Below are 72,089 nucleotides of genomic sequence, written 5' to 3'. Positions count from 1 at the left end.
TTTCGGAACTGAATACATGATAGGTAGCCTACATACTGATGGTATTAGATATTGATGTTCTTTCTCATTAATAACTCCTTTCTTTTTCCCTTTTGTGACTAGTTTGATAAGCTGTTTCTTATATTCCTTAATAGGATTACTGATAAGCACTTCATATGTGTCTCTGTCATTAAGCATATCTGCCATTACTGATTCATAATAAATCCTTGATTGTATCACTATACCCCCTCCTTTGTCTGCTGGGCGTATTATTATGTCATCCCTCTTTTTCAATGAATCTAAACCTCTCTTTAAATTCACCTCTATTTTAGGTTTTTTAATTTTGAGAGATTCTAAATCTTGTAATACCATTTGTTTAAATGTGTCTATATATTTATTATCTCCAATCTGGGGATTAAACACTGATTTGTTTTTAAGTTGGCTATGCATAGTATTTTCTGTTGCTCCTGTGTTGTGTGTAATGGGGTTGTTGGCATAATACTTTTTAAGATTGAGTTTCCTGATCAATTTCTGAATGCTTACATATGTATCAAATTTATTTAATCCCTTTTGTGGGGCATACTTAAGACCCTTGCTAAGCGCATGTGTTTCTTCTTCTGTAAGGGGTAATCCACTGATATTGAAAATGCCTTCTCCCTTTAATTCCTTCTTCTTTTTTTGTTGTGACCTTCTTCCTCCTCTTTTCCCTCTCTTTCTTGTGTGTGTTGTGCTTCTTCTTCCCTCCCCCCTTGGGGATTCAAATCCCATCCTAAAAAAGGATTGGGGAGGGGTGAGTTGAATTCTTCCCTTTCCAGGGGTGAGTACCTGTTTTGTGTGGGTACTTGGTAGGGTTTGTTCATTACTGGGTATTGTGCTTGGTATTGTGCTTGGTATTGTGGCCTTTGTGGTTTAGGATAATATGGGCCTCTATTATAATCAGGTCTCCCATAGTATTCTTGTGTGTAATATCCTTGGGGGCCTCTCTGGTTGTGGCCTCTGTTGCCATTATAATATGGTTTCCCTCCTTGATATGGTTGATTCTGTGGGGGTCTATATGGTCCCGGATTATAATATGGTGGTCTCCAATTGTTGGGGTTCCCTCCTTTATACTGTGAATGTCCCTTATTATCTTTATTGGGTGTTTTGAACCCTATTGCTTTTTTAGGGGGTGGTTTCTCATTGGTTTTCACTGGTGTAGATTCTGTGGATTTGATCTCATTGGAATTAGGGTTAGTCTGCCATTTGAATACTGATTTTTGTTGGTAGTCCTGGCTTACCCTTTGAAATTTTTTCTTTTTCTTATTCTTAATTTCTGTGTCTTTTTTCTGGACATTTTTATTCAACTGGGATAAGTATTTTGTAAACTCTGGGTGATCTTTGATGATCTCTACCTTATTTTGGTACTCCTTTATTACTTTTTCTATTTTTCTCATTTTTCTTTGTTTTCTTTTTATTAGGAATTGTAAAACCTCCATTCCTTTTTCACTAAAGAAATTGTACCATTCTTCCCTATCCCCCTCCTCCAATAAACCATCATTGATAGGTAATTCCCATCTAAGCTTCCTCGGGATCATTCTTTCTTTTATATATTTTTCCATGGTGGCTATATCCCACCAAATATTAATTTTCTTCTCCATAAGGCTCCCTAATTTTCTAAATGTATTATTAATTCCTGGATCCTCCTGTTCTTCTCCTAGAAATATATTGTTAAGATCTAGTTCTCTGTTCTCCAAGAATGTGAAAACCTCCATAATTTCTACTAACAAGTGATAAATGAGTGTGAATAAATATAAATGGTGAATGCTTGTGAGCTATTATGAAATGAGGTGTTCAATATGTGACTTTAGATGTCCTTATTTCTCACGTGAGGTTCGCTGGCACTTGCACTGACTCATATGCTAGTGTATATATAATATACGAAGAAGACCCCCACAGAATCAACCATATCAAGGAGGGAAACCATATTATAATGGCAACAGAGGCCACAACCAGAGAGGCCCCCAAGGATATTACACACAAGAATACTATGGGAGACCTGATTATAATAGAGGCCCATATTATCCTAAACCACAAAGGCCACAATACCAAGCACAATACCAAGCACAATACCCAGTAATGAACAAACCCTACCAAGTACCCACACAAAACAGGTACTCACCCCTGGAAAGGGAAGAATTCAACTCACCCCTCCCCAATCCTTTTTTAGGATGGGATTTGAATCCCCAAGGGGGGAGGGAAGAAGAAGCACAACACACACAAGAAAGAGAGGGAAAAGAGGAGGAAGAAGGTCACAACAAAAAAAGAAGAAGGAATTAAAGGGAGAAGGCATTTTCAATATCAGTGGATTACCCCTTACAGAAGAAGAAACACATGCGCTTAGCAAGGGTCTTAAGTATGCCCCACAAAAGGGATTAAATAAATTTGATACATATGTAAGCATTCAGAAATTGATCAGGAAACTCAATCTTAAAAAGTATTATGCCAACAACCCCATTACACACAACACAGGAGCAACAGAAAATACTATGCATAGCCAACTTAAAAACAAATCAGTGTTTAATCCCCAGATTGGAGATAATAAATATATAGACACATTTAAACAAATGGTATTACAAGATTTAGAATCTCTCAAAATTAAAAAACCTAAAATAGAGGTGAATTTAAAGAGAGGTTTAGATTCATTGAAAAAGAGGGATGACATAATAATACGCCCAGCAGACAAAGGAGGGGGTATAGTGATACAATCAAGGATTTATTATGAATCAGTAATGGCAGATATGCTTAATGACAGAGACACATATGAAGTGCTTATCAGTAATCCTATTAAGGAATATAAGAAACAGCTTATCAAACTAGTCACAAAAGGGAAAAAGAAAGGAGTTATTAATGAGAAAGAACATCAATATCTAATACCATCAGTATGTAGGCTACCTATCATGTATTCAGTTCCGAAAATTCACAAAGACAACACCAACCCGCCAGGTAGGCCCATCATTAATGGAATAGATTCACTCACAGCGAGGTTAGGTGAATATGTAGATTATCATCTACAACCATTGGTCACTAAAACTACAGCATATCTAAGGGATACAAAACATGTGATACAAGAAATGAAGGATACACTGACAGATAAAAACACGCTTTTAAGTACAGCAGATGTAGCAGCACTGTATACTAACATAGACCATCAGGGGGCTATAGAAGCAGCTATATGGGCACTTAATAAATATGGAAATAACACCACCAGACACAACAGATTCATCATAAGGTGTATAAAGTTCTGCCTTACTCATAATTATTTTTGGTATGGTAATACATACTATTCACAAAGGAAAGGAGTTGCTATGGGCGCTAAATTCGCCCCTAGCATCGCTAATCTTTATATGGCAAAATGGGAAGATGAATCAGTGTTCAAAAATAAGAACCCAGGAATAAAAATATACAAAAGGTATATTGATGACCTCTTGGTGATATGGAGTGGAGAAAAGGTAGAACTTGAGAAATTTTATAACGATTTAAATATGAATGAAGCCAATATAAAACTGAGCTATGACATACATGAAACTTCTATTAATTTTTTAGACATTCAAATCTACAAAGAGGGATTACAATTGTATACCAAGAATCATTTCAAATCTGTTGATAGAAACTCATATATCCCCATAGATAGCTGCCATCATAAAGCGTGGCTAAGCAATATCCCTAGAGGCCAATTTATTAGATTAAAAAGGAACTGTACAAACATGAAAGACTATGTAGAACAAAGTGGAATAATATCAGAAAGATTTATTGATAAAGGATATAAGAAAGAAATAATACAAAAAGAAAGGGAGCAAATAGGCCTTATGGACCGTAATGTATTAATAGCAGACAAACATAAAGAGAATACTGAAAAGGAGGAATTGGCGGTAGTGTTGAGTTATAATACCCAGTATAAATCAATACAAAACATAATAAAGAAACATTGGAAGATCTTAGCATTAGATAAGCACCTGAAAAATAATATTCCCACAATACCTAGGTTTATATATACAAAAGCTCCAAATATTAGGGACAAAGTGGTGAAGAGTATAATAGCACCACCTGTTAAACATCAACAAATTAGTTTTTTTCAAGGAAAAGGGTTTTATACCTGTGGTAGATGCTATAGTTGCATCAGACTGAAAAATAACCCCAGGAGAAGATTTACATTTCAGAACCCCCTAAATGAAAAGGAATACACCATCCAGCAATTTATATCATGTGATACAAGAGGGGTTATCTATGCCCTCAAATGCCCATGTAATCTCATCTACATTGGACGCACGAAAAGGATGTTAAGGGAAAGAATAAAAGAACATGTATATAATATAAACAGAGGATACAAGTATCACCACTTATCGCAGCATTTCAAAAAATACCACAATAAAGATGCAAGAAAATTAGAGTTCTGGGGTGTAGAAAAACATGTACAACACTGGAGGGGAGATAACCTGATAAGGGAAATTAGCAAGAAAGAATCGAAGTGGATCTATGAAATGGGCTGTCTGGCTCCCAATGGGTTAAATAAGGAGTTTGACCTTACATGCTTTATTAGTAACAAATAAGTATAGAAATAGTTCCCAATCTAACTTTGAGGCGTTGAATATATATAGATTGGGGATTGAAGTAATGTATCTGACATGAATTTAGGAATATGTGGAGTGAGTTTAGGGTAGAATTAGAGAATTTATGACTAGCACAAAACGCATGTAAGTTATATCAAATATCATATCCTCAAGTAATACCTTCTTAAATACAAAACCAAAACCCAGATGTAAAGAAAGATGTAAGTTAAATAATATCTCAAAATTGAAGGAATTAGATAATTAATGACAAATAGGTTACTTGAAAAGTAACATACATGCGTTTTCTATTATTTATTTTTTTATTATCTTTTATTATTTGATTTTTAAAAAAAAATTTTTTTATTTTATTTTATTGGTTAAATTTATAATTTTGAATTTTATATTTTTAATATTGTATTATTAATAAAACATGGTTTTAATTTAGCCTAATAGGTATACTTTCAGCAATATAATGTATAGCCAACAGCCACTGTTTAGAAACTGCAGAGCAAGAGACAGATCACAGCTGACCCAGTTAGCAATGTCTGGCAGACAGATATCACGTTATAATTTGAGTAGACACACAGGTGTAAACACTCACCATACATAGAGTTTAAGAAAATCACTGGGAAAATGGCCGCGCCCATTGGGCTCCAGTAAAAAGGCGGCCGAGAGATATAAATAGGAGTATTAACATAGTCGTGGCATCTAATCATTCCCCCTGATGAAGTCACGTGACCCTGTGACGATACGCGTAGGGGAGGGGCTCTGACGTCACGACATTGCACTGGAGAGGCTCGGTGATCTGAATACAGACACAGGTAGACAGCACTGCAGGAACAGAGGCAGAGCACATTTATGCTGGACTACAATTGTATACTACTGTGCAACTGGCAGCAATAAACCCCCTTTTTGCACAAGGATAAGACACTATGGTCTGTTTGTCTTCCTTTCTCAATTGAACAACACCCTTTGAGCTGATATAAGGAGGACTGGAAAAGGAAACAGCCCCAGGAGGGGAATTGGGAGATCCTCAGAGAGATGGTCAGTATACCCACTCATGAGCAGCTACAGGAGAACAAATATAAATCCACATCCACCTTCTGAGATAATTCAAGAGCATCATTCCATCCCATCTATCCTGGAAGGATAAAAAGTGTATTTGCCTGGATTTATTCAGGCAAATATAGAGGTGAGCACATAGGGAGACCATTAAGCACTCGGCGAGAGGGAACCAAGAATCCACCTGCACATTTATTTTGAAAGACTTTTTTTTTTTTTTTTTTTTTTTTTTTTTTTTATTGAATATATCATAAGCACGTGCACATAATATATATGTGTTTGCACAATATAAATATAAGGATCACAGTAGAATAGAGGAGTATTTCTGATTTGTATATCACTGTACTTTAATAGGCACTATCACCTTAGGATTATCAGTTATTAATGTCACTTGCATGAAGATTAATATTCACAATGATGTTTTGAGTCACTAGTAATAATTGTTTGATACATGCAGTATCTTGAAAGCTATTCATTAGCACTTTGAAAGTATAAGATATACATATTGGTACATGGGAGCGCGGCACTATCTATTTTGAAAATATTATATATACACTAGCATATGAGTCAGTGCAAGTGCCAGCGAACCTCACGTGAGAAATAAGGACATCTAAAGTCACATATTGAACACCTCATTTCATAATAGCTCACAAGCATTCACCATTGGTATTGGTGATCGATGGCAATACTTTAAAGTTTTGATTTTAGATCTAAAAACTATTTTTTGTCTCAGTTTAGAAGATAATATGATAGTTAAAAAAGTTTGCATTGCTATTTCTCATTCACTATCCCCCCCCCCCCCCCTTCCCATCTCGAATCGTTTTCCTGTAAGAAAAATTAAGATATTCTCTTCTAATAATTTTACGTGTGTTAATAAATAATGGTATATAAATCATTATGGTAATTACCTTTGGATGTGTTATTTTTTTAATTAATGTTGGATTTTGCTGCTTTTTTTGACAGATGTGCTTTAAGAAGCAAATATTTAATATCTATTACTGGGAACGTTTAAGATGATTTCATAAGTGTTTTTTTTATGGTGCAAAACTTTTTGTTTAAATCATTTTCCATGCTGAACAGAATAATTCTCTTTGATTGTTTGTCATTTCTCACTACATACATTCATATTTAGTTACTTTTCTTTTTGTCTGTTTTATAATTTTTTTTAACAAGTCCTAAGATAATTCTATGGCCCAGCTTGAAAGTATCAGAGAGACCTCCTAGTAAAAGAATGCAATTCGGGGCAAACAGAATTGCCTGGGATCCAGAGAACCCAAACAGAGTCCAAAATATATTATATTCAAAAGGGTTCAAAAAACCCTGTACTATCTTTGATACTTCTTTTTCCACCAACATTTAAATATTAAGGACAAGCTTTTTGGGTGTTCCTTTCCTCTTGGAATTAACTTGTGTGCCAAGAATAAAAAAAAAAGAAAATACAGCTGCTACCCTATACCGTGTATATACATTAGTGAAATTAAAGCAAAAAAGATGGGGTGTTATTATGGCCAACAATATTGGCACCCCTGCATTTTTGTCACATAATGCACCACTTTGCTCAGAAATTTATTGCAATTACAAATGGTTACGCATTCTCATGTTTATTTCTTTTGTTTGTATTGGTATGACACAAAAAAGTGGAGAAACAAAAAGCCAAATCTGACACATTCCACACAAAACCCCAAAAATAGACTGGACATAATTATTGGCACCTTCTCAAAATTGTAAGAAATACTTGATTCCAAGTTTGTGATGCTCCTGTAATCTGAAATTAAACTCAGCTGTATCAATTAACAGGTGCTGACAATATAGAAATCACACCGGCAATCAATTAAAATGGTGACAAATTGACTCAACATTTTTGTTGTGTGTCTCTGTGTGCCATATAGAACATGAAGAAGAGAAAGAGTAGCAAATAATTGTCTGAGGATTTGAGAACAAACATTGTGGAAAGGCATGGACAATCTCAAGGTTACAAGTTCATCTGCAGAGATCCTATTATTCCTGTGTCCACTGTATACAACATTGTCAGGAAGTTTACAGGCCATGGCACTGTAGCTAATCTCCCTGGACGTGGACAAAAGAGAAAAACTGATCAAAGATTGCAATGAAGAATTGTTCAAATGATGGCTAAAGAACCTCAGTCAACTTCCAGACAAATTCAAGCTGACCTTCAGGCACAAGGTATAACTGTGTCAGCTCACACTATATGTCGCCATCTGAATGAAAAGTGATCCTATGGTAGGAGACCCAGGAGGACCCTGACTGTTGACACAGAAACATAAAAAAGCCAGAATGGAGTTTGACAAAACTTACCTGAGGAAGCTGAAATCCTTTTGGGAGAATGTGCTGTGGATAAACGAAACAAAATTACAGCTTTTTAGTAAAGCCCATCATTCTATAGTTTTCAGAAAAAGAAATCAGGCCTTTAAAGAAAAGAATACATTCCCTACAGTCAAACCTGGTGGAGGTTCACTGATGTTTTGGGGTTGCTTTGCTGCTTCAGGCACTGGATGTCTTGACCATGTGCATGACATTATGACATCTGAAGACTACCAAAGAATTATAGGGTGCAATGTAGGGTGCAGAGTCAAAAAGTTCTCCATCAGAGGTCATGCAGCAGGACAATGACCCAAAGCACATGTCAAAAAGCACCCAGAAATGGTTTAAGACAAAGCGCTGGCAAGTACTGAACTGGCCAGCAATGAGTCCAGATCTCAATCCCAACGAAGATCTCAACATTTTGAACATACACACATATCTGGGTGGGTGGCACAGTGGCTTAGTGGTTAGCACGTCTGCCTTGCAGTAAATGGGTCATGGGTTCGATTCCCGACCATGGTGCCTCCTGCATAGAGTTTGCATGTTCTCGCTGTGCTTGCGTGGGTTTCCTCTGGGTACTCCAGTTTCCTCCCACGCTCTAAAGACATGCTGGTAGGTTAATTGGCTCCTGTCTAAATTGGGCCTAATATGTGTATGTGTGAATGTGAGTTAGGGACCTTAGATTTTACACCCCTTGAGTGTTAGGGACTGATGTGAATGTACAATATATATGTAAAGCTCTGCGTAAATTGATGGCGCTATATAAGTACCTGAAATAAAATAATAAATATCTTACGTTACTGCAGTAATCACAATCTGAGCATTAGCAAAGGACAAATTTTCATTCCTTTTCCTACCTGTTTTCTTCTCATCGGTTTCAAACCTCAAAAGAACAACTACAGTATATGCAGTAACAACTACAGCACCTGCAAAAGGGCCACTCTCTCACCTAATGCCCACCTCACCTATGTTTAACCTTTCAGATATGCTGATGTGGTACAATAATTTCAGTCAACTCGAAAGTATAATAATAAAATTAATTTACTTAGCTTGGTTTAACCACTTGCCCTCCAGAGGATTTACCCCCCTTAATGACCAGGTCTCTTTTTGCTAATTGACGCTGCACTAATTCAACTGATAATTCCGCAGTCATGCAATGCTGCACCCAAACAAAATTTACATCCTTTTTTTCACACAAATAGAGCTTTCTTTCAGTGGTATTTGATCACCTGTGCGCTTTTTATTTTTCGTGCTATAAACAAAAAAGACTGAAAATTTTGAAGAAAAACAATATTTTTTACTTTAAGCTATAAAAAATATGTAGTAAACTCAAAGTTAATTATAAATTTAGGCCAAAATGTATTCTGCTACATGTTTTTGGTAAAAAAAAATCCTAGTAAGTGTATATGGATTGCTTTGTGTGAACGTTATAGCGTCTACAAAGTATGGTATAGATACTGCAATTTACACCATTTTTTTGCTATACAGCACTGCACTAGTTTAACGGACAATTGCGCGGTCATGCAATATGGTACATAAATGAAACTGATGTCCTTTTTTCACACAAATAGAGCTTTCCTTTAGTGGTATTTGATCACCTGTGCACTTTTTATTTTTGGTGCTATAAACAAAAAAAGTTTCGAAGAAAAAAAAAAAAAGATATTTCTCATTTTGGTCATGAAAAATATCCAAAAAACCTAAAATTTCATCATAAATTTAGGCCAAAATGTATTCTGCTACATGTTTTGATTAAAAAAATCCCAAAATTCTGTGAAAGTTATAGCGTCTACAAACAATGGTATAGATAATGGAATTTCCACAGCTTTTACTTTCTGACTGACCATCACATTTCTTGAGGTGCTAAAATACCAGGATAGTACAAACACCCTCAAATGACCCCTTTTCGGAAGGTAGACACCCTAAGCTATCGGCTGAGACGCATATTGAGTCCATGGAAGATTTATTTTTTTTTCCACAAGTTTCTGGAAAATGACAAACACTTTTTTTTTTTTTTTTACACAAAGTTGTCATTTATTTCTCGCACAAGCCATGGGTATATGTGGAATTACACCCCAAAATACATTCTGCTACTTCTACCAAGTATGGAGATACCACATGTGTGAGACTTTTTGGGAGCCTAGCCACATACAGGAGCCTGAAATCCAATGACCACTTCGAAAGCCTGAAGGTGCGTAACTTCCTCATTTCCCTTCCTCACTACCTATCACAGTTTCGGAGGCCCTGAAATGTCAAGATAGCACCAACCCCCCCCCCCCCCCAAATGACCCCTTTTTGAAAAGTAGACACCCCAAGGAATTTAAAAAGAGGCATTGTGAGTATTTTGCAGATCTCTTTTTTTCTCACAAGGTTTTGAAATATAAAAAAGAAAAGAAAAAATATGTTTGTTTTGTTTCTTTATTTTCCAAAAACCTGTGGCAAAAAACGAGATCTGCAAAGTACCAAAATACTCACCATGCTTCTTATCAAATTCCTTGGGGTGTCTACTTTCCAAAAAGGGGTCATTTGGAAGGGGGGTGCTATCCTGGCATTTCAGGGCCTCCGAAACTGTGAAAAGTAGTCAGGAAGTGTAATGAAGAAATAAAGCCCATTAAAAGCCAAAATGTCTCTCACATGTGGTACCACTATACTCGGGAGAAGTAGCAGAATGTATTTTGGGGAGTAATTCCACATATACCCATGACATGTGTGAGAAGTAAATCATTTACGTAAGTGACAATTTTGTGTAAAAAAAAAAATATTTTTTTTGTCATTTTCCAAAAACTTGTGGTAATAAATTCTTCTATTGATTCAACATTCCTCTCAGCAAATAGTTTGGGGTGTCTACTTTCCAAAAAGGGGTCGTTTTTGGGGGTGGGGGCATTTTATGCCCAGTATTAGAAGTTTATGCCACACATCGTTCATTCTGCTAACCACCTGAAGATCAAGCCTTTTCTGACACTTTTTGTTCCCATGAAAAAAAAAAATCTGTATTTTTTGCTAGGAAATTAATTTAAACCCCCAAACATTATATTTTTTTTTTTAAAGCAGACACCCTAGTGAATAAAATGTTAGGTACTAAAAATTTTTATGTCACATAGTACTCGCACAGCGATTTTTCAAAAGAAAATTTAAACAAAAAATACACTTTTTTTACTTTTAATGCACAAAAACACAATATATTGGCCAATTATTTAGTAAAATATAAATGATGATGGTATGCCGATTAAACAGATACCAAACATGACATGATTTAAAACTGCGCATGCCCTGTGCAATGGCGACAAACTGCATACATTTTAATATCCATAGGCAACATTTTAAAAGCCTTTACAAACTACCATTTTAGATTTACAGAAGAGGGCTAGTGTTAGAATTACTGCCCTTGATCTGATGTTCACGGCAATACCTCACATGCATGGTGCAACCGCTGTTTACATACCGACACAGGGTCAACGCTGGTGCACTCAGGTGTGCGCAAGTGGGGGGGGGCAAGATTTTTTTTTGTTTTTCTTTTTTTAAGTTATTTAGATTTTTTTAATTATTTTTACACTGTCCCTTTCATTTTTTTTTATCACTTTTAATGCTATCACAGGGAATGCAAATATCCCCTATAACTTCAATGGGCATTGTCATAGATTCTTTTTTGAGAAATATGGGGTCTATCAGGCTCTATATCTCTCCTCTGCCCTTACATTATCTAATCAAACCAAGATTGGTGTGATCAAACGCTTTCCCAATTTACAAATGGCGCTGTTTATATCCTGCAAAACTGAAGTGATGACATGCTCGTAGCTTTCGATTTCTTAGACTATAGAGATGATTGGCACCATTCTGGTCTCCAATCAGCTCTATGGTCAACTGGCAGAAACACTGGCTGCATTCTCAGGTTCCACCGATGGCACGGGACTGCCCGAGAAGGACGTGGAAGGCAGTGGGGGAGGGGGACATCATTTTCCGCTGCTTGTAAAAGCAATCTTGCAGCTAAATAGCCACTAGGATTGCTTTTACATGAAAGCCGATCACCGGCTGAAAATGCAGCTGTAGGCATCATCCTGGTATAACCATTCAAAATCCAGTGATGTACCAGTACATTGCTAGTCCTTGTTGGATATATATGCTATGTTCTTTTTTTTATATGCAGCCTGTGGACTAAATGAAAAAAAGAGTAGAAATCTCTGCCAGAAAAAGTGTGTGGTATGCCCACTATTAGAATATACCACCCTGCATCCACCCACTTCTAATGGTGGGCACACATTAGGTCACACTTTGCCACATGCGCCAGTTTCAAGATAGTACAAATGTCTAAATAGTGGCATGCTTGAATAAAAATTGTCCACGTATAAGTGGTACCCCATATGGAAAAAAGATGACACCAAGTCCCAAACTATCTTGCCACTGCTCCCTATGTAGTCTAGGCATCCAGGGGGCTCCACGTGACTACCGTTTCCCTCGTAAATCCGAAACTTACATGTATAGCCTGTTGCCCTCTCACAGGTCTCCTAAATCTTGGCCCCATATCTGGCATGCTTGCTGGGGAGAAATTGTTTGAATGCAAGGTGGCCAGAAAAAATAATGAGGGACTCATCAATGCAGATTTTTTGCTGGGGAGTATAGACATCTGCAAATTTTTGGTTAAGGTGATTTGCGAGAGGCTGAATTTTGTGGAGCCTGTAAAATTCAGGGTCACCCCGAGGACAACAGAGTGTTGTCATTGAAATGCATAAAACACATTATACTCTCAAATCCATGCCTGGTCATGGGAGCTAAGAACACGGGATATGATGAATCGGGTCTGTGGACCAATACAACCGCAATTCATTTTTTTAGTAATGCCCATGTTGAGGGTTAGGCCCCAAAAAAATGTAAATTCGGAAACCGTAATAGGTTTTCATGCGAATGGTCTGGCAAGGTTTGAATTTGGGTTGGCAGCGATAAATTGTTGTGCATATAAATTGCTTTGATCCACAATCAATGCATACAGATCTTCCGTGAAAAACAGCTCCAAAAAACCAAGGGGAATAGTTAAAGTTGCTGTTTCCACCTGAATTCCGGGTTGGGCAGTGAATGGGGGAAGTATGGGTGCTGCAGAATTTGTGGGCTGCCAATTGGGATTTGCAAGCACATCCGAAAGGATACTAAGGGCTCTATGGGCCTGTGTGTGAATTCTTGGTTGTTGCGGGACAATACTTGTGCTCGCCACTGCACCAGCTTGTACTGCACCTTTAGGACTCGCCACGTCACCAAGTGATACTGTAGTGCTGGTATTATTATTATTATACAGGATTTATATAGCGCCAACAGTTTGCTCAGCGCTTTACAATATAACGGGAGACAATACAGCTACAATACAGTTCAATACAAGAGGGTTAGGAGGAACTGATCCCCGGAGCTTACACTCTAACAGGTATGTAAAAGACCAGGATGTACTAGACCACTAGTGTTCGCCAGTTCACCAAAAGGTAGCGTGGCACTAGTACTGGCACTCTGCTGCATATGAGAGTCATCAAAATTTACTGGCAAGTGCTAACAGAGATCAGGCCTGATTCTGCTAACACTGCGGTTTTGTGTGCAATGTATCGAGTGACAGTGACTTATTGACACTGCACTTGCTGGGGGAGAAGGGGGGGGTAAGCATATGGGCTAAACGCAGATGCTGGCAGGTGCCGGGGCTGATCCTGCTAACGCTGCATTTTTGGGGACACTATACTAATGTGAACGCTGGTATAGTGCTGATCTGATCAAAGATTTTGATCCGACCAGACACTGTAGTAGCAATGGTTTATTGTGTATGAGCGTCTTCCTGGCAACCAAGGGGTTAAATGTGATTACTGGTGTACTGACAGGCAATCTGACGCTATCTGGGAGGGGCGTGAAAACCACGGGAGTGCGAATCACCTATATATATGTGACTTTACGCACCCGTGCTGCCCTGTAACAGTATTTCTGCCATAGGGCGGTCAGGAAGAGGTTACAGAAGCAGTTTGTGTTACGGCACTGCATTATTTTAAGTGACAATTACGCAGTCATGCAACACTGCACCCAAATTAAATTTATGTCCTTTTTTTCCCCAGGAATTGAGCTTTCTTTCGGTGGTATTTGATTGCCTGTGCGTTTTTTATTTTTTGTGCAATAAAAAAAAGACCAACAATTTTGAGAAAAAAACTGGACTTTTTGCTATAAAACGTCCAGTAAAAAAAATTTAAAAATCTAATTTTGTCATAAATTTTGGTATTCTGTGACATGTCTTTGCTAAAAAAAATCCCAATACGTGTAAATTAATTGGTTTACGTGAAAGTTATAGCTTTTACAAATGGTGGTATATATACTGGAATTTTTATTTTTTTATACTAATAAAGGCGGCGATCAGCGACTTATGGAGGCGATCAGCAACTTATGGCGGGACTGCGGCAGACATTCTGACACTGGGGGGGAACTAACTTGGGGTCACTGACATCCCCAGTGCCACCAATACAGTGATCAGCGCAAAAAAAAACACTGACACTGTACTAATGGCACTGGGGAGGAAGGGGGTTAAAATTTTTTGGCAATCAAAGGGTTAACTGTGTGAGGGGAGTGTTTCACTAGGGGGCAGGGGGGTGTTTTCTTCACAGGAACTGAACTCCGCTCTCCGGAACAGTTTGCTGGAAACTGACAGGGAGGAGAGCTGCAGTGTAAACACTGCAGCCATGCTCCCTGTCAGTGATTGCCGGTAATGGCTGGGCTCTGGCGGGTAATCACAGTCCGGGACCCGGTGATTGACACCTGCGGCCGTGATCAACAGCGCGGGTAGGGCGGTCGCGTGCCCCATACCCGATATGCAAAATCACATATATATACACGTGATTTTGCACAGCGGTGCCGCCCTGCCACAGTAAATGTACTGTGGCAGGTCGGCAACCGGTTAAAGAGGTATTACAGATAAAAATAGATAAATATGGCATATTCAATCCAGGGGGAGATTCATACTTTTATGAATCTAACTCCATTGGCTCCTTTTCTTCCAAGCATTTAATATACCAGTCCAAAAAACTAGTCAAATACAAAAAAAAGTCAGATAGATAGATAGATAGATAGATAGATAGATAGATAGATAGATAGATACTTATACACTAACATAATTGATAACACAAATCTATTACTAAGTTTCCTGTAAATCAACACCTATTAAAAACCTACACTACAATGGTGGAGGTTCACTGAAGTTTTTGGATTGCTTTGCTGCTTCAAGCACTGGATGTCTAGACCGTGTGCATGGCATTATGAAATCTGAAATCTCCGTCAGAGGTCATGAGTCTTACAGTAGGACAATGATCCAAAGCACAAGTCAAAAAGCACCCAGAAATGGTGTAATGCAAAGTGCTGGAGAGCACTGAACTGGCCAGCAATGAGTCCAGATCTCAATCCCATAGCACACCTGTGGAGAGATCTCAAAACAACAGTTGGGAAAAGGTACTCTTTCAATATGTAAGACCTTAGAGCAGTTGGAGAACAAAGAGTGGTCCAAAACTCCAGTAGAAAGGAGTGTGCTACTAAATAATAAATTGAGTGTGTCAATAGTTTTGTCCAGTCTATTTTGGGGGTTTTGTGTAGAATGTGTCAGATTTGGCTTTTTGTTTCTCCATTTTTTTGTGTCATACCAATACAAAAAAAAGAAATAAACATGAGAATGGCTAAACATTTGTAATCGCAACAATTTTATGAGCGAAGTGATGCATTATCTGACAGAAATGCAAAGGTGCCAATATTTTTGGCCATGACTGTATTTCCACCATGAAATAATTATTATCTATAGTAACATTGTAACTCTCCTTCCTTTGGTAATGCTCCTCGATCACTGTGTGCCGGTGAGTAAGCACCGGCCGGGATACGGTGATTGACAACAGAGGCTGGGAGTAGCGGCTCGGCCAGGGCCCCCTACCCGGAAATGCAAAATCACACACACACATATATATATATATATATATATATATATATATATATATATATATAATTTTCTGCACCCCTACCACCCTGTAGCAGTATATCTGCTCTAGGGTGGCGGGAATGCGGTTAATAATCATAATCTACAATCACTCTATTCTGATGATTTATATTTACTCCACAGACCTTCCTGTTTCAGTAACAGCTCTAGATCACTTCCCCTGGGTAGATGGTCAATACCCATCTACTTTAACTCAGATACAGCATGTGAATAAAATGTACATTTTTATATGTAACTAGAGGAATCTTCTTTGCATATGGAAAGGATTGGGCATTTGCATACATTATTTTGGAGAAAAAAAAAAAAGGTGTTCCTCCTTTAAATTTCAGAAAGTTGACAGGTATGTGTACTGTATATTATATATTGGTACTTATAGGACTTTCCTATTATTTGAGAAAATATGGCACATATTGGAACTTTCCCTTAATATTCTGTATCTGCCTGTCACGCCTATGGTAGTGAGCTCTATAGGTCCACAGCTTGGGGTTCCCCAGGGCGCGGAGTCTAAGACCCAGCCTGCTTGTTCACCAGGGCCCCTGATGGTGGGGATGGACTTGCAGCAGGCTAGGACCAGGTCGCGGCCCCCAGGTACACCCAGCTAAGGTGCAGGAGATCGCTAGCGGGAGCAGAGTACAACGGGAGAAGACACAGGGAATCCAATGGGCAAGCCGAGGTCAGGACAGGCGGAAAACTAGCAAGGTCTGGAATGAAGCCAGGGTCGGTAAACAGACAACACAGGATTCACAGAGGAAACACACGGGAGCTCCAACAACAAGAAGTTGCTCAGGCAAAATGGGACAGACTGAGCATGTCTTAAATAGACAAGCCAGCTAGGAGGTGGCCCAGGAAGTGATGAAAGGGAAGGACATAAAACCCAGGGAATAGCAGACGATGCCCACAGGTGAGCACAGACAAACACACATGTGAAGGAATCAAGAGCAGCAAGGAGGTAAGAATAAACACACAAGAGGCTGCAAGCTAACTTGTGACAGTACCCCCCCCCCCCCCCTTACGAGGTCTCCCCACTTTTTTAGGAGAAGGCTTAAGGGGAAACTTCTGATGAAAAGATTCCACCAGACGGGGTGCAGAAACATCAGTAGAAGGAATCCAACACCTCTCCTCAGGACCATATCCCTTCCAGTCAATAAGATACAAGAGCTTCCCTCTGATGAATTTAGAATCCAAGATTTGCTTGACTTCATACTGATCCGAAGTACTCGCTATTGGGGAAGGATGACGATGACGACTGCAAAATCTGTTGATGATATACGGTCTCAGAAGAGAAACATGGAAAGCATTAGGGATTCTCAAATGTGAAGGGAGGCGAAGTTTAAAAGCAACAGGATTGACCTAGCGAAGGATGGTAAAGGGACCAATGAACCGAGGAGCAAATTTGATAAAGGGTACCCGCAGATGGATACTCTTGGTAGAGAGCCAAACCTTGTCACCCAGGAAAAATTTGGGACTCACCCGGTGATGACAATCTGCAGCTACTTTGTACTTGGAAGCTGACAGATGTAAGTTGTTAGAAACATTTGCCTCAGAAGGAGTAAGAATAGGAGAACATACGACAGGAACCTGGGCTGGAGCAGACACCAATAACCAGGATAAAGGGTCTGGGGAGGAGGCTGCCAGGGAGGGCACAGGAGTAGGCGTGAAGGCTTTGATTTGTACAGTGGGCAAGACAGGCTGTGCAGAACAGGAACCTGCGGTAATACAAGGAACAGAGGGCACTGTAGGGTGTATGGGGGCAGAACAGGGGGCTGGGTCCAAAGCAGCTGAAGGGAGTTTTGGGGTCTCAGCATGCAGAGCACATGAATCTGGGAACTCTGGTGGTACAGAGGTCACAAATGTTGGGACCTCCACCCACCCAGAAGGTAGCGACATAGGAGCTCTGAGCTGCAAAGTATGTAAAGGGACCGAAGATTCGGGCAGCAAAGAGGGTAAGGAACTAGAGGTGGACAGCACCGGAAGGGGGCCCGCAATAGGAGTAGGCAGGGGAGCAGCTTTACTACAAGAAACATCTTGTAAGGTCTGGCAATGTTGAGGGAGCATTGGAGAGGTGGTGGCCTCAACCACGGCTACAGTGCGAGGTAGGCGGACAGAACATGACTTAATTAGATGACCTTCAGCCCCACAATAAAGGCATAGACCAAATCTTGGGCGACGTGATCGCTCTTGTGGAGTAAGATGTGTTCGACCTAACTGCATGGGCTCTTCAGATGTCATGGTAGCAGAGTATTTGATCAGGGACTTTCTGGAAAACAGGAGCAAAAGAACCCACTGGAGGGCAACGTGGATAAGCCCTTTCCAGATCTTGCTCCTGGAAGCGGATATCGATCTGGATGCTAAGAGCAATCAAGTCATCCAGGGTGATAGGTATGGTTCTTCCAGCTAGTTCATCCTTAATACGGTCTGCTAGACCCTGCCAAAAGGTTGCAGAGAGGGCCTCATTATTCCATGCCAGTTCCAAAGCTAAGGTGCGAAACTGAACTGCATATTGTCCAACAGTCTTGCTACCTTGACAAAGCTGAAGAAGAGCTCCTGCGGCAGATGAAGTCCTGCCGGGCACAACGAAGGTTTTAGGGAAAGCTTGCAAGAAGGTTGCAAATAGTTGGATCTTGTCGCTCACACAGTGGCGAGGCCAAAGCCAGTGCTTCACCAGAAAGGAGGGAAATCATATACGCCACCTTGGAACAGTCAGTAGCAAAATGGTGGGCTGCTAGCTCAAAGTGAATTGAGCACTGATTGATGAAGCCCCGACAAGCTTTGGGATCACCAGAGAAGTGAGGCGGTGGAGGCAGCTGGAGTCTCGAAGGACAGTGTTCCACTGGGGGCCAAAACAGTGGGTGAGGAAGTGGATGCAACCTGTAGCTGATCCAGGAGAGTTCCTGCAGACAGTGCATGATTTGTTCCTGAAAGGCCTGCTGGACCTCGACTCTCAGCGCCAAACCTTGAAGTTGTTCCAGGAGAGGCTGCGGTGTCTCCAAAGAGCTCATGACCTGAGCAAACTGTCACGCCTATGGTAGTGAGCTCTATAGCTGCACAGCTTGGGGTTCCCCAGGGCATGGAGTCTAAGCCCCAGCCTGCTTGTTCACCAGGGCCCCTGATGGTGGGGATGGACTTGCAGCAGGCTAGGACCAGGTCTCGGCCCCCAGGTACACCCAGCTAAGGTGGAGGAGACCGCTAGCGGGAGCAGAGTACACCGGGAGAAGACGCAGGGAATCCAATGGGCAAGCCGAGGTCAGGTCAGGCAGAAAACAAGCAAGGTCAGGAATGAAGCCGGGGTCGGTACACAAAGTGGGACAGACTGAGCATGTCTTAAATAGACAAGCCAGCTTGGAGGCGGCCCAGGAAGTGATGAAAGGGAAGGACATAATTCCCAGGGAATAGCAGACGATACCCACAGGTGAGCACAGACAAACACGCATGTGAAGGAATCAAGAGCAGCAAGGAGGTAAGAATAAACACACAAGAGGCTGCAAGCTAACTTGTGACACTGCCCTTTGACAGGTATACATTTGATTTTTGAGAATTTGAGAATAAGTTGTGCTGAGAGCATATTAAATTAATTAAAAGTTTTTAGTAGCAGTATTTTAAACTGTGGAGTATATCTGCACAATATTCAGTTTAAGTAAAGAATGGGGCCCACACTAATTTCCACTCCACTCCAATTCTACCTATGCTTCTAAATCACACAGATCTCTTACACTGATTTTTATAGTTAGCTAGCCCATAGTTTACCACCTGCTCTGTAGCTGGGAATATGACTGCTCTTCCAAAGAACCAACCTGCTAGTGACCCCATCAGTTATTCAAACAGTCTTACTTATTTATGACTTGTGGTCTAGCATGCTGGTATTATATTAATAATAAATAACATAAATAGGAAATAGAATTTAGTCTATCAAATGCAATCTCTTATACTCATTAACCTATTCCCTAGCTATTAGCTGTGTGCATAGTTTTGACATTTATGTGTATGATTCTCATATTGTGATCTTACATAGTGTTCATTTTCTTTATATAATCCAAATGTTTTATTGCACTTCCTAACTGCAGTATTCATACCATTTCCATATCCTTGGTTAATATATATTTTTAACATCGTTTGGCTTTCTTTCAAGTAGCTATAATAAATTATAATCCTACCTTCAATTCATAGTATTTTGTACAGTTGTAAGTACTGACCAAATCTAATGCTACTTTCAGCCTAATATAGCTTTAGGTGGGACAAAGCCTCCAGTCCTAGGTCCATATTTTACATATTGGCTAGACCTTATTAATTATTCAGATGTCCACAGGCCTTTTATATTCAACTCTTCTTTATTTCAAATTAACAGGAAAACATTGAACTAGGACATCCATAGATTCACATTGATACGTACATATACATAGTAGGAATTAAATATGTAGACTTATTACCTTACAGTACAATATGAACCATAGGGGGGAGGTATGGGGGAGGGGGAACAGGGAGATGTGGGGGGAGGGAAGGGTAGGAGCAGGAAGTAGAGGTTACAGGTAGTAGTTATAAAACATAACAGGGTACCAGTCAGATTTGTTTTGTTTTCTATTGTTTTTACTTAGTAGTTAGCAGGGGCGGACTGACAACTCATGGGGCCCCCAGGCAATAGGGGATCATGGGGCCCCTGTATCCTTGCCCAAACTCAAAAAAGCCTATGAAAAAGGTACCAGGGGAATCTCATGGGGCCCCCTACTGACCCAGGGCCCTCGGGCAGTGCCCGAGTTTCCAAATGGTCAGTCCACCCCTGGTAGTTATTATACTCCAGGGTTTATTTGCCATCAAACTTTACAGTACATTTTGGATGTAGTGCCCAATTTTGCCAGGCTAGAAGGAATTTATGGTATAAAAATGGGAGATAGAGAATCTCCTTTCCATATCGCACTGAAAATTAAGATTTGCAATTAACTTTGATAGGGATGGGGATTTTGTTGTTTTCCATAGGCTATTTATGTTGTTTTTTGCTGCATATAAGAGGTGGATGATGATGTTACAAGTTCTGGGGAGAATCTATCTATCACTCTATAGAGAATCGCTAGCTCAGGGCTGGGGGAAACTACTGATCCCAAGATCTCTGAAATTAGGTTGAATATGCTGATCCAGAATGATCTTATAGACGTACAGGCCCATATAATGTGGAATAGGGATCCAGGTTCCCCACATAGTCTCCAGCAATGGGAGGAAGTTGTCGGATAAATTTTGGACAATTTAGTTGGTGTTAGGTACCATTGGTGTAATAATTTAATATAGGCTTTCCAGTATGTGGCACATCTGGATGCTTTATATGTAATGGAGAATGTTCTCTGCCAAGACCGTTCCGATATTTTGTGGGAAAGGAGGGCTTCCCAGTTGAGTAGTGAAGTTGTCTTGGATGAGTGTTTAGCTTCTAAAATAAGTGAGTAAAATAAGGATATAAAAAAAAACAATATTGGTGAAGCGCTTCACATGAAAAACTAAATAAGTAGGTGCAATGATATAAAAATACATATAAAGTGACCACACTGTATTGAAAGATATAGATAACTAGTGCTAAATAATCCCCCCAAAAAATATATAAGTGCCAAGTGCTGAAAGTGCAAAACAGGTCATGCGTTTGCTGACTAGACCGTGCCAAAATACAATATATGCATAGTGAAATAATACACAATAAAATTGCACACTCTAACAGAAAGTGACAGGTGCTCAGTATGAGTATGAATATTGGTTAAAAGTAAAATCCACAATAAAGTGCAATAACAAAGTGCTTGACATTTCATGTGCAAACACTGCGATGTCAGTGCTTCAATTCTTCACTCCAAACATGATGCGTGTTAGCATGCCACACGTGTATATCATAATCCAAAAGTGGCTAAAGTGCCTCCTCACCTTAACCATGCGACCCCTAAGGGTCACAATGCTTTAGGTAATATAGCTCCACCTGACTAGGATCTCTGTAATAATACTCCTGTAGTACCACTCGATCTCCTCTGCCAGGTCACTTATGCCCTCAGATGGTAATACCCTCGGGATAATCACAAGGCCATAGAGAGGTAGACAAAGAGAGCCTCCATAGTGAAATGCCGTTTATTCCATATAGCAGATGAAAACAATCCAAAAGAGAACACTCACAGTATAGCAGATCTCATCCAGCAGGTCTCCCATGTGCTGTGGGTGTACTGCAAGGTGCTGGGTGTTCAAAGATGGCGTCTGCCGAAAGTGCGTAACCGAAAGTACGTCACCGCGCTCTACGCTTTACTCCACGATATCATGTGGCTTTATCAGGATATGCCTTTACCATGGTACTGTGGTTGGTTTAGGAATAGATAAACTGAGGCAGAGATAGTAGTGATGTGCGGAGGATTGTTGGTTTTCATGCAATGTGAGATTCGGAGATAGGTAAATAAATCTTTGGAGGATAACTGATATTTTTGTTGTAGATATCGGAATGGGGCTAAAGTTTGGTATCTAAGAAGATCTCAGATATTTAATATGTGTCGTTGCTCCCAAGGACTTAGATCTGTGTCTAGGATTATGTTGGTAAGAGCTTTGAGAGGAATATTGATCTTGTTAGATTTTGGAAGAGGGAGGGAGAATAAGGTTGACCAAGCATCTAGCGTAGGTTTGATGCAGGGATTTGTGTATCTTGGGAGTTTCCGGTCAGTAGATGCAAGAAGAAGTTATGATTGGGGTGTGCTGGTATGAAAAAGTTAGTATCTTGGAGTGAACAATTTTTTTGTGTAGAAGGGTGCAACCAAAAATATGTTTAGCCTAATAGGGTAGCTAGGTAATAGGTATGCAGATGTGGTAGGTTTGCTCCTCCTTTGTTGTAAGGGCGTATGAGTAAATTATCGGAGTATCTAGGTCTTTTAGACTCGTATATGAACTTTGAGAAACATCTTTGTGCTATATGAAAGAAAGTTGTAGGTAAGGATATGGGCAGAGTCTTAAAGATATATAGGATTTAGTTTGGATAGTCTATAAGTTTGGAGTGAGAGTATTTCTTTGGGAAGGTTCTGTAGAAGTATTTTATGGTTATGGTCATATATAGAGATGAGCGAATCGAACCAGGCGAAGTGGAATTCGTTTCGAATTTCAGGAAAAATTTGATTCGCGGCGAATCCGAATATTAGCATACTTCGGGTGCGCGAATCGGATTTTTCCCGATCAGCCGGCAAAAGTGTCCCTGCAGAGAGCTCCGCTATTTCTGACAGTTCTCTGACAGTTCCTTCACATGTACAGCGGTTGAAACATTGTATCTATTTGTTTCCATTTAGGATACAGATGTTTTTATTCGGAAACAGATACAATGTTTCAACCACTGTAAATGTGAAGGAACTGTCAGAGAACTGTCAGAAATAGCGGAGCTCTCTGCAGATACACTTTTTGCTGTACTGGAATACTTCTTCTTTTCATTCTTCTTTTCATTCTTCTTCTCATTCTTCTTTTCATTCTTCTTCTTCTTTTCTTTTTCATGTGCAAACACTGCGATGTCAGTGCTTCAATTCTTCACTCCAAACATGATGCGTGTTAGCATGCCACACGTGTATATCATAATCCAAAAGTGGCTAAAGTGCCTCCTCACCTTAACCATGCGACCCCTAAGGGTCACAATGCTTTAGGTAATATAGCTCCACCAGACTAGGATCTCTGTAATAATACTCCTGTAGTACCACTCGATCTCCTCTGCCAGGTCACTTATGCCCTCAGATGGTAATACCCTCGGGATAATCACAAGGCCATAGAGAGGTAGACAAAGAGAGCCTCCATAGTGAAATGCCGTTTATTCCATATAGCAGATGAAAACAATCCAAAAGAGAACACTCACAGTATAGCAGATCTCATCCAGCAGGTCTCCCATGTGCTGTGGGTGTACTGCAAGGTGCTGGGTGTTCAAAGATGGCGTCTGCCGAAAGTGCGTAACCGAAAGTACGTCACCGCGCTCTACGCTTTACTCCACGATATCATGTGGCTTTATCAGGATATGCCTTTACCATGGTACTGTGGTTGGTTTAGGAATAGATAAACTGAGGCAGAGATAGTAGTGATGTGCGGAGGATTGTTGGTTTTCATGCAATGTGAGATTCGGAGATAGGTAAATAAATCTTTGGAGGATAACTGATATTTTTGTTGTAGATATCGGAATGGGGCTAAAGTTTGGTATCTAAGAAGATCTCAGATATTTAATATGTGTCGTTGCTCCCAAGGACTTAGATCTGTGTCTAGGATTATGTTGGTAAGAGCTTTGAGAGGAATATTGATCTTGTTAGATTTTGGAAGAGGGAGGGAGAATAAGGTTGACCAAGCATCTAGCGTAGGTTTGATGCAGGGATTTGTGTATCTTGGGAGTTTCCGGTCAGTAGATGCAAGAAGAAGTTATGATTGGGGTGTGCTGGTATGAAAAAGTTAGTATCTTGGAGTGAACAATTTTTTTGTGTAGAAGGGTGCAACCAAAAATATGTTTAGCCTAATAGGGTAGCTAGGTAATAGGTATGCAGATGTGGTAGGTTTGCTCCTCCTTTGTTGTAAGGGCGTATGAGTAAATTATCGGAGTATCTAGGTCTTTTAGACTCGTATATGAACTTTGAGAAACATCTTTGTGCTATATGAAAGAAAGTTGTAGGTAAGGATATGGGCAGAGTCTTAAAGATATATAGGATTTAGTTTGGATAGTCTATAAGTTTGGAGTGAGAGTATTTCTTTGGGAAGGTTCTGTAGAAGTATTTTATGGTTATGGTCATATATAGAGATGAGCGAATCGAACCAGGCGAAGTGGAATTCGTTTCGAATTTCAGGAAAAATTTGATTCGCGGCGAATCCGAATATTAGCATACTTCGGGTGCGCGAATCGGATTTTTCCCGATCAGCCGGCAAAAGTGTCCCTGCAGAGAGCTCCGCTATTTCTGACAGTTCTCTGACAGTTCCTTCACATGTACAGCGGTTGAAACATTGTATCTATTTGTTTCCATTTAGGATACAGATGTTTTTATTCGGAAACAGATACAATGTTTCAACCGCTGTAAATGTGAAGGAACTGTCAGAGAACTGTCAGAAATAGCGGAGCTCTCTGCAGATACACTTTTTGCTGTACTGGAATACTTCTTCTTTTCATTCTTCTTTTCATTCTTCTTCTCATTCTTCTTTTCATTCTTCTTCTTCTTTTCATTCTTCTTTTCATTCTTCTCATTCTTCTTTTCTTCTTCATGAAAAGAAGAATGAGAAGAAGAATGAAAAGAAGAATGAAAAGAAGAATGAAAAGAAGAATGAGAAGAATGAAAAGAAGAATAAAAAGAAGAAGAAGAATGAAAAGAAGAATGAGAAGAAGAATGAAAAGAAGAATGAGAAGAAGAATGAGAAGAATGAGAAGAATGAAAAGAAGAATGAAAAGAAGAAGAATGAAAAGAAGAAGAAGAAGAATGAAAAGAATGAAAAGAAGAAGAGGAATGAAAAGAAGAATGAGAAGAAGAATGAAAAGAAGAATGAAAAGAAGAATGAGAAGAATGAAAAGAAGAATGAAAAGAAGAAGAAGAATGAAAAGAAGAATGAGAAGAAGAATGAAAAGAAGAATGAGAAGAAGAATGAGAAGAATGAAAAGAAGAATGAGAAGAATGAAAAGAAGAATGAAAAGAAGAAGAAGAAGAATGAAAAGAAGAATGAAAAGAAGAAGAAGAAGAAGAAGAATCTTTTCATTCTTCTCATTCTTCTTTTCATTCTTCTTTTCATTCTTCTTCTTCTTTTCATTCTTCTTCTTCTTTTCATTCTTCTTTTCATTCTTCTTCTTCTTCTTTTCATTCTTCTTCTTCTTTTCATTCTTCTTTTCATTCTTCTTCTTCTTCTTCTTTTCATTCTTCTCATTCTTCTTTTCATTCTTCTTCTTTTCATTCTTCTTCTTCTTCTTCTTTTCATTCTTCTTTTCATTCTTCTTCTTCTTCTTTTCATTCTTCTTCTTTTCATTCTTCTTCTTCTTCTTTTCATTCTTCTTTTCATTCTTCTTTTCATTCTTCTTTTCATTCTTCTTCTCATTCTTCTTTTCATTCTTCTTCTTTTCATTCTTCTTTTCATTCTTCTCTTTTTTTTTTTTTTTTAATTTAAATATTTATTGAATTTTTCATGTTAATACAAGTACCAAAAAAGGGAAATAATTCTCATACAAATAAACATTTATAACATTTCTATCTTTCCCTTACTAAAAACTCTTTTCTTTCCCATCCCACTACCCCCCTTTCCCGCCCCTCATCCCCCCTCCTCCCCCTCTGCAGACTCTAACCCATTCTAATTACTTGAGGCTTATTAATTTTTTGCTAACATCCTGATTCACATTTTCCTATATTTCTCTTTCAATCCCGCTCTTTCCCACTTTTCCCATCTCCTAAAATAAACTCTCATCCTATCTTCCTGCATATGGTATGATCTTTCCATTCTACCTATCTGGTTCACTCTATTAATCCAGTCTTCCTCCTTCGGTACCTCAGGTCTCCGCCAAAACTTGGGTATCAACCCTTTCGCCGCATTCAAGAAGTACCATATACCTGAATCTTTATATTTATTTACTGATGTCTCCACATTGTGTAGGAGGCACGTCGTTGGGTCTAACCCTATGTCAATTTCAGTTATTTCTTCAATCAATTTGACTATTATCTTCCAAAAAGCCTGGATTTTCGGACATTCCCACCATATGTGAAACACCGTGCCTATCTCTCCACATCCTCTCCAACACATATTTGAATTTTCCCCATTCATTTTGTGCTCTACACTCGGTGTGATGTGCCATCGTGTCGCACACTTATAATTAACCTCAACCTCTCTCATACTAACATTATCGTGTATCAATCTAAACATCTTTCTCTGTCTATCTTCATCAAACCCAACACCCATATCCCTTTCCCATTTTGTTATAAAAGTTACCTTTGTGTTTGTGTCTAATTCTGTGAGTATTCTATACACTTTTGAAATACCGTGTTTCCCGTCCCTTCGTGTCTCTAACAACCTTTCAAACATATTCCACTCCTGTTTTAGTCTCAGGGGTTTCGGTATATTTCCAATAAAACATTTCAATTGGTGATATTTCCACTCATCTATTCTAATAAAAATATCTCCCTTCTTCTCTATTAAATCTTTAAGTGATCTCAATTCCCTATCCACCAAAACATCTCTCAGTTGGGTATCCTCCTTTCTAAACCATCTCCCTGATATCTTAGTCTTTCCCGGGGGAAAGTACTCAGTATTTGTGAGAGGCATTAATATAGAATTAAATTCCCATTTCATGTTTTTGTGTAAATTATCCCATACCCTAAAGACATTTAAAGTGTAAATACTTGTGCTTTCTTTACTTCCCCTGAACTGTGGTGGAACCCATATCATCTGGTTCAATCTAATGCCACTAAGATCATTTTCAATTGTTACCCAACTTTTCCCCTTATGGTTAAATGTCCAGTCATATATTCTTGCTAAAACCACTGCTTTATAGTATCTCTTGACATCTGGTAGACCCAATCCCCCTTTCTCTTTAGTCCTACTCAGTGTTTCATACGCTATTCTAGGTTTTTTATTCTTCCATATGTATTTTGTTAACATTTTTTTCATTATCTTAAAGAAGGCTTCTGGAATTTTAATTGGTACCATTTGAAATCTATACAGTATTTTAGGCATAATTACCATTTTGACTAGGTTTATACGTCCTATCCAGGATGGATTTCCTCCTTCTAGTCTTTTTAAATCTTCTCTGATCTCATTTATCAAAGAGATATAGTTTGATCTATACAAATGCTTAGATGAGGGAGTGAGTTTTATTCCTAGATATTTTATCTCTTTTTCTCTCCATATAAAGGGGAATTCTTTTTGTAGTTTTTCTTTTTCATCCTTTGATATATTAATATTCAAGATCTCTGTTTTCGTTGGATTAATTTTTAAATTTGATAGTTCCCCGTACTCCTTCAGAATCTTCATTATATTTGGGAGAGTTATTCGGGGATTCCCCACATAGAACAATAAGTCGTCCGCAAAGGCTGCTACTCTATGTTCTATGGATTCTATCTGAATTCCCTTTACCGATCCACTGTTTCTTATTATTGACAACAGAGGTTCAAGTGACAATACATATAGTAGAGGGGACAGTGGACAGCCCTGTCTTGTACCATTAGACATTCCAATGGGTTCTGATCTCTCCCCATTTACCGTAATGATTGCAGTAGGCTCCCTATATAGTTTACTTATCCACTCTCGCATTCTATCCCCTATCCCCAGCACTTTTAAGTTGTCCATCATAAAGCCCCAGTCCACTCTATCAAATGCCTTCTCTGCATCAATCGACAAGAGCACCACCGGGGCTTTCCCTTTTCTACTTTTCTGAATAAGCATCAGGGTTCTCAAGCCGTTATCTCTACCTTCTCTCCCCGGTACAAAGCCCACCTGGTCTCCATGAATCCAATCAGGCATCAGATCCCTCAGCCTGTTTGCTAACACCTTTGCATACAGTTTAGTATCTGTGTTCAATAATGAGATAGGTCTATAGCTGGAGCACTGAGATGGATCTTTTCCCTCTTTGTGAATAAGTACTACATGGGCCTGTAGGGATTCTCTCCTCACTTCCATCCCACCTCCCAGAGCATTCATATATTTCTCCAGCTTGGGTAATAGTACTTCACTAAATTTCTTATAGTACTTAACTGTATAGCCATCCGGGCCTGGGCTTTTTCCCCCCCCTGTGCTTCTTAATGCTATTTTGATTTCTTCCTGGGAGATTTCTGCGTCTAGGGAGTTCAACTGTGCTTCGCTTAGTTTTGGTAATCCCGCATTTTTTAAGTATATCATCTTTTTTTCATTAATTCCCTCTTGAGCTTCTTTTAGCGAGCCTTGGGGACTAATATTATATAACTTTTTGTAATACTCCGTAAACACTTTAATAATCTCTTTATTTGAGTGGACCAACTCCCCCTTTGGACTTTTTATCTTTTCTATATAGTTCCTATTTTTCTTTTTATTCAAAGCTCTCATTAGATATCTTCCTGGTCTGTCTCCCCATCTATATCTCTCGTTCAGAACCCTGTTGTATACTCTTATTTTCTCCTCATCCATCAATCTCTCTAGCTCATCTTTTTTATCCAATAACTTCTGTCTCGTATCTTTTGTTATTTTCTTCTTATGGATCTGCTCCAAGTCCAATATTTCTTTTAAAAGCCCACTGACCCTCTCTCTTCTTTCTTTTTTCTTCCTTGCTCCTGCCGCTATCAAGATTCCTCTTATGAATACCTTATGGCTTTCCCAGACTGTAGCTATCGATACTTCCTCCGTTTCGTTCTCCTTAAAGTATACCTTAATCTCTTTCTCGATTTTCTGAACTAAATCCTCATCCAGAAGAAGAACCTCATTTAACCTCCACCCTAATCCTCCCGTCCACCTTCTTCCCCATCCCATTTTCATTACGACCGGAGCATGATCCGAGAACGTCCTTGCCTCTATGTCAATTTTTACCAGATGATCTATAAGTTGATGGTCTATTAAGATGTAATCTAATCTCGAGTATATCTCATGTGCATTAGAGAAGAAGGTATAGTCTCTGTCTTTCATATGCATTATTCTCCAGGTGTCCACTAGTTGGTATTCATGCATCACTTTTTTCAAGGCTCTCAGAGACCTACCCCCCTCTCTTTGCATGGAAGAGGTATTATCTTTTTGTGGGTCCATACAGAAATTTAGGTCTCCAGCTACTATCAAGCGCCCTTTTTTAAATTCCATTAATTTTTTCAACAGACCCTTCATATACATCTCCGGGTTTTTATTAGGGCAGTATATATTGGCTAAAGTACAGTCAATCCCCTGAAGTCTACCTTTTAAAAATAAAAACCTCCCCTCCGGGTCGGTTCTTCTATCCTCCAGCTCAAATCTCATATTCTTTGCCAAGCCTATTGCAACCCCTTTTGCTCTTTTAATTGGAGAATCTGCATAGTACCATGTTGGGTAGTGTTTGGATTTAAGTTTCACGTTTGCCTCTATCTCAAAGTGCGTCTCCTGTAAAAATACCACTGACGTAGCCCTATGATGTAACTCATTAAACATCCTAAATCTCTTCCCTGGACAACTCAGCCCGTTCACATTATAGGTTATAAACTGTATTTCTTCCATCATTCCCAATTAACTCCAACTCTCTTCCAGATTGCCTCTTCCTCTTTATCCCTTCTGTCATGCAGAGTATTGACCCAATACCTCCTCCCCTGCCTCCCTCCCACCCAACTCCTATCCCCTCCCCCCTCCCTCCCACTCTCCCCCTCCTTTCTTCATGAAAAGAAGAATGAGAAGAAGAATGAAAAGAAGAATGAGAAGAAGAATGAAAAGAAGAATGAGAAGAATGAAAAGAAGAATGAAAAGAAGAAGAATGAAAAGAAGAATGAGAAGAATGAAAAGAAGAATGAGAAGAATGAAAAGAAGAATGAGAAGAATGAAAAGAAGAATGAAAAGAAGAATGAAAAGAAGAATGAAAAGAAGAGGAAGAAGAATGAAAAGAAGAATGAAACGAAGAAGAAGAAGAATCTTTTCATTCTTCTCATTCTTCTTTTCATTCTTCTTTTCATTCTTTTTCTTCTTCTTTTCATTCTTCTTCTTCTTTTCATTCTTCTTTTCATTCTTCTTCTTCTTCTTTTCATTCTTCTTTTCATTCTTCTTCTTTTCATTCTTCTTCTTCTTCTTTTCATTCTTCTTTTCATTCTTCTTCTTCTTTTCATTCTTCTTCTTCTTCTTTTCATTCTTCTCATTCTTCTTTTCATTCTTCTTTTCATTCTTCTTCTCAAATAGATACAATGTTTCAACCGCTGTAAATGTGAATGTCAGAGAACTGTCAGAAATAGCGGAGCTCTGCAGATACACTTAGCGGAGCTCTGCAGATACACTTTTTGCCGGCTTGGAACTCTTCTTATTTTCATCCTACTTCTTCTTCTTCTTCTTCATCCTCATCCTCATCCTCAGAAGAAGAAGAAGAGGACGAGGATGAGGATGAAGAAGAAGAAGAAGAAGAAGAAGAAGTAGGATGAAAATAAGAAGAATTCCAAGCCGGGAAAAAGTGTATCTGTCAGAAATAGAGGAGCTCTGCAGATACACTTTTTGCCGGCTTGGAATTCTTCTTATTTTCATCCTACTTCTTCTTCTTCTTCTTCTTCTTCATCCTCATCCTCATCCTCTTCTTCTTCTTCTGAGGATGAGGATGAAGAAGAAGAAGAAGAAGTAGGATGAAAATAAGAAGATTTCCAAGCCGGCAAAAAGTGTATCTGCAGAGCTCCGCTAAGTGTATCTGCAGAGCTCCGCTAAGAAATAGCGGAGCTCTGCAGATACACTTTTTGCCGGCTTGGAATTCTCCTTCTTCTCATCCTTCTTCTTCTTCTCATCCTTCTTCTTCTTCTCATCCTTCTCCTTCTTCTCATCCTTCTCCTTCTTCTCATCCTTCTCCTTCTTCTCATCCTTCTTCTTCTTCTCATTCTTCTTCTTCTTCTCATCCTTCTTCTTCTTCTCATCCTTCTCCTTCTTCTCATCCTTCTCCTTCTTCTCATCCTTCTTCTTCTTCTCATCCTTCTTCTTCTCATCCTGCTCATCCTTCTCCTTCTTCTCATCCTTCTTCTCATCCTTCTCCTTCTTCTCATCCTTCTCCTTCTTCTCATCCTTCTCCTTCTCCTTCTTCTCATCCTTCTCCTTCTTCTCATCCTTCTCCTTCTCCTTCTTCTCATCCTTCTCCTTCTCCTTCTTCTCATCCTTCTCCTTCTTCTCATCCTTCTCCTTCTTCTCATCCTTCTCCTTCTCATCCTTCTCCTTCTTCTCATCCTTCTTCTCATCCTTCTCCTTCTCCTTCTTCTCATCCTTCTCCTTCTCCTTCCTCATCTCCAAGGGCATTTAAATTAAAGGTACAGTGTTCTGCACTAATATAAAGGCTCTCTGAAGCCTAGAAACCCTTTTTATAAGTTAAATTCGCAGCGAATAAATTTGCATCGAATCGAATTTCTTCCTCAAATTCGGCGAATCAGCCGAATCGAATTTTTGAATAATTCGCTCATCTCTAGTCATATAGTTGGGATGGTGACATTGTCATGTTGATACCTAAGTATGGTATTGAGTGATTCGTCCAAATATATAGTAAATCTTCGGATAGTCAGAGTTGGGTCTGCTTAGGAGTATATAGATTTGGAGTTAGGGATTTGGATTTGTTGAGTTTGTAGTAGGAGATATGGACATATTGGGAGAGGTGTTATTTGCTTCTATATAATGATCTAGATGGATTCGTAAGCATTAGGATGATATCGTCAGCGAATAGACTTATTTTGTGTTTGGTGTCGTTACATTTTATTCCTATTATTAGAGGGCCCTGTCTTATTTTTGCAGCTAGTGGTTCTATTAATAGTGCAAATATTAGAGGGGATAAAGGGCAGCCTTGTCTAGTTCCGTTAGTGATTTTATAGGGGTATGAGAGTATACCATCTGTTAGAACTCTAGCCGAAGGGAAGGAATAGAGAGATAAAATGGCTGATTGTATCCATCCTGAGATACCAAATTTTTGTAGTACTTCTTGCATAAATCCCCAATGGACCCGATCAAATGCCTTCTCTGCATCTAATGAAAATAGCAGAGAGGGCACTTGGTGGTTTTGCAGATTGTGTAGGAGGGAGATTAGTCGCCTAGTTGCGTCTGGGGCTTGTCAGCCTGGTATAAAGCCAACGTGGTCAAGGTGTATTAGCTGAGGTAAAATTGGGAATAGTCTGTGGGCTAGAAACTCAGTGAAGAGTTTAACATCAGTGTTGATGAGAGATATGGGTCTATAGTTTTGAACATTTTGTGGATCTTTTCCTGGTTTGGGTATAGTCGTTATGGTAGATTGCAGCATCTCTTTGGGTAGAAAGCTCTTGGATGATGCTTCGTTGAAGAGAGAGGCTAAATGTGGGGACAGGGCACTAGCGGATTGTTTATAGAATTCATTAGTGTATCCATCACTTCCTGGTGACTTGTTAACCACTTCCCGTCCGGCCGTTGTATATAAACGGCCGGACGGTGGCACTGCAGGGTCGGGTGGCCGTCTATAAACGGCCTCCCCGCACCCTGCTTGTGCGCGCTCCCTGGGAGCGCGCAGCACCGTGATCCGGTGCCCGCTGTGTCCTCCGGACACAGTGAAACACCGATCGTCGGACGGGACCTCTGTACGAGGTCCCGATCATGTGATCACTGATTGGCCAATCAGTGATCACATGCAAAGTAGTAAGCAAGATGTCACTTGTGACATCATTGCTTACTACGTGTGAAATCTGTGAATGATCACAGAGGTCACATGGTACAAGGCTATTCACAAAAGCCTTGTACCATGTGACAAGCTGTGACCAATCACAGCTCACTCAGTACTTCTCAATGAGTGCAAGAATGCACACAGAGAGAAAGAGAAATGATTGCTTTTACATCCTATATGGGTGTAAAAGCAATCAGTGTAAAAAAAAAAAAAAAAATCTTCATCACCCCCCACAAGTAGTACAGTGTCACCATGGTGACTCTGTACTGCTAGGGTGACAGTATGTAAAAAATAAATAAATAAATAAAAAATAATATAAAAAAATAAAATAAAAATGTAAAAAAAATGTTTAAAAATTATAATTTTTGCTTATAAACAAATTTGGATTTTTTTTTTTTTACTAAAAAGATAACAGAATAAATTTCGGCTAAGATTTATGATGAAATATTATTTATTTGCAAAATTTTATAAAAAAAACACTTTTTTCAAAATTTTTGGACATTTCATTTACATAGCAAAAAAAATACAAATCCCAGTAGTGAATAAATACCACCAAAATAAATCTTTATCTGTCTCAAAAAAATGGTAAAAAATTCATTTGGGTACAGTGTTGCATGACCGCGCAATTGTCATTCAAAGTGTGATAGCACTAAAAGCTGAAAATTGCCCTGGCCAGGAAGGGGGTAAAAGTGTCCGGTCTGGAAGTGGTTAAGAGGTAGGGATCGTATTACCGCTTCGACTTCATTCGGAGTGAAGGGGTCAGATATGTTCTGGAGTTATTCTGTAGTTAGCATTGAGAGATTGATGATAGGAAGGCTTGTATATCTTTTCTGAAGGGTTGTGGGGTGTTGTGGTCTTGATTAATATTATAAAGGGATTCGTAGAAATCAGCAAATGCGTTTGCTATATCTGAAGGGTTGAAACTAGGTTTGTTAGAGCTAGGGTGTCTAATTGACCTAATCTTTGTTTTGGCTTGTTTTTGTTTAACTGCTTTAGCTATGAGTGAAGTCACTTTGTTATTTAATGAGTAATACATAGCTTTAACGTTACTTGAATTTATATCATACTTATACAGTAGGATTGATCTGAGTTTTTCTCTTTCTTTGTAGAAGACTTCAGAGGGTTGTTGCGTCAGATTTGCTTTGTCGATTATTTCTTTAGCTTTTATAGAGTTCAGTAGTTCTTCGATCTTCTGCATGTAGAAAGTTGAGAAGATAGTTTAATTAGTACTCCTCTCCTAAATGCCTTGTAGGTCACCCACAGGGTATTAGTGGAGATTTCATGGGTTGTGTTGGTCTCAAAGAAGAGGTCATGAGCTTCTTCAATGGTCTTCCAATGATCAGGGTCTGCCAAGAGTATGGAGTAAAGTCTCCACGGTTTGGGGGGTGTTGTTTTATTATGAGTGTGTAGAGCAATGGTAACTGGAGTGTGGTCCGACCAGGTGATTGAACCTATGGAGGAAGAAGAAATGCGTTGTAGGATCCATTTATCTGTGAGGAAAAAGTCTATCCTGGAATAAGACAATGGAGAAGGAGAGTAGTAAGAATAGTCCTTTTCTGTTCCATGTTGGCATCTCCAGACATCGTAGAGGTCATGTTCATGCAGGAATTGGCTGAGGCTTTGTTTTGGGGATAATTTAGCGGATGTGGGGTCCATTTGTATGTTACCCACAATGTTAGTCTCCTCCTAGTAGTACTGGGCCCTGTTTCATAGATTCCACTTTGGAGAGTAAAGACTTGAGGAAGTGGAGTTGATCTGAGTTAGAACCTTATATATTGACCAGTGTGAAAGGAATGTGGTCAATTTTGCTAATTAAGATGTGGAAGCAACTATTTGGGTCTGCATATTCCGTGAGGAGTTCGAAATTTAGAGAGTCTTTGATGACCGTCGTAACCCCGTTTGTTTTTTTGTGGTGCGATGCAAGAAATTTTAATGAAAAATTTTAAGGTTCAACGTTGGTGTTTTGCATATAGCGTGGTGTGTCTCTTGAACAAAGACGATGTCAGCTTTCTGGGCCTCAATTTCTTTGCTTAATGAAGCCCTTTTGAAAGGGGAATTGAGCCCTCTGGCATTAATGGACATACAATTAATCATGGATGCTGATGGCCGTGCTGTTGTAGGCATGGGAATGCCCGTGACTGCTGTGGTATATTAGTATATTGCAGTGGGAGTTTGTTCAAGTATGGCTATTTTCTGGGAAGTTCTGGAGGCAGGGTTTGATGCAGCTATTAGTCATGCGTGGTTTAGAAAGGGTATTTGCATGGCTGTGGTTTGGAAGGTTAGCATATGGTAGATATTTGTTTAATGGAGTTTTGGTGACTGGTAGTAATAACAGAATGTAGAACAGGAACAGGAGGATAAAAAAGTCTTGCAAAAAAAGCAAGAAACGTGTAGTCTGTAAAACTACTGTTAAACAGGGGCTGCGAAGAATTTATAGGAGGTATGGGTTACTCCTAGGTAGTAGCCATGTGAGCAAAGGTGACACCCGAGTGGGAAAAAAAAGGAGAAAAAGAGTCCAACTCTGAAAGTGCTGGTGTATGGTGGGTAGGTTGGATTGACCAACTGTTATATAAAGGGACTTTCAAGTCCAGTCTCCTTCCATATGCTGGGAATGATTTGGGCTGGTGTGTGTCCAGTTGTCTTCCACTGGGAGTATGTTCCACTCCTTTAAGAGGTTTATGCCTTCATCTAGGCCTCTGATGATGTATGTTCTTCCTTGGTGTTTGATGATAAGTTTAGAGGGGAATCCCCACTTGTAGGCAATACCATGATCTCTCAAAGCCTTAGTGATGGATATTAGTTTTTTTCCGCGTGAGAAGGGTTTCCTTAGATAAATCAGCGAAAAGCTTAATGCCAGTGTGAGAGGCTGGTAGTGCCATGAGATGTCTGGCAGCCAGCATAAGTTTTTCTTTAATTTGATAGAAGTGGACCCAAATAAGGACGTCTCTCGGGGTAGAGGCTGGTAGGAATGAAGGTTTTGGTATACTATGTGCTCTGTCTACAGCAGCCTCCATAGGGGTGATAGTCGAGATTAGAAGTTTCATGAGTTGTTGTATGTATGGCAGCAGGGCGTCTGTTCTTACTGATTCTGGGATCCCCCTTATTTTTATACTGTATTATTTCTTCTTAAACGGTCTTCAAGATCTGCTATTTTCTCAGGGTATTGATTTCAGAGTCATGGTCTGCATGTGTGTCCACTACTGTGTTATGTGCTGTAAACATGGCTGACATTTGATTTTCAATATGTTGTAATCTTTTGTCGTGAGCTATGAGGGCATTGGAGGTGGGGGTCACCTTATTTGTTATATCGATATGTATCGTTTGTCACAGAGAGAAGCATATTTTTCATTGCCATTTCAGAGGCCAGCTGGTCAGAGGCAGGGAATTCCTCAATAGTAGAGTTAATTTGAAGTGTAGGGATAGTTAAGACTTCTGATGTGTGTGGGTCCTTTAAGAGGGGGTCTTCAAATCTAGGCCTAGATTTAGCAGAGCTTCTGTAGGTAGGTCATAGTGGGGGGGAAGACTCACCAGGGTCCCTATCGTATAGTGAAGCATGGAGCCTTGGGTCAGGAACATAGGAGCTGGATTCTGCAACAGGGATGGAGCTGCTGTGCAGGGATGAGCTGGTGCCATCTTGACCTTGTGAGTCCCGGGTCGAGAAGAAATCAGTGAGGCGCTGTGGAACTGCTGGGAACTTCCATCTCCTTGGCATGATATCGGAGGCCCCGCAGGAGGTAAAACCCTTATTTTCGGGGAGTTTTTTTCCCTACTGTCGGGCTGTGTGTCGCTTACTGTGCAGAGTGGCAGCAGAGCTCACCTAGCCATCTTGGGTCCCGGCCGCCTCCACAGGCCTTTTAATACCTGAGCTGGCATATGCTAGAGGCTCTTTTTCTCTCTGATAAGGGGGACCTGCTACTGAGTAAAAATGGCAGAATGCTGACAAAACCCTATAAATGTACAGGTACTGTCTATTTGTTCGTAAGTTTTGTTAATGGCTCAGACAAGCACATATTCTGTTTTGCTTTGGATTTGCTATACAAAGTCCATCCCCATGAAACTGAATTTGTTTGCGGTCTTGCTGAATAAAAGTGCAGGGCAAACCTTCTTAGACTGTTCCTGGGTGTCCTTGTCTTGAGCATGTTTTTCCACCCATTATGATCAAAATGGAGGAACTTGTAAAACAGCTCATATTGGCATACCTGCTTAACTGCCCAGCATTTTCAACAACTGACTGAGAAAAATTTCCTTGAAAAGTGCAAAAATAGTCTACTGCATTTACCTTTATTAAATTAGCCCCATTGAGTGGCCTAATAGCTGGGAACACTCACAAAAACATTAACTGTTACTCCTCCTATGTTTAGCACAAAGTTCTTGGTCTTTATTTTATCTTCATTTACATATTTACCATTTATAATTTTTAATTGTGTAGCACCCCTCAGGTTTTGCTAGGGGGAGCTAGTCAGGTTGTAAGGTAAAGAATGAATAGCAGCCTGGGATGAGTCAACCAGGTTATTTTAGATCAGGTCTGAGGGCTCTGCAAGTCAGTTCCCTGATACTTCCCCCGTCACTTAACAATGGCAGAAATCAAGTCTCTGGCATTGCCACATAAGGAAGTGGTGGCATTGCAGAGATGTGTCAATCTCAAAACTGGATTGACAGAAAGACAAATTCTTTAGCTGGTAAAACAATTCTGTTATACTGTAAGTATTTTATCTGTGTATTTAGCTGCAGCCTCTTACCCTTTTTAACCACCACCACACCAGAAGATTAAAGGGGTGGGGGGGGCGGCATTGAAAGAGGAAGATTTTGGTGAAAAGAGAACACAGCAGCACAAGGGAAATATTTTGGAACTATGGAACTACATCATTCATGCACCATTATCCCTGCGCTGCTTCCCCACAGCAGCAGAATGCTATTTTAGTGAAGTTATTCAGCCTGGTACACCTTAAAATTCAGATAGTACAGTCATGGCTAAAAATATTGGCACCCCTGCATTTCTGTCAGATAATGCACCACTTCGCCCAGAAAATTGTTGCAATTACAAATGTTTAGGCATTCTCATTTCTTTTGTTTGTATTGATATGATGCAAATGCAGAGAAACAAAAAGACAAATTTGATACACTCAATCAAAACCAAATATTGACTGAACAAAATTATTGGCACCCTCAATTTAATATTTGGTAGCACACCCCTTGGAAAAAATAACTGGAATCAATTGCTTCCTGTAACCATCAATAAGTTTCTTACACCTCTCTACTGGAATTTTGGACCACTCTTTTTTCACCAACTGCTCCAGGTCTCTCAGATTGGAAGGGTTCCTTTTCCCAACTGCTGTTTTGAGATCTCTCCCCAGGTGCTCTATGGGATTGAGATCTGGACTCATTGCTGGTTAGTTCAGTATTCTCCAGAACTTTGTCTTACACCATTTCTGGGTGCTTTTTGACTTGTGCTTTGGGTCATTGTCCTTCTGTAAGCCCCATGACCCAACTTTCTGATACTGGGCCCTACATTGCACCCTAGAATTCTTTGGTGGTCTTCAGATTTCATAATGTCATGCACATGGGCAAGATATCCAGTGCCTGATGCAGCAAAGCAACGCCAAAACATCAGTTAACCTCAACCATGTTTGACTGTAGGGACTGTATTTTTTTCTTTAAAGGCCTGATTTCTTTTTCTGAAAACAATAGAATGATGAGCTTTACCAAACAGCTGTAATTTTGTTGTCTGTCCACAGCACATTCTCCTAAAAAGATTTCGGCTTCCTCAGGTAAGTTTTGGCAAACTCCAATCTAGATTTTTTATGTTTCTGTGTCAGCAGTGGCGTCCTCCTTGGTCTCCTACCATAGCATCCCTTTTCATTCAGATAGCGACATATAGTGGGCTGACACAGTTGCATGCTGTGCCTGAAGGTCAGCTTGAAATTGTCTAGAAGTTGATTGAGGCTATTTAGCCACCAATCGAACCATGGACTGTAAACATCTTGTCAATGTCAGAAAGAGCCGCTGGTGGGCTGTGCAGCAGCGCGATCCGTCACCGGCTGTGTCCATGGGACACTGCCGATGATGTATTACTGCACAGGCCTGTTGACAGTGTCATGTGACTGCTGTGACCAATCACAGCAGATCACATGTCAATTGTATACAATGGATGGCTTCCTGTCATGCCATCCATTGTATACAATTGTGTTGTTAGCTGTGATTGGTCAAAGCAGTCATGTGGTACAAACAGGGCCAATCACAGCCTATCTGTATCATGTGATGAGCTTTGCCCATTCACAGCTAATCACAACAAAGGACTGAATGAATCAGTTTTATTCAGTAACAATGATTGCAAATATCAATGAAATACATTGCTATTAGCAATTATAATGTTTTAAAAAAAAAAAAAATACTTGTGCTTGCTTCGGCAGCACATATACTAAAATTGGAATGATACAGAGAAGATTAGCATGGCCCCTGCGCAAGGATGACACGCAAATTCATGAAGTGTTCCATATTAAAAACAAAAAATCCTGATCCCTTACCCAGAGTAGTCCAATGTTACTATGGTAACATTGTATTGCTTTGGTCACAGCGTGTTGAAAAAACAATTGTAAAGAAAATTTAAAATAATGTAATAAAAAATTTTAAAAAATAGAAGTTAAAAAAAATAATAAATTACTATTCTTATTTTTTTTTTCTACATTTTCCAAAAAATTGTAACAAAAAACTACAACCTCCAAAAAACTCATCATGCCTCTTACTAAATACCTTGAACAGTCTATTTTCCAAAAATGGTCATTTGGGGGGGTATTTGTACTATCCTGTTTTCGGGCCTCAAGCAATGAGATGGGCCATCAGTACATCAGGATTGATCGATTGTCAGATATATATACCATGGTTTGTGGACGCTAACTTTCCTACAGACTAAATCAAATTTACTAATGTAGCAGAATACATTTTGACCAACATTTATAAAGAAATGTTATTTATTTGCAAAATTTATAAGAGAAATGAAGAAAAAAATTTTTTTTCAAACGTTTGGGGTTGTTTGGTTTATTTAGCAAAAAATAAAAAAACTCAGTGGTGACTAAATACCAACAAAAGAAAGCTCTATTTGTGTGAAAAAAATGATATTTTTATGGGTACACTGTTGCATGACCACACAATTGTCATTCAAAATGTGACAACACTGAAAACTGAAAATTGGACTGGGCAGGAAGGGGGTAAAAGTGTCCAGTATTGAAGTGGTTAAACATTTGTAATTGCAAACATTTTCTGAGCGAAGTGGTGCATTATCTGACATAAATGCAGGGGGTGCCAATATTTTTGACCATGAATGTATTTTGCCTGTGCTGAATAGCTGTGGTACAAAGTGACTTTTTACTGTTGAAATCAGCCAATTTTTAAAGCAATGTCACCAAATATAGCACTGCACTGCCATGGCATACTCATAGGTGGCATGTAGGAGCTGTCATTTCTGTTTTGTGTTGCTATGGTCAGGTCATACATCTGCCCACTATTTTGTTTTTCAATTCATGAATACTGTACAAGTAGGAATGTGTAAAATAAATCCCCTGAGTATAATAAACAGTATAATTTTCCAAAGGTAATAGTGTTCCTTTATTATTGCAATGATGAATATGAATTTCTTACATTGGTTTTAGAATACTCAGTAAACATTCTAATCCCTGACAAAGCATTCTGCAGTCACTGTATAATTATTCCCCTGAAAGCAATTAGTTTAATTGGTTTTTAGTTCCTAGCAAGTTGAGCTTTGTTGGGTTGATCCACAATGACCATAGCTTTATAATTGGTGCGATTAACTGGAGACAAGTCCTGGTGTGTTGATGAAGCAGAACGGAGTTCCACTGTAGTAGTTTTTTCTTGGACTTGTAACATGTACACTGCTCTAATATCTAACAACAACTGAGGACATTATAAATGAACACCATGGGCAAATAAAATGAATTCCTATTGGAGAAGTTTCACATTTTATATTGAGACAAGATGATTTATTGAAGCGGGTAACTTTTTCCATTTCTTGAATTACCACCACTTTCATCTGCTGCAGAATAACAGCTGAAGGGGTTACATATAAATGTCTGAGTTATATTTCCACATCTAAAATCTTTGTTTATTCTCTTCTACAGTACCTGTGAAAAAAAATTGCCCAGGAGCCCGGCCATGGGGCTCACCAATGTTCATTTTCATTTCCTCAAGCTATGTTATAACAATTCTTCTTTGAGACTTTATGACCATATAAAGTCTCCAAGACGAAATGTTTTAACATAGCTTGAGGAAACGAAAATGAACATTTCTCCACTTACAGTGATTACATATGCTTTTGACCTTTTTATTTAAAAAAAAAAAAAAAGAGAGCACTATGCAAACAACAAAAAGAAATCTATTATAGCACATCCTTAGAAGATAGCCAAGTTGTTCTACTCTTTCTCAAGGGATATATCTGGAAAGCAAGTAAAAAAAGAAAAACAACCTATAACAGCTCCCACTCCATGGAATAGCCCCTTCCTGTGCTAAAATAGAATCAAATGTAGTATGAGGCTGTCTGTAAAGTATGGCATACATCCTCCTTCTGTCAGTTCCAATATGACACAAGCAACTTGCTGTGCATGAAAATACATTACAATATTACAATGTGTACAAAATATCCTCCAGCTCTCTCAACTGGTTATTTCCTCCTACATAAACTCTCAGCTCAATGGCAAACCATCCACTCACAGTATAATAATACCACTTGGTTATATAATTCCAGCCTCTGCTCACGATGATTCTATTCCATCCATGAACAAAACCAGTTGATTGTAGCAGAAACAGCACATTCCAGTGCCTCTTGCTCAGACCTTGATACACTTTGTAAAAGATATAGAACTACTCCTGTGCAACCACACAATAAGCACACAACTATATCCCAGCAATCACTCCCATCCCGTACAGCCCTCTATCAGCAAAAGTCATTAATGACTAATAAACCTGTATCAAGAAACAAAGAAAGGGTTAACACAAGAGTCAGTGTGTACACAGTGTAGGGACAGCAGGATATGCCCTGCTACCAATGCTGAGCTCAGCAATGCTGCAGTGGGAGATGGTGCACTGCGCATGCGTGGAGATCTAATCAATGCAGTGATGCTAGGGGTGAGCAGCCAATGGATAAAGCACCCTTGTTACAAGACAGGATAGGGCACATATTGCTATGGTTCTATTTCACACAGGCTGCTGGGTGGGGAAGGAGGGGCACAACTGGCCTAGAGCAGGGGTGGGCAACTGTGGCCCTCCAGCTGTTGGTGAACTACAAGTCCCATCATACACCTGCCTTTGGGAGTCATGCTTGTAACTGTCAGTTTTGCAATGCCTGATGGGACTTGTAGTTCTTCAACAGCTGGAGGGCCACAGTTGCCCACCCCTGGCCTAGAGGTATTACACTTACATTATTTAACATTTTTAAAAGCTGCACAGTTTGTTTATTACCTCCAATGGCCCCTTGACTGTATAGGCTATTTTTTTTTTAAAAGATAAACTTAGCCTTTAAGTAAGAGGTCTCATGGGGTATAGGATAACCTGCTGATCTCTTGACTCATCTGTAAATAATTTTCTCTGCTCTAGATAAGAAATTCTGAATGATTCTCCATAAAATCCTTTCTTTGGCTGTGCTGTTATTGCCTGTGAGCTCTGCTCTATTGAGGGATTGCATGTCTTCCAGACAGCTTCCAGCTGAAACACACACTCTAGCTAGCTAGTCACCATTTTTAGAACAGCAACACATCCTGGGAACCTATTATCAATGCACAAAACAGACAAAGGGGAGATTTACTAAGACTGGAGCTCTCAGAATCCGGAGCAGCTGGGCATGGTAGCTAATAAGCTTACTTGCTAACTTCAGCTTGTTCAATTAAGCTTTGGCAATAAGGCCCTTTTCACACGGGGTGGACCATCATCGGATCTGCATGCTCAGCGGGGGATCTGCCTGGTGATCCCCACTGACCAGTGGTGTATTTAGGTTTTGTGCTGCCCTAGGCAACACAAAAATCAGGCCCCCCCCCCCCACAGAGATTGCCTGAAATTGACTGACAACACCCCTGCCCACCTCCCACCTGAGAGCCTTCCACTAACATCCCCCGCCCCCCCAGAGAGAGAGAGAGATAATCACCTTCACAGCTCCGGACATCCCTGGAAACAAGAGTCAGACTCTCCATACACTATCAAGCAGCCCGCAACCTCTCTTTCGGATTCCACCTGGTCGCCATGCCGCATGTGTCCCTTCCGAGGAGTGGTGCTGCCCCCAGAAAAATGCCACCCTCGGCAAATGCCGTGTTTGCCTTGTGGTAAATACGCCCCTGCCGCTGACCAAGTGGATGATAGGTTCATGTCCGCTTATGCGGATAAGGACACAGCCCGCTGTTCTCTATGTGCTGTCAGATGGTAATTGTTTGCCTGTCCATTTCCATCCAACTGTCATCCAATCCACCAGATGGATGGGATACAGATCCCTAATCTGTCTGTTTTAGCAGACAGGATCAGATTGGATGCAGGTGAGTTAAACGAACATGTGTCTGTTTACAATCTGCCGCTCCATAGAGAGCAATGGAGCTTCCGATCGGGTCCACTTGAAAACCGAACAGGCAGACCCGATCGGTCCACTTGTGTGAAAGGTGCCTAAATCCTGGATCTATACACAGCTACACCTCACTTTGCACTTTCCAGTTTTCGCAAATAACTCCCATAGTCTCTGGGCCCATCCATACTTGCTGCATGCTACAACTGCCCATTTTAGTGTGCAGACTGACAGCTCATGGAGCCCCCGGGCAATAGGGGATCATGGGGCCCCTGTGTCCTTGCCCAAACTTAAAAAAGCCTATGAAAAAGGTACCAGGGGCATCTCATGGGGCCCCCTACTGACCCTGGGCCCTCGGGCAGTGCCCGAGTTTCCAAATGGTCAGTCTGCCCCTGGTGCGGACTGATCTCTGTTTTATGCTGGGACGCGGGGAGCACTGTTTATTTATTGAAATTTTAAAGTGACATCTCATTCAGAGCTGCCTTGCGGAAATGAATGGTACTTCAGGTGAGCTTCAACGCATTGCAGAAAAATGCAGCATGTCGGACGCAGTGACGCACCTCAAGACAGTGAACAGAATACATAGAAAACAGATGCTTTCTATGTGCCTTTGTAGTGACTGGCGATCAGATGCCGTGAAACAGCAGTCATCGCATATACCGTGAAGGAGCCCTGAGACAAACAAGACAGGATCAATAGTAAAGCAGCAACTGAGGGAAACCAACTGCAAGAAATATATAACTGTACACAACAAGCACTGAGAACCACTAATATGGGGGGATTTACTAAAACTGGAGCAATCGGAATCTGGTGCAGCTGTGCATGGAAGCCAACCAACTTCTAACTTCAACTGATTCAATAAAGCTTTGACAATAAAACCTGAAGCCGATGGGGGGCGTGTCCAAGATGGCGACGGGACAGGCCGCTTAATACGGAGCTCCTGACGACCTGCTCCGTATCCACTGCCATCTGCGGGATAACAGCCATCGGGACCCCGTGATAGACCCTGCTGTGTCCACCGGAAAGGACATTGAACGGGTCTGGACCTTGCTGACCCGGATCCGCGGCGGCAATCCAGCGTGGCCGGTCACGGCCGACCGCGACTGAGAGACAACCCGGCTAGTGCCTGCCCGGCGAGAGGCCGGGTGCACGAGGTGAGCGGTGCGGTCACGAGGAGAGGGTTGCCGAACATACCTCTCTCCCTCCTTCACCCGAGCTGGTGGTGGCTGGAGTCCTCCGTCGGGAGTGTCGGCTCTTCCTCATCTGAGGCAGTGGAGTGGTGGGGCTTGTCGCGGCCCGGCGAAACCGCGGCCGCACACACGTGTACAGGCTGGGTGAGTGAGACACCCGGCATACAAAATAAAAAAAAAAAAAAAAAAAGAGGACCGCAAGTCCTAAGCTACTCCCCACATATATAAGTGGGCACCTCTCCTTTATCCATCGGGGCACCCCCCCAAGAGCCCAGAGAACGTCGGCCTATAGTAAGGGCCTACACACCTCCCACTAGGAGCTGTTTGACAGCTAGGCCCGAAACAGCAGCCTCTCCTACAAAGCTTTAATAGGGAAAGCAGAGGAAATCCTTGCACTCATATGGATCCCTAATATGCCTCAGAAGCCAGAGACACATAGATTCACCACTGCGGATCTCTGCTCGCCCTCTCTAATCTGCTAAGGTTTATGCTGTGATCCCTGATTTGTTCAGAAATACTTCCTTTCTTCTTTCTTTCTCGTTAATTCTGGGGGTCCAGGCTGGCACCCATTGAAAATGTCTACATAATATCGTGATCCTTGTCACACAGAGGTGGGATTACGCATTCATAACACAGAGAGTAACCGGAAACATGGGGAAATCAGATAAGAAATCTACTACCCCTCGCTCACGATCCCCGCGGCGTCCGAATGGTCCGGCAAATCGCAGCATTCCGGAATTATTCCGGTCGCAAACTCCAGATCACATGGAAGCCTCTTCTCGTGAATCTCCATTACACTCACCTCCTACGGAAACTCATCCACAGTACCTGAATCAGCCAACGGCTATCACAACGGGACACGCTGAATCCTCCCCTCTCACATTAGGAGATTTGAAAGCGGTTGCGTCAGATATTAAAGGAACTCTATCTACAGCTATAGCCGAGCTACATATCGATATGCAAGCAGTAGCCAACAGGCTTGACGCAGTAGAAGTTAAAATTAACGCACAAGATCGAGCCGTTTCTGAGATGAGCAAACAGGTTGACATGCACACTTTACATTTGAGAGAGCTTGACCGCCACATAGAGGACCTGGACAACAGGGGAAGACGGCATAATTTAAGGGTGCGTGGTGTCCCTGAGGCAATCGAATCTGCCCAACTTACTCCAGCACTCCTGACCATTTTTAATGATCTCTTGGAAAGACCACCTGAATCTCCAATTGAAATTGAACGCATACATAGGGCGTTACGCCCGAGAGGTAGAGATGCCGACCCACCGAGAGATATAATCTGCTGCCTAGTTGATTTCCGGCTCAAGGAGGAAATATTACGCAGGGCTCGAGACAAACACCACCTGCATTATCATGGAACGGAAATCAAATTATTCCAAGATCTTTCTCACCTCACTTTGCAACGTAGGAAAGACCTACGTCCTTTGCTCGATCTGCTTCGCTCCAAAGGAATAGCTTATCGCTGGAAGTTCCCGTTTGGCCTTGCGGCAACACATTTGGGGAAATCCGCTCTCATGAGATTTCCAGAGGATCTTACAGTGTTCTGTGAATCTCTGAATATCCCACTACTGGATATACCCAACTGGTCTACTGAATCTCTCCCCCTTTCACGATCAGCTGAAGATCTTATGGATACGCAATTATCTGCCTACCCGGGCAGAGACAGACGACGCAGAACCCCCCAGCACACCTCAACCTCCCCTGTACGGCGACGGCTCATTAATGATGAAAGTTTACCACCATCTCCAGCACATCGTAAAGCACGCCATGAATGACTCTACTTCATTGTACCCTAACTACACGCAGGCGCAGAACTAGCTTCTCAACTTGAAGCCTCTTTATCTTAGATTTGAATATGTTTCCGAAGGAAGAAAGTTATGGAAAATAAACTCCACGACCCTTCTATGCAATCCACCATACAACCACCTGTAGTCCTGGAAAATGGACTTTTAGGTATGTTTAACATACCAAATGCTCATATTTTCTTTATACATTATCCACCAGTCGTATGTCTTAAGTATAACTATATTTCCTTGCGGAGGTTATTCTGCTATGAGATTCGGTGGGGTTCTGGGATAATGTGGCTACTGGAGATATTGGGAATACCCTTGCTGATACTGGAGCGCTTTCGCTTAATCAGCAACGGTCTATTGTAACCAGTTTCTAGTCCTCATGGACAACCGATATGTAGACCAATAGGAGCCCTGGTAACATTGACTGAACCCTTATGCTTGACCTAAGCCTGATGCCCTGATTTCCGCTGTATTTTAACCAAAATACACCTAGTTTAGAGCTCTATCTGACCGTGTTTATAACGTCCTATCATCAATGATTTAAGTAGGCAATGCCTTCCCTCCCGGGCGATTGCATATTTTATGCTCCTTGAGATATTTTGGATTTGGCTTTTGCGTTTCCTTTTCTACTAGCTACAAGGTGCCACTGGGGGAATGCTAGCACATAGTTGCTTCATACTTAGGATGTGTAACGGGTCCTTACTATCTCCTGGAATGGGCCGGTGCTGGAGGGTCCCATAGGGTTCTCTATTAATGGCGCTCCCGTTCTTATGTGTCCATGACTCAGCTCATATACATATACAGGCACGTATTTATGTGTGAATCGGTTTTGAGTAGACTTCGCACTTATATGATGCATATGCATATTCTTCACTACCCCTACAATTATGGGCTCCCCCAAACGCTACTCCGATCTCCCCCACGTGAATCGTAGGATCTGACTAGTTATACACCCCCAACCTATTCTCGGACTAGGTAGTATCTCAGTGTCCCAGCTATAGGATAAAAGCCCTCCATGTTGTGGTTCACATCCATGGTGCACTTTAGGGTGTTAAAGTGTGACCTATGCTATCATTGACGTTGACCAATACGCAAATTGGGCCATGGATTCTAAATACCTTCCTTTCAATATGCCGCTCGTGGAGGGTAATAGTAAGAAAACTCCACACTTGTAAGCAATAACATGCTAAATAACAGAAGTTCCCTCGGTTAGGATTTGTATTTAAAAAGTTGTTTGAATGTCAATTACACGGAATAGATGGCCTATGGCCTACATCCTGGAACACTTAAACACTATATTATTGTTGTATCCATACTATGTTTTACATACGGTTGATGTTCTTACTTGAACCTGATACAGTTAAAAATGATCTTCGTCTAGTGATATGATTATCAGATATCATTGGTTCATAGTTAATGATAAGAATTATCTATTTACTTATTATGTACAGACTGAACTTATGCTTGTTTACCACGCTACGAGGTATGAGGACGCTTCAATTTATTGATTAGCACAATTTTCGGTACCTATCCACATTCACGTACATATAATCCACCACATAGGCACTCTCCTTCATGACTTACTTCTTACATATTCCTCATCGTGTATTCGCGCCTGTGAGGACTGTCATTAGCCCCTGTGTTCGTCTGCAATGCTTTAGCTTATATAGCTTTAAATCTTTATGTATATTATCTGTTACCCACCTCTCTTCCCTTTTTACTCTCGACATACATTGGCTGCTTCCCACATATCTCTGTGTTTCAAGGCCATTTTATGTTGATCAAAGTCCTTTATATACCTTTCGTTTGAGGACACGTAACCTTTTCACGAGTATATTATACGTTCACAATACGGCCGTTTCTGGGCTCGACGCGTCTCCAAGTGTAATTTCCTATTCTAGTACACACCTTTATAATTTACCAGAGCTTTATTGAGAGAGAGAGTAGCTGGCCTACATCTTCTCTGGAGTCTTATATATAAAAGAAGTTGAAGGAACGTATGACTGCTATATATACATATATATATGGGTTTCTATGTGACACACCTGACACTTCCTTTTTCTTCTCCTTTATTCCTCTCCTACATATCTATCATCTGTATTCCTATCTTGACACACTTTTATTCTAGTATTCCTTAAATTCCCTTTTTATCCTCTCCCCATACCTACCCTCCCCCTTTCTCACACCCCCCCCCCCCCCTTTTTTTTTTTTTTTTTTTTTTTTTTTCTCCTTCTCTATCTGATATCTCTCTTATCTTACTTACAACCATTTGATACGCCAATAGATTTTGAATAAGTATTTTTGGCATACAATATAATGGCTATTAACCTCCCATTTGCGCGTTCAGCACCCAAACTCTCTGTGGCCTCACTCAACGCAAAGGGCTTAAATATACCTGAGAAACGCTCGCAACTTCTAACATATATGAAACACCTTAGAGCAGACGTGATCTTTGTCCAAGAGACTCACTTTCGTGCAGACCACATACCTAGATTTTTGGATGCTAACTTTCCAAAGGTATATCACGCAGTCAACACGGAGGCGAAAGCAAAGGGTGTGTCTATTCTACTCTCTAAACAGCTCCCGTTTACAATCACTGAACATCTTGAGGACCCCGAGGGGAGGTTCCTGTTTCTTAAAGGCACCCTCTATAATAAGCCACTTACTCTAGCTAACATTTACAGCCCCAATACCGCACAAGTCTGCTTTTTTCGCAAAATCGCCAAATTACTGTCCACTTTTCAGTCGGGTATTCTGATTCTTGGCGGCGACTTTAATGTACCATTGAACCCATTGGAGGATACTTCCACCGGTTCCTCCTCTAAACCCTTCAAAGCACTCAAACAGATCAAACTGGAGCTACATGATCTTCTCCTCCATGATACCTGGCGCACCCTTCACCCTAAAGACAAAGACTACACGTTTTACTCCGCACCACATAAGCGACATTCTAGAATTGATTATTTTTTTCTATCTCAAAAAGACTTACATAACTTGCACTCTGCTTCGATCGAACCAATGATCCTTTCTGACCACCACCCAATTTTGATGACATTACAATTTCCTGATGCGCCGGGCGCGTCCAAAACATGGAGATTGTACCCCTTTCTTCTTACAGACTCCTCTGTTTCCCTCCAGATCCGTGATTCTCTGACCACTTATTTCAAAGAAAATGTATCTCCTGAAACGACCCCTCTCACACAGTGGGAAGCACATAAATGTGTAACCCGCGGGCTTCTCATGTCTATAACCGCCTCGCGAAAACGTCTAGCTCAAGCATCTTTTGCCTCCCTACTGCAAAAAGTTCGTACACTTGAATGCACACATAAACGCTCTAGAGCCTTGAATTCTGCATCTGAACTAGATCAAGTGCGTAAACAACTTCTAGATGTTGTAGACAGGAAAGCCAAACGTAGTTTTATTCTTCAACAAAAACTCTTTTATGAACATGGAAATAAGAGTGGCAAGTTTCTAGCCCGGGCCTTACAAGCCAAAAAGGCAGCACGACACATATACCAGCTTACTTCTAAGCAGGGACGCTTATTGAAAACATCAAAGAATATTGCAGCTGAATTTGAAAACTATTATTCTGCCTTATACAATTTACCTGTACCATCTAAACCTCCAGGTGACACTAGATCACGTCAGACAATTATCCAGACTTTCCTGAACCAATATCTCCCAAACCCAATTACTAGAACACAAGCAAAAGATTTAGATGGTGCTCTGACCCTAAAGGAGTTACAACAAGCTATTGCACAACTGAAACCTGGTAAGAGCCCAGGTCCCGATGGATTTGTCACTGCCTACTATAAGACTTTTCACGACATATTGGCACAACCATTTTTACGGGCCTTCAATACCTTAGATACACCAGGGCAATCCTTGCACACCAGGGCAATCACTGAGGCACATATTACGGTTATACCAAAAGAGGATAAAGACCACACATTACCAGCAAATTATCGTCCGATCTCTTTATTAAATGTTGATTTAAAGATCTTTGCAAAAATCTTGGCCAATCGCCTATTACATATTATAGATCCCATTGTATCAATGGATCAAGTGGGCTTCGTACCTGGGAGAGAAGCCAGAGACAACACCATACGAGCCATAAATGTTCATCATTGGTTAATTCAAAAACAACAATCAGGCTTTTTCTTATCACTAGATGCCGAGAAGGCCTTTGATAGGTTAGCATGGGATTATATGGAGGCGGTTCTTTTTGGCCTTGGATTGCCTCAGCGTTTCCGTACCTTCATTATGTCTTTATATACCTCTCCCACAGCTAAAGTACGAGTTAACGGTCTACTCTCGGACTCTTTTTTGATAGGCAATGGCACCAGGCAGGGATGCCCACTATCCCCCCTCCTTTTTATTTTAACACTGGAACCACTGATGAATTGCATCAAACAAAACGATAATATCAAGGGGATTCATATCAATGGCAAAATTCATAAGATAGCGGCCTTTGCAGATGACATCTTGCTTTTTCTAACAGATCCCCATATCACTTTACCTAATCTGCTAAAAGATTTTGAATTGTTTCATTACCTGGCCAATTTCAAAATAAACTTCTCTAAATCCCAAGCGCTTAATGTCTCTCTACACCGGGAGGTGATTAGGCAAGCGAAATCGAACTTCCCTTTTGCCTGGCAGTCGGAGGCAATTACATACTTGGGAATCCAATTACCGACTAATCTAAAGGAACTCTATGATTTGAATTTCCTACCCCTCTTGCGTAATATTGCCAAAGACCTCCAGACTTGGAACAAACCTTGGTTTTCCTGGTTTGGTAGAGCAGCCATTCTCAAAATGAATGTGCTCCCAAGAATATTGTACCTACTCCAAACAATACCGATTGCATTACCGAGTTCTTTCTTTACATCTTATAAAAAGCTCTGCTCCTCCTTTCTTTGGAATAACAAACACCCCAGAATTAGCTTTGTACAACTCACCATGTCTAAAAGAAGTGGAGGTATTGGACTACCTGACATTACACGGTACTACAGGGCGTGTCAATTGGCAAGAGTAGTAGACTGGACCTCGAACTGTGATCGTAAGATTTGGGTTGACGTAGAATCTGATTTTTCGATGATTTCGCTTGCCTCCTCCCCTTGGCTGGGAAATGCTCATATTCCCACTGAATTTCGGGATCACCCTCTTGTAGGCCCCACGTTAAACTGTTGCCAACAGACATTCCAGAACACTGAGCTCTCTTCCTCCCCGGGCCCCTTAACCCCAATCAAAAAGAACCCTGACTTTTTGCCGGGTATGTCCCGGACTTTCCTCTCTGGATGTGACCTTCCAGATAATCTGACAATGCATCACCTTTTCAAAAATACTAAGTTCTTATCTAGAGAGGACATTTTGAAGTTGTGGCCATCGCTGAACCTAACACCGTGGATATATAGACAAATTCATCATTTTACACATAACACCTCTCATTTACAAGACTACTCCAGGTCGCTTACTCCATTTGAGAAACTTTGTTTCTCGAACTCCCCCCAGCGACATGTTATATCCAAGCTTTACTCCCTTCTTGAAACTACTAGTATATCTCAACCTCGAAAAGCGTGTGAGGCTTGGATACGAGATTTACAAATACCCTTGTCAACTGACGACTGGGATCACATTTATGAACACATACATTCGGGCTCCATGTGTGTTTCCACGCAGGAAAGTAATTACAAACTATACTCTAGATGGTACAGAGTTCCGTCCCTGCTGCATAAATTTGACCCTAACATTTCAGAGTTGTGCTGGAGATGTAGACAGACAACAGGCACACTCCTACATATCTGGTGGGATTGTCCCTTGTTGCAGCCTTTTTGGGAAAAAGTGCGAGATATAGTCTCACAAGTGACTACTTACACTCTGGAATACACACCGGCTCAATTTTTACTTCACCACTCCTCAATTCCGTTAAGGATGTACCGTAAGTCTCTTACCCTGCATATGATAAATGCGGCGAAACAATGTATTCCTGTCCACTGGCGATCAGAACAGATTCCTACTGTGCGGGAGTGGTTTCATAGGGTCATCAGAGTTGCGGAGATGGAGGAATTGATTTCAGTGACAAGAGACCACCCTGAGAAATTTCGGAAAACTTGGGCGTGTTGGAAACACTTCCAAACTACCAATTTCTATAATCTCTATATGAATAAATAAAACTAATTTACAGGTCGTGAATACCGTTCACAGTTATCACCTCTGGAATAGCGCCGCGGACCGTGTTTATCGAAATGTACGTTAAGTCCTAAGGATAATACCTATTAGCTTGTCTACTATATTATATTATGGTTGGCTTAATAACTATTACCTGATCCATCCTTCCCTTTTCACTTCCCTCCCACCTCTCCCCCCCCCCTCTCCGTCCCCCCCCCCCCCTTTTTTTTTTTTTTTTTTTTTTTTTTTCTCCTCCCTGTGCTTTCTAAATCTTCCTCCATATACAGTACTCTCCTCTTTTTTTCTTTTCTCTCTTTTTTTTCCTTTTGTCTCATATTTCTCTCTTACACAACTATTTCTACATACAAGCAGAAACTTAACTTAACCGGGTGCGGAATTACACGAGGCGTCAGCCTCAGACATCAATGCTGTTTTTTGCTCCACTACCCGATTACTTAAGCGCTTTTTACCCCCGACACTTGCATCCTCTATACCTCTATTGCTTACCATTCATATGTGCGAACCTGTTATTTTACTTTGTTTACTGGGTAGCGTGATCTCCTGTTTATGTTTACTGCATACCTCAATTACATGTCTGAATACCCGTCTGCGTTACGGGAGATTGCTTCAGTTATACGTATGCAAAATGTGTTCCGTACCTGTCTTTAATCTCAAATGTCTTGTATTTCAATAAAAATTTTTGGAAGAAAAAAAAAAACCTGAAGCCGATTGGTTTCTCTGCAGAGCTGCACCAGCGTTTGCACCCTCCGGTTTTAGTAAATCCCCCCTAAAGGTTCATAGAGACCAAGTGTGGTAGGACTGTGTCGGATATTCCAGTGCATTCCCACTGAAGTCTTACTGCAAGTTAAGGCAGAATGCCTATTCTTCTACCTGGCTGGTTCACGCCGTGTTCTGTCTCTCCAATCTAAGCATTGATAGTGTGATCTCTGTAACTTACAGTTGTGATGAGATAGCGGTAACTTCAACCTCAGTTGGATACCACAGTCAGTGACTCAATCGATAAGACATCTTGTAGATCTTGTGAAGTTTATTCCATAAACTGAGAGAATCTTACAACAATGAACATTTGATAGGTCAAAAGATCATAATGGTTCTGCTTCTTGCCATGAGGCTTGCTGCAATCAGGGGTGTATTCACCACAAGGCGAACAAGGCCTTCACCTAGGGCGGCATTTTTCAGGGGGGTGGCAAAAGGGACACATGGCATGAGGACCAGGTGGGATCTGTGGGCTGTTTGACTGTGTATGGAGAGCACAACTGTGAAGGTGAGTGTCTCTCTCTCTTATGCCAGGTGGGGGGTGTCATGGTGTCAGGTGTATGGGGGGTGGTGAAAGGCTCTCTTGGCCGGGGGGGGTGGTTGGTGTTGGTTGTCAGGCTGTCTCCATAGGGGGGTGCGGGGTGATATGGCGTTGCTCAGGTTAGTGTCAGGCTCTCTCTGTGTAGGGGGGGGGGTCGCAAATTTTTGTATTGCCTAGGGCGGCACAAAACCTAAATACACCACTGGCTGCAATTCCATACTGGAAAAAGGGGTGGGATATCTATACAGCATTAACTAAAGCAAAGGAAAGGGACGAGCAAAAACAAAATATAGAAAACACTTAAATGCATATGAACACAGTCCAAGGCAATCCATTGCGGCGGTTGATAGAGCTTAATGAAATGTCATTGTGTGACATTTCAATAAAGTTAATTTAATTTAATTTAATTTGACCTGCTCTTCAGTACACCCACACAGCTCAATGAGTCTAAAACTTTAGACCAGGGTTTCTCAACCTTTTCAATGTGATATAAGTGTACATCCACATATCAATAAAAATTCACAGGAATGTCCTCAAAAGTATAAAAGTAATAGACTATGCACCATACAAAGTGTCCAGTGATCAAATTAAAAATCAAAAATATTGAACATCTTCCAGGTTATCCTCCAGCGTTCCACCAGTGGACAAAATGCACCTTGCTGTGAAATAAACACCTTCTATGCCCTTCGCCAAGTACTCAAGAGCCTCTAAATGGACAGTTACATAGTCTGGCTGAAAAAAGACAAAAGTCCATGCAGTTCAACCATTAAAAAAAAAGTTATAATCCTATACCCACAGTTGATCCAGAGGAAGGCAAAAAAAAACAGCAAAAGCATGATCCAATTTGCTCCTGCAGGGGAAAAAAATTCCTCCCTGATCCCCCGAGAGGCAGTCGGATATTCCCTGGATCAACTTTACCTATAAATGTTAGTATCCAGTTATATTCTATGTATCCAAGAAAGAATCCAGGCCTTTTTTAAAGCAATCCTCTGAGATGGCCAGAACCAACTCTTGAGGGAGTCTCTTAGAACAAAGAGATCAGTACAGCATGTTAAAATAAATCATGCCAGAAACTCTACAGTTTCACACATCCAGGCAGCCCGATGTCAGACCCAGTCCACCTTAATTCCTTAGCACACCAGATAAAGGATCCTCACAAACATTAGAAAAGTACAGAGGTCCACATAGTGTAAAACTTCTACAAACTGTAATTTGATAAGACCGGTACTTACAAAATAATGGCATACAGAGAGAAAAAGTGTTGCGCCTCCAGCTGTCGGTGGGTGTAATGACATCACCAATTAAGCCCCGCTCAATGTGTTTCAATGTCACAGAGCATCATCAGGGGAACAGGAGCATCTCAAACTTTTTACCTTGGAGGCACCCTCCAAAAACGGCAAAAGGTTCGAGATCTCAAGGAACCCTTGAAAAAAACATTTTTAGATCTACAGTTCATGAAACATTGCATCTAATCAGCAAGCTGTAGATATAACAATTATTGTAGATGGAGCAAAAAATTAGGGTTTCTCAACTTCCTAGGGATCCTGCGGAATTGTGGTTCAGAAACTTTAATTTGGACAGACAGTCAGGGTCCATTCACACTGGGCTTAAAAAAAGCTGCTTTTACAGGAGTTTTGCATTTTGCCTCTAGAATCAGCTCAATGTTACTGTGTCCATGCACATTTGGACATTTAGAGGCATATTTTAAGCATTTAAAGGCAGAAACAAAACCCTTCTGCATTTTTGAGAGCAGTTTTCTGGCAGAAAAATAAACGTAAGTGCTCCTAAATGCCAGTACAAAAATACTCTATATCAGCATTTTTCTGCCTAAAGAACTAGGGTTTTTAAAGCCCAGTGTGTATGGACCCTGAGAGAGTGAGCAATAACTGCTGATCTGTCTTATTACAAAGTCCAGTACACTGAGAACACAGTATGAAATGTTTATATAGAAAATAATGTTTTTATACGTGAAATACATACAAGTTTATTAACTGGTAAATATAAAAATAAATAAAACTGAACAAAAAGCAATTACAGTTCTTTATGAAAAAATATAAATATATAGATAATATTTATTGCCATTTATTAATAAGCTTTAATAAAAGTTACCTTTCCATTTTGATTTTCAGCCAGCTATGTTTTTCTAAAACTGCCTAAATGGTTGGCTTTTTATTTGCAGCCATGGCAACAGTCCCCGGTTTAAAGAGAGGTTTCTAGAATTCTCATCTGTCTTCTCTTGTAAATGGATCGCTGCTCTCACTGTGAGATTAAACCACAGCTATCTCCACCATGTTTCAAGGAATGCCAGGAAAATGCAATATTTCTTAATACATTTTACATTCACGAAGTACCCTGACACTACTTTTCTCAATGTCAACAAAGAAAAATCAGTTAATGGTCTGCAATAAAGTGCATAGCTAACCTAATAGAAATTGCTATTTTATCTACTTATTACTTAAAGATCAGTTGTATAATAGCAGTTTCATGCTAGCCATTCGCTGTACACACTTTCTAGTGTTGATATCGATAACTGAAATGTAATGTAAAAAGTAAAGGATTTAGGTCAACATGGCATTACTCGGCAGGTGGAAATGTAATTTAACAAACTGCTATCAGTTGGATAACTATGAAAAGAAAACTGCAGAAAGTGTGTTACCTGTTTTTGAAAAATATGTTGAAAAATAGATATTTAATCTATGCACGCATACAGATTTCAGGATTAGATTTGCCTGTGTTCAGATAGACCATAGTGTTTTGTCAGCAATATTCTGTGGTAAAAACAATTGGCCTCATTTAGGGACTGGTTTGACAGGCCTTGAGTATGTGTTGATGTGCAAATTCTGCTTGCTTTTAGGTGCATTTGAGATCAATTTGAGACACGTCTGAGATCATTCAGAGTTCACTGAGAGGTTCATTTGATCTGTAGTTAAAGTGGTAGTGAAGTCGGGATTTTATAAAAAAAGAAAACTCCCCCCTGCCAGATAATGATGTAATTGTATGCACCACATACTAGTAAATTATGACAGACCTACCTTAGAACAGAGCCCTCCAGGGGCACACTGTCACCACCAACAGGGCTTCCACCTTCACCCAGTCTTCCTTATGGGTTCTTGAGCTCAGGCCATTTGAATGGCCAAACCACAATGATGTCACACCCGCGCATGCGAGTCACAGCCGCAGCAAAGAGCTCTGAAAGGGCAGCATGAATATACTGTCCCTTCAGAGCGCATTTGCAAAGTGTGAAACAATGAATATCTACTAAACATGCAGATTGGAGAGATATTCCTTGCACCTACAGGTAAGATATTTTTTTTTATAAGCTTACCTGTAGGTACAAGTGTCCCATTGGTGTTTACTACGGCTTTAACCTCAATCTAACCTACATTTGATCTACTAAGCTGCATCAACCTGCTGTCAGCTGCTTTACATTTCTATAGACTCATTTAGGAAAAGAAGCAGTTCTGATGCACACATACGCATTTCAGGATTTCATTTTTCTGCAATCAGATGGACCATACTGTTTTGTCAGAAATATTCTGTAGCAAAAACAATTGGCCTTATTTAAGGACTGGGTGGACAGGCCTTGAGTATATATTGATATGCAAATTCAGACTTGTTTAGGAAAAGAAGCAGTCCTGATGCAAACAAGTCCCATCAACATGGGCTCTAACTAATGTGCACTACATTGGTAGTATATGTTAGTTTCAATTAACCTGATTACTGTTCATTCATAATTCTTTTAATTTTCCCACCCAACAAATTTACTTAAGAATTGTTGGGAATGCAACAGCATGTACTATAATGTACTATATATAGTATTTCTGTGTTAATATCACTTGACCAGTAGATGGCACTATACACTAAAGGTTACTAGTTGTGTATATCTGAAAACTTGTTTGTTCCTCTCCTCTCTATCATCTTCAGTCGGCTGTAATATGTCTGCTGTGAAATGTGCTCTGTATGTTTGTAACTTAAGCCACCCAAGTAAAGCCTGAATTCTGCTATCACTACTAGAGATGAGCGAAGAAATGAAAAATTCGATTCGACTGATTCGGCGAATTCGTGGACAATATTCGATTCGAGTCGAATAAATTCGCTGTGAATTTAACTTAAAAAAGGGTGTTTCTAGGCTTCAGAGAGACTTAATATTAGTGCAGAACACTGTACCTTTAATTTAAATGCCCTTGGAGTCTGCTGGGGAAGAGAAATAATACTGTCACTCAGTATGACATGCAGATGAGTGCCGTCGATCTTAGAATCACCGCACACTTCACTCATTTGGCCAGTCACGGGGCCAAAACCAGTGTTTGGAGCCACAGTGTGGCGGTGGAGGCAGCAGCAATGGGAGGCCATACAGCAACCTATGACAAAATGGAAACCAGCAGGAGTGTGAGGAGACCTGAAAGTGGCACATGCAGTGGGAGCAATGGGAGGCGGTACAAGGACCCATGTCACACTGTGGACCCAGCAGCAGCGTGACCAGGCGGTACGGGGGCCCATGGCAGATTACAGGCCTGGCAGCAGCAATGGGAGGCCCGTAATCTGCCAGCACCCTATGACAAAAAATGGAACACACCAGCAGTGTGTGAGGAGACCTGAAAGTGGCACATGGCAGAGTGTGGCGATGGAGACAGCAGCAATGGGAGGCCGTACAGGGACCCATGAGAGACTGTGGACCTGGCAGCAGCATGAGGAGGCGGTATAGGGGCCCATGGCAGATTAGGGGCCTGGCAGCAGCTATAGGAGGCCCGTAATCTGCCAGCACCCTATGACAAAAAATTGAACACACCAGCAGTGTGTGAGGAGACCTGAAAGTGGCACATGGCATGAGACACTCTGGACCTGGCAGCAGCATGAGGAGGCGGTATATAGGGGCCCATGGCAGATTAGGGGCCTGGCAGCAGCTATGGGAGGCCCGTAATCTGCCAGCACCCTATGTCAAAAAATTTAAAACACAAGCAGTGTGTGAGGAGACCTGAAAGTGGCACATGTTTGGGGCATGATTCATGGCGGATTTAGTCAGTTGTGTCAGGAACTAGTGGTTTGAAATCCAGACTAATCCACGCCTGATTCATTTTCACAAACGTGAGTCTCTCCACACTTTGGGTGGACAGTCGTGTCCTCCGCGGAGTTGCAATACCTCCTGCCGCACTAAACACGCGCTCCGATGCCACGCTACTGGCCGGGCATGACAGCCTTTCAAGGGCAAATTCAGCTAGTTGGGGTCAAAGGTCAAGTTTCGTTGCCCAGTAGTCAAGGGGATTGTCTACCTCGGTTGGCAGGGTGCTGTCCAAGTAGGCCTAAGCCTGTTGTTTGAGGTCCTGCTCCAGGTCCACCTGATGCTGCTGCTGCTGCGGCTGGTTAGTAGTTTCCTCACTGCGCTGGTGAAGAAAGCTACTCATCATCGACTGCAGACTGAGGCAGCCGCTGCTGGTGGAGCTGCCACTGCTCCTACCACCCCACCCCTCCCCTGCTGCCATGGCAGCGGAACGCGAGCGCACAGGGCCCACAGTGTCTGAGGATGGACGTTGGCGCAGAAAGGCAGAGACCAGCTGACTACATAGGTGGTTTTTATAGTACGTTATTTTGGCCTCCCTCTCAGCAGGTGTGAAAAAGGCCACCATTTTTGAACGGTAGCGAGGGTCCAACAAGGTGGACAGCCAAAAGTCATCCCTCTGTCTGATGGTTATTATTCGGCTGTCGCTACGCAAGCAAGCGAGCATGCTATGGGCCATTTGTGCCAAGGAATGCGAGGGACTCCCTACCTCCATCTCCACAGCATACTGCCACGGTGCGTCTGGGTCCTCTGTCTCCTCCTCCTCTACCAGATGCTCCTGATCCTCCACTCCTGTCCGCTGAGTGGAAAAACCACCCATTTCACTCAATAATTCCTGAGCACCAATGTCCTCCTCTACCTCCTCCTCTTCTTCCTGTCCTGCCCCCACAGGGGTCATGTGGCGTTGAGATCTGTGCGCCACGTCTACCGCACCCTGACCAGCCATTGTTAACAGCATTTGTTCCAGGACGTGCAACAGAGGAATGACGTCGTTCATCCCATAGTCCTGCCGACTCACGAATAGCGTGGCCTCCTCAAAGGGCCTGAACAAGCGCAGGTGTCACGCATGAGCTGCCAATGGCTGACATCTAAGTTACACAGGGAGTACCTTTATCCGCTTTTAACATCAGGAAATCTGTGATGGCCTTTCGCTGTTCGTAAAGGCGGTCTAACATATGTAGGGTTGAATTCCACCTTGTTGCAACGTCACAGCATGAGGAGTCGGTACGGGGGCCCATGGCAGATTACGTGCCTGGCAGCAGCAATGGGAGGCCCGTAATCTGCCAGCACCCTATGTCAAAAAATTGAACACACCAGCAGTGTGAGGAGACCTGAAAGTGGCACATGGCAGAGTGTGGAGATGGAGACAGCAGCAATGGGAGGCCGTACAGGGACCCATGAGAGACTCTGGACCTGGCAGCAGCATGAGGAGGCGGTATATAGGGGCCTATGGCAGATTAGGGGCCTGGCAGCAGCTATGGGAGGCCCGTAATCTGCCAGCACCCTATGTCAAAAAATTCTACACACCAGCAGTGTGAGGAGACCTGAAAGTGGCACATGGCAGAGTGTGGCGATGGAGACAGCAGCAATGGGAGGCCGTACAGGGACCCATGAGAGACTCTGGACCTGGCAGCAGCATGAGGAGGCGGTATATAGGGGCCTATGGCAGATTAGGGGCCTGGCAGCAGCTATGGGAGGCCCGTAATCTGCCAGCACCCTATGTCAAAAAATTCTACACACCAGTAGTGTGTGAGGAGACCTGAAAGTGGCACATGGCAGAGTGTGGCGATGGAGACAGCAGCAATGGGAGGCCGTACAGGGACCCATGAGAGACTCTGGACCTGGCAGCAGCATGAGGAGGCGGTATATAGGGGCCTATGGCAGATTAGGGGCCTGGCAGCAGCTATAGGAGGCCCGTAATCTGCCAGCACCCTATGTCAAAAAATTCTACACACCAGCAGTGTGTGAGGAGACCTGAAAGTGGCACATGGCAGAGTGTGGCGATGGAGACAGTAGCAATGGGAGGCCGTACAGGGACCCATGAGAGACTCTGGACCTGGCAGCAGCATGAGGAGGCGGTATATAGGGGCCTATGGCAGATTAGGGGCCTGGCAGCAGCTATGGGAGGCCCGTAATCTGCCAGCACCCTATGTCAAAAAATTCTACACACCAGCAGTGTGTGAGGAGACCTGAAAGTGGCACATGGCAGAGTGTGGCGATGGAGACAGCAGCAATGGGAGGCCGTACAGGGACCCATGAGAGACTCTGGACTTGGCAGCAGCATGAGGAGGCGGTATAGGGGCCCATGGCAGATTAGGGGCCTGGCAGCAGCAATGGGAGGCCCGTAATCTGCCAGCACCCTATGTCAAAAAATTCTACACACCAGCAGTGTGTGAGGAGACCTGAAAGTGGCACATGGCAGAGTGTGGCGATGGAGACAGCAGCAATGGGAGGCCGTACAGGGACCCATGAGAGACTCTGGACCTGGCAGCAGCATGAGGAGGCGGTATATAGGGGCCTATGGCAGATTAGGGGCCTGGCAGCAGCTATGGGAGGCTTGTAATCTGCCAGCACCCTATGTCAAAAAATTCTAAACACCAGCAGTGTGAGGAGACCTGAAAGTGGCACATGGCAGAGTGTGGCGATGGAGACAGCAGCAATGGGAGGCCGTATAGGGACCCATGAGAGACTCTGGACTTGGCAGCAGCATGAGGAGGCGGTATATAGGGGCCTATGGCAGATTAGGGGCCTGGCAGCAGCTATAGGAGGCCCGTAATCTGCCAGCACCCTATGTCAAAAAATTCTACACACCAGCAGTGTGTGAGGAGACCTGAAAGTGGCACATGGCAGAGTGTGGCGATGGAGACAGCAGCAATGGGAGGCCGTACAGGGACCCATGAGAGACTCTGGACCTGGCAGCAGCATGAGGAGGTGGTATATAGGGGCTTATGGCAGATTAGGGGCCTGGCAGCAGCTATGGGAGGCCCGTAATCTGCCAGCACCCTATGTCAAAAAATTCTACACACCAGCAGTGTGTGAGGAGACCTGAAAGTGGCACATGGCAGAGTGTGGCGATGGAGACAGCAGCAATGGGAGGCCGTACAGGGACCCATGAGAGACTCTGGACTTGGCAGCAGCATGAGGAGGCGGTATAGGGGCCCATGGCAGATTAGGGGCCTGGCAGCAGCAATGGGAGGCCCGTAATCTGCCAGCACCCTATGTCAAAAAATTCTACATACCAGCAGTGTGTGAGGAGACCTGAAAGTGGCACATGGCAGAGTGTGGCGATGGAGACAGCAGCAATGGGAGGCCGTACAGGGACCCATGAGAGACTCTGGACCTGGCAGCAGCATGAGGAGGCGGTATATAGGGGCCCGTGGCAGATTAGGGGCCTGGCAGCAGCTATGGGAGGCCCGTAATCTGCCAGCACCCTATGACAAAAAATGGAACACACCAGCAGTGTGTGAGGAGACCTGAAAGTGGCACATGTTTGAGGCATGATTCATGGCGGATTTAGTCAGTTGTGTCAGGAACTGGTGGTTTGAAATCCAGACTAATCCACGCCTGATTCATTTTCACAAACGTGAGTCTCTCCACACTTTGGGTGGACAGTCGTGTCCTCCGCGGAGTTACAATACCTCCTGCCGCACTAAACACGCGCTCCGATGCCACGCTACTGGCCGGGCATGACAGCCTTTCAAGGGCAAATTCAGCTAGTTGGGGCCAAAGGTCAAGTTTCGTTGCCCAGTAGTCAAGGGGATTGTCTACCTCGGTTGGCAGGGTGCTGTCCAAGTAGGCCCAAGCCTGTTGTTTGAGGTCCTGCTCCAGGTCCACCTGATGCTGCTGCTGCTGCTGCTGCGGCTGGTTAGTAGTTTCCTCACTGCGCTGGTGAAGAAAGCTACTCATCATCGACTGCAGACTGAGGCAGCCGCTGCTGGTGGAGCTGCCACTGCTCCTACCACCCCACCCCTCCCCTGCTGCCATGGCAGCGGAACGCGAGCGCACAGGGCCCACAGTGTCTGAGGATGGACGTTGGCGCACAAAGGCAGAGACCAACTGACTACATAGGTGGTTTTTATAGTACGTTATTTTGGCCTCCCTCTCAGCAGGTGTGAAAAAGGCCACCATTTTTGAACGGTAGCGAGGGTCCAACAAGGTGGACAGCCAAAAGTCATCCCTCTGTCTGATGGTTATTATTCGGCTGTCGCTACACAAGCAACCGAGCATGCTATGGGCCATTTGTGCCAAGGAATGCGAGGGACTCCCTGCCTCCATCTCCACAGCATACTGCCACGGTGCGTCTGGGTCCTCTGTCTCCTCCTCCTCTACCAGATGCTCCTGCTCCTCCACTCCTGTCCGCTGAGTGGAAAAACCACCCATTTCACTCAATAATTCCTGAGCACAAATGTCCTCCTCTACCTCCTCCTCTTCTTCCTGTCCTGCCCCCACAGGGGTCATGTGGCGTTGAGATCTGTGCGCCACGTCTACCGCACCCTGACCAGCCATTGTTAACAGCATTTGTTCAAGGACGTGCAACAGAGGAATGACGTCGTTCATCCCATAGTCCTGCCGACTCACGAATAGCGTGGCCTCCTCAAAGGGCCTGAGCAAGCGGCAGGTGTCACGCATGAGCTGCCAATGGCTGACATCGAAGTTACACAGGGGAGTACCTTTATCCGCTTGTAACATCAGGAAATCGGTGATGGCCTTTCGCTGCTCGTAAAGGCGGTCTAACATGTGTAGGGTTGAATTCCACCTTGTTGCAACGTCGCAGATCAGGCGATGATGTGGAATTCCGTTCTGCCGCTGCAGCTCAAGGAGGGTGTGCTTTGCGGTGTAGGAATGGCTGAAATGCATGCAAAGTTTACGTGACATTTTAAGGATGTCTTGCAGTGGGATGGTGGATTTTAGGAACCGCTTGACAACCAGATTGAACACGTGAGCCATGCATGGCGCATGGCACAACCTTCCTTGACGCAGAGCAGACACCATGTTCTTTCCGTTGTCGGTCAACATGGTTCCGATTTTCAGTTTGCGCGGAGACAGCCATCTGTCGATTTCTCTGTTCATTACACTCAGAAGTTCCTCCCCTGTGTGACTACGTTCGCCAAGGCATACCAGGTGCAGAACAGCGTGACACCGTTGCGCCCTGCACATGTGATATGCCGGTCGGGTAATGGGACTTGGGACGGGGGTGGCGGCTGAGGACACGGCGGAAGAAGAGGTGGTAGAGGCGGACATCTTTGCCGGACCAAGGACGTGCAAACGTGGAGGCAAAAGCGGCGTGACCTGTCCAAGTTGCTGGTGCGGCTGTGACGGCACCACGTTCACCCAGTGGGCCGTAAATGACATGTACTGTCCCTGACCGTAGTTACAGCTCCACACGTCGGCGCTGCCGTGCACTTTGGCAGAAACCGACATGCTCAAAGACTGGCCCACCATGTCTTCTACATGTGAATGCAGGGCTGGCACTGCCTTTTTGGCGAAGAAATGACGGCTTGGCACTCTCCACCGCGGCGCGGCACAAGCCATCATTTCTCTGAAAGGTGCTGAGTCCAGCACTTGGAAAGGGAGGGACTGCAGCACCAGCAACTTGGACAGGAGGACGTTCAGCTTTTGCACCGTCGGGTGCGTGCTCGCAAACTGTTGTCTCTTGGAAACGGATTCCAAGAAAGACTGCTGACGGAATCCGTGAAGAGGAGTAGCAGGAGAAGGAGCATCTGAACGAGCGGAAGATGCCAACGAGCGACAACTCCCCTCAGCAGAGGTGTTGGAGCCTTGACTGGCTGATGGAGGGCGATTGACGTCGGGTGACGGAGCAAGTAACGGAGCGGGTGATGGAGCGGGGGCTGGGGCGGGCAGAACCGCCGTATCTTTATCACGGTTTTCCCAGGCCACCAAATGGCGACGCTGCATATGCTGCTGCAACGCTGTAGTCCCAACATGGGCCCCCTGGCCACGCTTGACTTTCTGGCCACATAGTCGACATACGGCTACGTTTACTTCCTCGGGCGGCTTGACGAAAAATTGCCACACCGCCGAGTAGGAAACTTTGCCCCCGATACTCCTCACTGGCTGACTGCTGCTTCCTCCGTGCACACTGGCACCACTACTGGCCGTGGTGGTAGGCTGCAGTGGAGCTGGTGCTCTACTCCGTGGCCGTTTGGCTCCACTGACACTGCTTCCACTGACACTGCTGCGACCCTGCTGCTGTCTCCTGGGCAACCCACCGACTGTTTCGCTCACTGCCAAGCTGCCACCCTCTTCTCCTGATGATGCGGAAGAAATTGCCTGATGACGACGAGGCTGCCAAGTGCGATCAACCTCCTCATCATCAAGTAGGGTCTCCGCCTCACTACTAGCCCCCTCGGCTGCGTCTGGGTCAGGAGACAGACCTGTCTCTAGACCGGCTACCGGGCCACTCTCCTCGCCACTACTTCTTCGCCTGGCTGCTGAAAAGGCGGATGTCTCCCCCCGTTCCTGACCGCCCTCTGTTAGCTCTTCCTCACTGTACAGTGGGGCTGAGCCCACAGCATGCGATACTTCGCTTGGTGAGGGAACACCAAAGGACAGGGGCAGGTAGAGGACACGTGATTTCAGTGGGCTTGGCCCCGGGCCATGCCAGCTAACGGTTGTGTCTGACGTACCCACCGACCGTTGGCTGTAGGTGTCAGAGGTGACCTGGGAAGAGGAAGACGACCGAGCCAACCAATCGATGACGGCAGGGTTGTCGGTGGAGACACGACCGCTGGATGACACCGGGAGCACTGGCCTCTGGCTGCGAATAGTGCTGCCTCGACCCCTTCCTCTGCTGCCACGTCTGCTTGCTCCTAAAACATTGCCTCCTCTGCCACTCCTCTGCATGTTGTCTGACATACTCTTTAATTAAACGATTATGTGTCCCTGAGTAACAATTCTGTGTCCCTGAGTAACAATTCTGTGTCTGTGCGAGTAACAATTCTGTGGCCCTAAGTAACAGTTCTGTGGCCCTCAGTAACAATTCTGTGTCCCTGATTAACGTTTCTGTGGCCCCAAGTAACAGTTCTGTGGCCCTCAGTAACAATTCTGTGTCTGTGCGAGTAACAATTCTGTGTCTGTGCGAGTAACAATTCTGTGGCCCTAAGTAACAGTTCTGTGGCCCTCAGTAACAGTTCTGTGTCCCTGAGTAACAATTCTGTGTCTGTGCGAGTAAGAATTCTGTGTCTGTGCGAGTAACAATTCTGTGGCCCTAAGTAACAGTTCTGTGGCCCTCAGTAACAGTTCTGTGTCCCTGAGTAACAATTCTGTGTCTGTGCGAGTAACAATTCTGTGTCTGTGCGAGTAACAATTCTGTGTCTGTGCGAGTAACAATTCTGTGGCCCTAAGTAACGGTTCTGTGGCCCTCAGTAACAGTTCTGTGTCCCTGTGTAACAATTCTGTGTCTGTGCGAGTAACAATTCTGTGGCCCTAAGTAACAGTTCTGTGGCCCTCAGTAACAATTCTGTGTCCCTGATTAACGTTTCTGTGGCCCCAAGTAACAGTTCTGTGGCCCTCAGTAACAATTCTGTGTCTGTGCGAGTAACAATTCTGTGTCTGTGCGAGTAACAATTCTGTGGCCCTAACAGTTCTGTGGCCCTCAGTAACAATTCTGTGTCCCTGATTAACGCTTCTGTGGCCCCAAGTAACAGTTCTGTGGCCCTCAGTAACAATTCTGTGTCTGTGCGAGTAACAATTCTGTGTCTGTGCGAGTAACAATTCTGTGGCCCTAAGTAACAGTTCTGTGGCCCTCAGTAACAATTCTGTGTCCCTGATTAACGTTTCTGTGGCTCCAAGTAACAGTTCTGTGGCCCTCAGTAACAATTCTGTGTCTGTGCGAGTAAGAATTCTGTGTCTGTGCGAGTAACAATTCTGTGGCCCTAAGTAACAGTTCTGTGGCCCTCAGTAACAGTTCTGTGTCCCTGAGTAACAATTCTGTGTCTGTGCGAGTAACAATTCTGTGGCCCTAAGTAACAGTTCTGTGGCCCTCAGTAACAATTCTGTGTCCCTGATTAACGTTTCTGTGGCCCCAAGTAACAGTTCTGTGGCCCTCAGTAACAATTCTGTGTCTGTGCGAGTAACAATTCTGTGTCTGTGCGAGTAACAATTCTGTGGCCCTAAGTAACAGTTCTGTGGCCCTCAGTAACAATTCTGTGTCCCTGATTAACGTTTCTGTGGCCCCAAGTAACAGTTCTGTGGCCCTCAGTAACAATTCTGTGTCTGTGCGAGTAACAATTCTGTGTCTGTGCGAGTAACAATTAACTAACTAACTAACTAACTAACAGTTCTGTGGCCCTAACTAACAGTTCTGTGGCCCTAAGTAACAGTTCTGTGTCCCTGAGTAACAATTCTGTGTCTGTGCGAGTAAGAATTCTGTGTCTGTGCGAGCAACAATTCTGTGGCCCTAAGTAACAGTTCTGTGGCCCTCAGTAACAGTTCTGTGTCCCTGAGTAACAATTCTGTGTCTGTGCGAGTAACAATTCTGTGGCCCTAAGTAACAGTTCTGTGGCCCTCAGTAACAATTCTGTGTCCCTGTGTAACAATTCTGTGTCCCTGTGTAACAATTCTGTGTCTGTGCGAGTAACAATTCTGTGTCTGTGCGATTAACAATTCTGTGTCTGTGCGAGTAACAATTCTGTGTCTGTGCGAGTAACAATTCTGTGGCCCTAAGTAACGGTTCTGTGGCCCTCAGTAACAGTTCTGTGTCCCTGTGTAACAATTCTGTGTCTGTGCGAGTAACAATTCTGTGGCCCTAAGTAACAGTTCTGTGGCCCTCAGTAACAATTCTGTGTCTGTGCGAGTAACAATTCTGTGTCTGTGCGAGTAACAATTCTGTGGCCCTAAGTAACAGTTCTGTGGCCCTCAGTAACAATTCTGTGTCTGTCCCTGAGTAACAATTCTGTGGCCCTAACTAAAGTTTCTGTGGCCCTAAGTAACAATTCTCTGGCACTCAGTAACAATTCTGTCTGTCCCTGAGTAACAATTCTGTGGCCCTAATAACGTTTCTGTGGCCCTAAGTAACAATTATCTGGCACTCAGTAACAATTCTGTCTGTCCCTGAGTAACAATTCTGTGGCCCTAATAACGTTTCTGTGGCCCCAAGTAACAATTCTCTTGCACTCAGTAACAATTCTGTCTGTCCCTGAGTAACAATTCTGTGGCCCTAATAACGTTTCTGTGGCCCTAAGTAACAATTCTCTGGCACTCAGTAACAATTCTGTCTGTCCCTGAGTATGAATTCTGTGGCCCTAACTAGCGTTTCTTTGTCCCTAAGTAACGATTCTGTGGCCCTAATTAACAATTCTGTGTCCCTGAGTAATAGTTCTCTGTCCCTAAGTATCGTTTCTCTGTCCCCAAGTATCGTTTCTGTGGCCCTAACTCTGTCCCTGTCCCTAATACAGAGCGGTCTGCCTCTGTTCAATGACTGCAGGCAAATGAAGAATTCCAAAATGGCCGCTATTTATAGCTCGACCATTACACAGTGCTAGCTGGCTGGCTGCTGATTGGCTGATGCGATCACATGTCGTTGAGGAATGCATTATGGGTCAGCGCGCCTTGTCTGCGCGCCTTCCCAGACATCCCCGCTCCGTCGCCGCACATGTCAGCCGCCATTTTCGGAAAAATTTCGATTCGCGCGTCCGAATTAGGCTATTTTTCGGATTCGGCGCGAATCAAAATTTTTCCGATATTCGACTCGAATTCCACTTCGGCTACTTCGATTCGCTCATCTCTAATCACTACCAGTGTCTTCTATAACACATAACCAACAGGTTATGGGCCCAGCTCCAGACACTGGAAAAAGGAAAACTACAAGCAAGTAAGTGCTGCATTTACAATCCAATTCACTGAAAGATGGCAAGTGCTTCAGATATGAAGTTTACAATAGCAAAGCTCAACAACACCAACTACCAGCTATGGAAGTGTAAGCTTGAAATGCTGTTATCCAAAGATGACTTGTGGCCGGTACTAGATACACAAAGACCCAATGACAACCCAGAAGAATGGGACAGAAAAAACAGGCAAGCAAAAGCAGTCATAAGCCTGTTAGTGGAGGACGATCAACTCATTCATATAAGGAAAGAAAGCACAGCTAAAGGTATGTGGACTGCATTACAAAGACTGCATGAACGTGCAAACCTAAACAGTAAACTATATCTACTGCGCAAACTGTACAAGATGAGGCTGGAAAAAGGGCAGGAAATGGGTGAACATGTAAATGCTATGCTAGAAATTGTGGACCAGCTGGGTGCAATAGGTGAAGATTTAAAAAGCAACCATGTTGTTTCAATACTTCTGTGCAGCCTTCCAGAATCATACAGTGCCCTTATAAATGCTCTAGAAACTAGACCGGAAACTGAACTGACACTAGAATATGTTAAGGGAAAATTAATTGATGAATACAGCAGAAGAAAGGAAAATTTGCATAGTGAAGAGAACGAGAGACCAGAGGCAGCTCTGAAGGTGCATGAAGGCATAAGACAAAGCAAAGAAACCAGGGTATGTTTTCGCTGCAAAAAGGCCGGTCACCTGAAAAAGAACTGTTCAATCTGGAAAGCTGAGCAGCGAAAGCGGGAGCTACCCACAAGAGAAAGAGCTAAAGCAGTCATGAAAGAAAATGAAAGTGCATCATGGAGTGGTACTTTTAAAGTGACTCAGAATAGTACCTCACATGGATGGTACAATGATTCAGGGGCAACAAGTCACATGACAAGCGACGAGACATTCTTCACAGAAATTGATTTTAGTGTAAAAGATAAAGTCTTCCTAGCAAATGGGAAAAGTATTACAGCAGAAGGTAAAGGTCAGGGATTTCTGAACTGCAAAACGCCATCAGGGGGCAAGCAGAGCATCCTTGTAAAGAATGTTCTATATGTTCCAAGCCTAGAAGGAAGCCTCCTATCAGTTAAAACCCTTGCAAGCAATGAATGCACAAGGTAATGAATGCACAATTCAAAATGGAAAGCAAATTCTAGCAAGAGGAAGATTAAATGAACATCTGTACAAACTCATCACTGAAAGTGAGAAGGCTAATGCGGCAACTCATAACCCACATGACAAGTGCATCCACCTGTGGCATAGAAGACTGGGGCATCGAAACCCAGAAGCTATAAAGGACTTTGCAAAGAGAGGTCTATCAGAAGACATGAAAATATTGCCTTGCCACACACTCAGCAAGTGCACGTGTTGCATCAAAGCAAAGGCCACCCGAACCTCTCTTCCACAGACCAGTCAGAGTAAAATCATTAAACCCATGGAACTGATACACAGTGATGTGTGCGGACCAATGAAAACCATCACACCTGGCGGGAACAGGTATTTACTGACTTTCATCGACGATTATTCCAGGTACACAATAACGTATCTAATGAAGCACAAAAGTGAGACATTAGAAAAACTTCAAGATTTTATAGCTATGACAAGCAACAAGTTTCAAAGGAAACCTGGAATAATACGCACTGACAATGGAGGGGAATATATGAATAAAGAGATGGAATCATACCTAAAGAAACAAGGTATTATACACCAAACAACCGTACCATACACTCCTGAGCAAAACGGTGTAGCGGAAAGACAGAATCGCACTCTTGTAGAAATGACAAGATGTATGATTACGGACGCTGGCTTACCTAACAAATACTGGGGAGAAGCAATAATGACTGCAACATACCTACAAAACAGGCTCCCATCAAAAGCTATTGAGAGTACACCATATGAAATGTGGAATGGATCAAAACCTAACGTAGGACATATCAGAGTATTTGGCTGTAAAGCATATGCCCACATTCCAAGTCAGAAACGCTCCAAGTTGGAGAACAAAGCCATAGAAGGCATTCTGGTCGGCTACAGTGAGCAGAGTAAGGGATATAGAATCCTTTGTCCAAAGACCAACAAGGTCACAGTAAGCCGCAGTGTTTATTTTGATGAAAGTGAAGCACCAGATAATACAATTCTTGAAAAATGTGGAGAGGATTTACACACTGAATCGGCAAGAGACACTGATTTATGCGAAGCAGGACAAGAGCCAGAACAAGAAGTGGAACTTACAATTAACGATCCAATAGAACCCACTGAACAACAAGAAATCAGAAGATCCTCTCGAATGACAAAAGGGATACCACCCCGCAGGTTATCATACGCTGCTAAAACACATCAAACACAGGAGCCAACATCCTGGGAAGACATAGAAACTTTGCCGAGAAGGGAAGCCGATCAGTGGAGAAAAGCAGCTGAAGAATAAAATCACTTCAAGAAAATAAAACTTGGTCACTAACAGAACTCCCTCCCGGTCGCAAAACCATCATAAACAAGTGACTGTTGCACTCTCTTCAACTGAAGCGGAATACATAGCAGCAGCACATGCATGTCAAGAAGCCATTTGGATTCGTCAACTTCAACTAGACATGGGACTGAATATGTCACAACCCACACCCATCTTTGAAGACAATCAGGGATGCATAAAGCTTACACACTCTGAGAAGATTAACCCAAGAACCAAGCACATTGATGTAAGATATCATCTGCTCAGAGACATGCAAGAACAAGGGGTTATCGACATCCAGTACTGCCCATCAGAGGAGATGACTGCAGACGCACTCACCAAACCTTTGCCAAGGGAACGTCATTGTTTTCTACAAAAGAGACTAAATGTCATATAATTATGCACATGCCGTTGAGAAGGGGTGTTGGGAATGCAACAGCATGTACTATAATGTACTATATATAGTATTTCTGTGTTAATATCACTTGACCAGTAGATGGCACTATACACTAAAGGTTACTAGTTGTGTATATCTGAAAACTTG

General features: G+C 42.3%; 1 non-coding gene across 1 annotated transcript; it reads left to right on the top strand.

The window, feature by feature from the left end:
* Positions 1-39,575: 39,575 nt before the first annotated feature.
* Positions 39,576-39,682, top strand: LOC149472889 (U6 spliceosomal RNA). Its single transcript, XR_016314158.1, has one exon. It is a non-coding gene; the product is annotated as a U6 spliceosomal RNA (small nuclear RNA).
* The last annotated feature ends 32,407 nt before the right edge of the window (positions 39,683-72,089 follow it).

This window comes from Staurois parvus, unplaced genomic scaffold (genome assembly GCF_062004578.1).
Source record: "Staurois parvus isolate SC_StPar_1 unplaced genomic scaffold, SC_StPar_1.0 ptg000019l, whole genome shotgun sequence".
NCBI lineage: Eukaryota > Metazoa > Chordata > Amphibia > Anura > Ranidae > Staurois > Staurois parvus.
This window is presented reverse-complemented; position numbering and strand designations above follow the sequence as displayed.